Genomic DNA, 63,259 nt, shown 5'->3' with positions numbered 1-63,259 from the left:
TGGAATTTTGAAATTCCAAATGTGTAGGAACCCTGTGTCTAAAGTAATAACAATTCTGAGAATGGATATGTACTTTGGAAATGTCTTTCAGGTATTTTTTCAAATGGATGGATGACATTTTAGAAACAAAACCCTTCATTTATTTTTGACCCCATGATATGTTCCATCTTTACACTATGTGTGAGTTTGCCTATGTTTGGTTTGTCCAATAAATGCAAACTTATTTCTTCATAAAGAACATTTCTTGTCTTTTTTAAAGATTTTTTACCCCTATAACAAATAACAGCAACAATTCTAATAAATAAGATCAATAATGAATAAGCTAAAACTGTGAGGCTAAAAGAGAGTACTTTATATGAATGAAGTGCCAGTAGAAACAGTTCCATGTTCACTTGATCTGATTTAGGAGTCTAATGGCTGTTAAACAGTTTTTCCCCCACAGCAGAGTGGTCTGTCTTGTTTTGCACAATATCTACAAAGTAGTCAGGATGACGATGTGTTGTAACTTGAAGCGTTTTATTAACACGCTGGTGACATACAGGCTGACTGTTAAAATAGAAAGGCGAACCATATACACACTGCGACTGCGTGACAGGGTATCAAAGGTTATGCTCTGGACCAAATTGCAGTCCTTTAGGTAATCAGTGTGGTGATAACAAACAAAACTAGCTTATATGTTTTAATCACAACACAGCAAACCCAAACCTCAGCAATAATGCAATACTGCCTTAACCATTTTAACATGTTTTTCCTCTTGGTTATCACTGAATTACTGAGCTTGTTTACCCAATAGAGTATGTAACATACTCCAACATAACTCAATAACAGTCAATACATAGTGCAACTAATTTTGGGTTTGACCTCTCGTCTGTACCTTGTCCAGGAAGGGGTAGTCTTAGGTAAGGCTGTGCAGGTGATCATGATTATGATTTTGAGGTCAAACGATTTCAAAATTAATGAAATTGAGGGTAAACGTTTTTTGGTCACGGATGCCTGGAGATTTTATTTTGTCTTCTACAGAAGCCGCGCATGTGCAATACCGCCCCCTCCCCTCCTTTCCTCTATTCACTCCACGAGCTAGTCAAGTAGGTGAACTACGAATAATGCGAGGGGCAGGTGATCGTGGAAGATTTCAAAAACAGTGTGCGGAAAATGGCAGAGGGAGAGCAAGAGAGGTGTGTGTGTGTGTGGCCGAACTCGGCTGTGCGTGATATAGACCGGAGAATTGTAAATGCGTGACCATGTAGAGACAGAAATGACATGCCATCGTGTAAACAATATGATGGTGATTATGATTTTTTCCATAATCGAGCAGCCCTAGCCTTAGGGGTTGTTTCACTTGAGGGTGTTGAGGTGTATGTTGTGGTGTGGTGCTGTGCGGTGTGTGCTGCTTGTTGTGTTCAGATTTTACATCAGTGTGAGTGTTGTGTGTTTCTTTTGAATCAAGGAGGTGACATCTGTTCCGTCTGTACTCTTGTCCTTCACGTGTACATATGTGATATGATCTGTCAGTGTCAACAGGCTGGATGACAACTGCAGGCTTCTAGTGTCTGTGCTCCTGGAATCAGATGTGTTGTCCTCAGTGCAGCTGTGTCATCGGCCTGGCTGATCTGTCTTAGAATTTTTTCTGATGCTGCTCAGTTAGCTCTTCTGGAGTGAGCATCTCTGTGGCTGACGATCGTAGGCTGAAGCTGATGGTGGGTAATGGATAGGATGACACATAGGCGACGGCTCATAAGCAGCTGAGCTGGTGATCTGACGTCAACCGGAGTGTTGCGATGCTTAAGGAGGCTCAGATAGGGGTCTCTTTGGTTAGCTTTGACCTTTTCCATGAGTGATTTGGCAATCTGCACAAAATTTTCTGCAAGACCATTGCTCTGGGGATACTAAGGGCTCATCATGAAATGTTTGAACTCTCAGGTGCTGGCATAAGTTTCAGACTCCTTACACTTGAATTGAGGGCCATTGTCTGACATAGCAGTCTCTGGTATGCCATGTCTGGCTGCTTTCAGTTTGTGCATCACACCTGAAGCTGTTGTGCTGTATAGCTTGTCAAGCTCAAAATATCTGCTGTAATAGTCTGCAGTGAATGAAGTTCTCACTGTTCCATGTAAGTCAGTGGCAACTGTTTGCCAGGGCCTGTCTGGGATGTTGTGACTTATCATAGGTTCTTTAATGTTGGAGGGCCTGTGTTCGAGGTAGGTGGGGCACTTGCTTACCATTTCTTCTACCTGCTTGTTCATCCCAGGCCAGAACAAGATGTCATGGGCTTTCTGCTTGCATTTTTCAATGCCCATGTGACCTGCATGTATTCTGGACAGTATTTCTGTGTGTAGTGAGGTAAGCATGATGATTTTGTCATCCTTGAATATGATTCCATTCATTAATGAGAGTTCATCTCGGTGGTTCCAAAATTCTGCTATGCTCTGAGGGGACAGTCTCCTCTCATTTGGCCATCCATCCTTGATTGTTTTGCTCAGTAACATTAGCCATGTGTCTTTTTCAGTCTTGCCACAGGAATATCCCTGCCTGACCTGTGGATGATTGTGAAATCGTACCTCTGAAGTTGAAGTATCATCCTCTGTAGCCTTGGAGGCGCAGGTGCAGGTGGTTTTGGCATGATGGACTCAGGTGGCTTATGGTCACTCTCCACAACCATGTGATGGCCATAAACATTCTGATGGAAACATTTACATCCAAACAGAATGGCATACAGCTCTTTTTCAATCTGAGCACAGTTGACTTCACTGTCTGTCAGGGATTTGGACGCGTACCTGATGGACTTCCTTTCTTGTAGCAGGACTGCACCTAGTCCATACTTAGATGCATCAACTTGTAGCCTGGGCTCTTTACTAGGGTCAAAATATATTTGAACTGGACCTGGCTCTCGTGTGATTAACTCCTTAATTTTCCTGAATGTTTCATCATGTTGCGCATCCCACATGAATTCACTGGACTCTTTAAACAGGTGACGCATGGGTGCAAACTTTGACAGATAGTTGACCATGCCAAGAATAGTTTCTAGCTCACCTTTGTCTTTGGGTGGCTCCATGTCATGTAAGGCTGTAATCTTGGCTGGGTCTGGCTTGATCTCATCTTTAGTAATGCGGTGCCCAAAGTAGCTGACCTCTGTGGCACAGATTGTACTCTGCCCTGAACTGAGTTTGACTCCTCGCTCTCTGGAGCATCGCAACATTGCGCAGAGGTTCTTATCATGCTCTTCCTTGCTTTTGCCATAGATGAGAACATCATCAACTATCGCCAGGACTTCCTGTAAGCCTTCATATGTCTCATCAACTTTCCGTTGAAACTCGTCTTGAGCATATTTCAGTCCAAAAAGTAAACGGAGAAGTCGATACCGTCTGAATAGTGTTGTATGTGTGCAACTTGGATGACTCCTCTGTGAGCTTTACGGCCCAATAGCCGACCCTGGCATCCATACCACTGAAATAGCAGGCTCCTACTAACTTGGATGTGATGTCGTCAAGAGCAGGCAAAGGGTTATGTGGTCATTTAATAACCTTGTTCAAGTCTTTAGGGTTGAGACACACTCTTAGCTTGTCTTTACATTGCTTTTCTGCTGCCATCATTGAATTCACCCATTCGGTAGGTTCAGTGACTTTCATGATGGCATGTTGTTTTTCCATGCTTTGTAGCTCGTCTTTTAGGCAGTCACGCAGAGCAAGTGGGACACACCTTGGTGGGTGGACCACAGGTATTGCATTGGGGTCAATGTGGATTGTGCACTCACCAGGAAATAGTCCCATCCCTGTGAATACATCTGCAAACTCCTCCATGAGTGATAGCTCAGATGTGCCAGGAACTGACAGCAGGGCCGTCGCAACCGGACAGGCAAACTAGGCAATTGCCTAGGGCCCCGAGCTGGAAGGGGGCCCCCAGAGACAGCTGACATTGGTCCATATCAATGACAATATGATGGAACCCCTATAGACACTGCAACAATGACAACACATTGGAATCCCCCCTAATGGGGCCCCCTACTAGCTGCTGCTTGCAAGTGGCAGTGGAAGTAGGGTGACCAGACATCCCGCATTGTTTGGGACTGCACAGCATTTCTGTCTCTTTTTCACGCGTCACGCAAATTGAGACCATGTCCCGCATGATTGGTTGTCACCCGCGCTAGCATTGTTGGAGTACCGTAGTACTACGGTACCTCACGGTAACACTACTGTGGGATAAGTTCAAAGTCCAATCGCAAGAGGGTGAGTGTCCATGCGCCGTCCAATAACGGCGCGCGCTGGCCACCTGGCACTCAATATGCTGCTTTCATGACTGCCCAGAAATACCTGAACAGCCGAGCCGTGGCGGCACACAGGTATGTGATGTGTCAGAGGAGAAACAAGACTTTCACATTTCTCTCTTTGTGGCAGGTAACGGTCCACAAACCTCACCGAACTTTAGGGACTGTTCTTTACTTATGAAGGGACTGTTCTTTACTTGTCAGGGGAGGAGGGTGGCTGGTTGATTTTTATTTCATTTATTTATTTTATTTTGATCCCCCCTATGTTAATCACTGGTGGCGGGGGGCCTCCAAGGTGCCTCTTGCCTGGGGCCCCCAGAGTGAAACAGCCCTGACTGACAGTATGAGCTTGATGAGTCCAAAATCCAGACATGCTTTTAATTCTTGCACTGGGGTGAACGTGTATCAACAATATGGACTTTCAGCATTAATTGGGTGTACTTGTGTTGGCATTTTATGTTGCATTTGCCTCTGACAACTAGTCGCTCACCACCATAGCCATATAGTGGGCAGGTTGAGGGTTGTAGTACATACTGTAGTCCCACTGTTCTGAACACACATGTGGGAATCACATTAGTTGAAGCCCCAGTATCCAACTTAAAGCGAACTGCAGTTCTGTTTGGGCCAACTTGCACATCTGCATAGGCTTCTTCTGTGTCTTTAATTTCACTTCTTCGTGTTACTGCATCAATGAATAAATCCTCAGTGTCCATATTTTTGTCTGTTTCATTTTCACTTACTGTGTGCAATTCTTTTCCTTGTCTGGAACGACACACTTTTGTAAAATGGTTCTTCCACTTGTTGCATATATGGCACTGTTTTCCTTTTGCTGTGCAGCTGTCTTTCACTCTGTGTGCTCTGTTCCCGCAGTAGCCGCATACTTTATGGCCACTCCATCTCCCTCTACTTTGGGGACGTTACCTGAGTTTCTCTTTGTCTTGTCTTGCCGCGTTTTCCAGACTGTATTTTTTGAAGCCTACTGACTGATAGCATGAGCAGCTTGCTCATGTGGGCCGTGGTTGCCGCCAGCTATAGTTTTAAGCTGTGCTTGTGCTATTTCATGAGACCTGGCGATGTCTATTGCTTTTTCCAGCATTAGCTGTGAACCGACGCTCAGCAGCTTCTCCCTCACTCTCCATGAATGAATCCCAAAAACCATACGTCTCGTATCATCTCTTCGCTGTTAGCATAATAACAGTCTTTCACAAGCAGTCTCAAATCAATCACAAATTGTTCAATGGCTCATTAGCTCCCTGCACTTTCTCATGGAATTTGTAATTAGCGAATATGATATTCGCCTTCGGCATAAGGTACGCTTCAAAGTGGTCATAACATGATTTCAGTACCTTTCTTGTGTTATAAATGTCCTGCCTTTTTCTTCGACCCAGAGGAGTAAGTAGGTGCATTTTTCGTCCTCCCCTTTCTTCTCGAACGGACCAGAAAACATTAAATCCACGTGAAGCTTAAAGGAAATGGCCACTTTAGATACATATATACATGCACTAAGTGGAGTGGACTGCCCATGACAGGCGCTCCGAGCGGTTGGGGGGTTCAGTGCCTTGCTCAGGGACACCTCGGCAGTGTCCAGGAGGTGAACTGGCACCTCTCCAGCTACCAGTCTACGCTCCATATTTTAGTCCGGACAGGGACTTGAACAGGTGACCCTCCGGTTCCCAACCCAAGTCCCTATGGACTGAGCTACTGCCACGGTTTGTGAGCGTTTACAGAATCTCACATAGAATTGTGCTCTCCAGGCTCTCGTCTTGGCTCGATATCTCCGTGGCTCAATGTTACTTTGAAGGGCATCAGTGCAAACGTTGAGTCATTTATGAAATGAATGTCCAGCAAACTGTTCCTATCATCATGTTTCAAACGACAAAGTTAAATGACTGTAATAGAGGTGCAAAGCGATCAAAATGTTTATTTCCTGGTTAGCTGACAATGGGTTCTCAAAAGCCACACCTACCACACTGTCTCTATCACCAGTTAATTCGGCCACCAGTTAATCTGGCACACCCACGGCAAACGAGTGCAGCACAACACAGCATCTCTTTTCCCCTCCATTCATGAACCGGTATCGTAACAGCTCGGTCTAGATATTGTTTGCAGAAATGCACAAAGCGAAGCGGACAATTTAACCCTTCAATGTACATGTAACACTGTACACTGAGTTTTATTGTTGTGATCTCTTGATAGTGCGGCTAATGGGGTAACATCAACTTTAGTGGCCTCACCATTGCTTGTAGGAGTTAGTTTGTTTCACAGACACAAGGTCTTGCATGTAAACAAACTATCCTCCTTGTCCAACTCAGCACGACTATCCCACACAAATCACATACATTTATACCTTTTAATGTGGCCTTTAACAGAGCTACACATACAAAGAGAGAACTCAAAAGCCCCGTTCCCACCAAACGCTTTTGGTATGGTACCTTTGGAACCAAAGACATGGTACCTAGACCCTAGCATTTCCACTGCAAACAGTTCTCTTAAATGTGGGCAGGGTTGTTGTCGCTCACTGCTCCATTCAGCACTCACTGTGTTTCCTCATTACCGGTGACACAGATGGAAGTCTGTTCCTTGTTTATCGTCCACAAAACAGGGTTGCACACACACATTTTCAGAACAAAATAAAACAGGCTGCAGTGAGAGTCTCTCTCCATGGGATGCTAAAAAAAACTGTTTTGTGCATTTAATCTTTCTCAGGCAAGCTTGGGGGTTTAGTGTTGCCCACAGCAACGGATGTTCTCTCCATCCATGCTCAAAATTCTCCTTTTGGCAGTGATGAGCAGATTGATGATGCTGCTGAGTCAGAGCAGCTTAAATCCTTGCAATTTGAGGGGGCATCCAACCCTAATAACATGAGTGACAGTTAGCCCACAGCAATGGACATAATCTCAAAGGTTATGAGTGCAGCAAAAATTGTGGGTCTCATTGTTCCAACTGAGGCTCCTCCCCCAGTGGACAGAGTCTAGTCCCAGGAAGCAGCCTCCTGCCCTGTGATTGATGCTTATATGCAGATGCTCAGGAAGGTATGGAATGCCCCTGGTGGCGCACCTGAATTTAATGCAGGCTGCCGGAGACTAGCTAAGGTCCAGTATGTTCCCGTGACTTGAATAGGGGATATGCCTCCAGGTGAGTTGTTGGCTTTTATTCCAAGTATTTCCATGTGCCGAAAAAAGATGGTGGGTTACGTCCCATCCTAGACCTAAGGCGATTTAACGCCTTCATAAAGGTACTGCCTTTCAAGATGCTGACCACAGGTCAGATCTTGGAATCTGTAGAAAAAGGGGAGTTGTTCACTTCAATAGATCCACAGGACACTTACTTCCACATGCCCATCTGTCCAGACCACAGACCTTAATTTTGCCTTTCAAAGACAAGTCTATCAGTTCAAGGTCCTTCCTTTCAGCCACTCCCTTTCACTGAGGGTGTTTACCAGGGTGGTGAGGGCTGTCTTGTCTCCTCCCCAGATGTCAGGGATAAAAATCCTTCAGTATCTGGACAACAGGCTGACTTGTGCTCCATCTCAAAGCCAAGTTGTGGGGGCTCAGCCATTGCAGAGGTGGCTGAATGCCTTCAACCTCCACCCCAGGCGGGACAGGCATGTGAAACTTCAGGTGACATGTGCATGTCTTCAGGCTTTATTCTTATAGAGGGACAGGGCGTTTTTTTCTCTGGGGAGTCCCTCTTGGGTACATCCCATCGAAGGGAAGGACAGTGGTAACCACGGATGCCTCCCTCACAGGTTGGGGAGCAGTCTGGGGAGGCAGGATGGCGTGCGGTGTGTAGAAACCCCCTTGGGGCAATGAACACATAAATGTTTTAGAACTGAGAGCAGTTCACCTTGCCCTGAAAGCTCCCTTCCCCAACATTCAGGGCAGGCATGTCTTGATAAGAACAGACTTCCTGAGGGCAATTTATATTCCAGGTCTCATAAATCAGGCACCAGATCTCCTGTCCAGGACTGGTCCTCCCCCAGGAGAGTGGAGGCTTCATCCGAAGGGGTAGCCCTTTTATGGTCTCAGTTTGGCACAGCTCAGACTGACCTATTTGCATTTAGTCTCGCCACCAGACAATCAGAGATCTCCGCCTTCTGATAGTCTGGGAACACTCCTTTCTAAAGTGTGTTTAACACACTGGCGAAAACCGCCGGCAACAAAGCAACGCCTCTTGCATTTTTGAAAAGGACACGCCTTCTCGGAAATGTGCGCTCCCCCTTTTCTCGTCCGCAAGGAAACAAACACACAGAGAGCTTGAAAATGGATGCCGAGAGATTAAACTCCGTTTTATCAAACGTGTGCTCATCCGTGAAGAAAATATTTTTCCAGCAGATGTCTTAGTTACAGCATGATTGAGCTAACTGGAGTAGTTTCATGTCGTATCCGACAACAGGAGGCTTTTAACAGATGACGTCCTGATGTTAGCTTTGCTGCTAGTGTTAGCTGTCCCTGTCAGCTGCAGCCACCAATGCTCTCTAGACATCGTGATTTCCCAAAACTGAAAAAATACCACACATAGCAACACAAAACTGCTTTGCTAGCTCAATCATGTTGTAACTAAGATATCTGCTGGAAAAAATATTTTTTTCACGGACCGTTTAATGAGTTATTACCTATTACAGACACCGCTAACGGCTAAAAAATAGTAATGTTTGTTCAGTCATTGTGTTTATAGACTTTACAAACATCGGATTAGTCTACACGGTGATACAGTGATGTGAAAAATGTGATTATATACACACGTATATATATATATATATATATATATATATGCTCTGCTGGTTTTCTACCCGGAAGTATTTGTAAACAACAGGGAGATTCCCTCTATAGTCCGGCCGGACGGATGGGTCTTTTAGTTGGCGAGAATGTGTCGCCGCAAACGCGACAAACATCCACTAACTTTGACGGCGTTTTCCGCGAGCACGGCTGAGCCATTTTGTACCACTACACGTGTTTCTAGTGGGACTATGTTTACAAGCACAAGAGTTCAGCGAGCCACCGAAGGACTGCCCTGCGAATTACTATTGGTTCTGCAACATAGGGAGTTTTTTTAAACTGAAATTGTATCCGCCCATCTAAACACAAAATCAGGGAGAAAGTCATCAGTCTTTAGTTAAGCAAAGCGTCTAAAGACTGACTTGTGAGTCTAATTTGCATTAGCAAAGACCCACTGCAGTATGTGGTTCTTCGTTTCTACTAATACCACAGGTTCTCAACAGGATCACCCTGGGCCAATACAAGCTATTGTTGAGAGACAGGAGAGACCTTCTCTCCCAGGCAGAAGTCAGATATGGCATCCCAAACCAGCTGTCCTGCAGCTCTGGGCCTGGCCCCTTCTCAGTCCTTCTCTCATGGCTTAGATTAGGCTGTTCTTAGGACCTTAGGTGACGCCAGGGCCCCCTCCACTCATACTAACTATGACCAGAAGTGGAGGGTCTTCTCTGCATGGTGTCACAATAGGCGGGAGGACCCAGTTACTTGCCCTATCGAGCTAGTTCTACACTTTCTGCAGTCACTTCTGGACTCAGAAATGGCGGCTAGCACTACTCGGGTGTACACTGCTGCTATATCCCACTTCCATGAGGCAGTGGGGGGCGTTACAGTGGGGAAACATTCCTTAGTATGTTAGTTCATCAAAGGTGCGTACCCCCTGCAACCATGCAGGGCCCCCAGAGCTCCATCCTGGGATCTCCCTCTCGTGCTAAGGTCCCTTACTCAAGCTCCCTATGAATCCATAGAGCAGTCCACCCTTAAGTGTCTGTCTCATAAAACAGCTCTCCTCTAGACTATATGTTCTGCCAAGAGAGTGAGTGAACTACATGCACTGTCTGCTATATCCCCCAGCAGCTGTGGTTCAGGAGGTAGAGCGGGTCATCCACTAATCGGAAGATTAGTGTCGAAGCATCCTTCAATTTTTTATATAAAGTGCTGTTTAGCCTATTATAAATATAAATTAAAATTAAGTTTACAGTGAAAAGACAATATTGACAACAAACAACACTGGCAGGAAATCAGACAGCACGACCTAGTGTTGGCAACACTGATTACTTAGGAGCCATTTTCTTGTGACAAGGCAGAAGCTTTTATGATTTGCATTAATTTTCATGTCACTGTGAAGCCTATTCCATTCTCTAATGGCCTTGACAGAAAAGGAGGATTGACCAAAAGCAGAGTTTCTTTGTGGAACCTTGCAGTCCCCTCTCGATGCAGATCTTAATGCCCTTGTTCTCTGCTCAGAACAGGCTATCACATATTTTTTCAATGGAGGGGGGGCAACATTGTGAATTATTTTATGAATTAAACGAATATATGAGGAGGTAATTAGATTATCAAAACTTAGTAGGTTGTATTTGGAAAGAATGTTGCAGTGGTGGTACTATCTTGGTTTCCTATCCAGTATTTTTAGGGCCTGTCCATACAGGGATTTGATCGGTTTTAATGTGGTTTGGTTGGCCTGCGTCCAGCATGGCAAACAATAACTCATGTAAGGAAGGATCATCGCATTCAGGTACATTTTGGCAGCTTCAGTTGTTAGAGAGCTCCTAATGTGACGGAAATTGAGGATGTTAAGTTTCAAAACATGAGCCATTTTTTAATGTCGTTTAAAGATCAGATTTGAGTCAAGAGTAACTCCTGGTATTTAACTTCATCAGCATTTTTTATCATTTGTCCTCTCACAAATACATTGGGATACACACTTTTCTTACTTTGTTTATTAAAATACATGGTCACTGTCTTATCTGTATTCAGCGTAAGGCAAGATTGATCAAGCCATTCCGCTACTCTGTCCATAGCGTCAGATAATTTGGCAGCAACTTCAGCATGATTTTTTCCATGGGTAAATAAGACTGTGTCATCCGCGTACATTATTGTTTCTACTTTGTCACAGACTGTGGGGAGGTCATTGACGTAAATAGAGAATAAAAGAGGGCCGAGAATCGATCCTTGAGGCACCCCCATACTACATGGTTGGATGTCTGATAATTTATTTTTGATTTTAACACACTGAGAGCGATTCGCCAGGTAAGATTGCAGCCATTTAAGTATGTTATCTGAGAGCTTGAATTTGGTTAGTTTGGAGAGGAGAACAGAATGACTCACAGTGTCAAATGCCTTACGTAGGTCCAGAAAGACAGCTCCTATTACCCCACCTTTGTCAAGCCTATCCCTGATGACCTCAAGGAAGTAACAGCAGGCCGTTTCAGTAGAATGATTTGCACGAAAACCGAATTGCATGGGATGTAGTAATTTTTCTTTATCAATATGAGACTTCAACTGTTCTGCAACCACTTTTTCAAGCAATTTGGAGATGGCGGGGAGTATACTAATAGGTCTGTAATTTGTCACTTCTGGCAGTCACCTGATTTAAAAACTGGAGTTACGATGGCTGACTTAAGGGCTGATGGAAAAACACACTTATCCAATGAGAGATAAGTGATATGCATAAGAGGTGGGGCTAATATGTCTTTATGTTTTTTAAGAAAGGCCGGATCAAGTCCCCAGATGTCTTTAGCTTTGGAGTTTGACATTGAGGCAAGAATTTTGGTAACACATGATTCATTTACATGAGAAAAATACAGTACTGGGTCTTCCGTCGTTTGTACTCTAGGTATTGTACATGATGTATTGTTTAGAAAAGATCTACACAACTCAGTCACAGAGGTAATAAATATGGTATTAAAAATATTTGCCACCTCATGGCTATCGGTAACTGTACTGTGAGCGGCCATTCTAAGCTCTAGGGTGCTGTTTTTTTTTTTCTGTTCCCTACCAGATAGTTTGTCAATGCAGTTCCAGATTATCTTGCTATTTCCCTTGGCTTGTTGAATGATATTTAAAAAGAAATTTGCTTTGGCCTTTCTGAACTGTCTGGTCACTTTGTTTCTGAGGCTTTTAAAAGCTAGTCGATCAGTTTCTAGTCCAGATTTCAAGGATTTTTTTCAGAGCCATATCCTTGTTTTTTATTAGCTGTCCTAGCTCTTCAGTGAACCATGGCAGAGGCTGTCTTCGTTTACGCTTAAAAAATTTTGTTTGAGTGAATTTGAGCAGGAGCTCTGAGACAATAGCTTGTAACTCCTTACATGCCAGCTCACAGTTTACACTTTCAGTCACTCTGTCCCATTTTATTGATTTTAATTCATTTTCTAAGCGATCCAGATCCTTTTTGTGGATAAATGATGTTGGTGTATCCTCTCTTATTCCATTATCTGCTCTATATCTTAGCTTATTTAACCGTCATGACACTAAAGTCAGATTGTGATCGGAGATACCTGTGATCAGATTATAGCTTTTAGAGACGCGATCAGGACGATTAGTGAAAATTAAGTCCAGTAATGTCTTGGAAGACTTTGTGATTTTTGTAGGATTTTTAATAGTCTGGGTCAACTGGTACTTGTCTGCCAGGACCTTTAGTTTTTTACGTCTGGATTTATCAAGCCAATCAAGATTAAAGTCTCCCATTAGGATGAGTTCTTTGTTGTTACAGGTTTTGAGAATTTCCGCCAAGTTGTTAAAAAATATATCCTTCTCTTTGGGTGGTCTATATAGAACTATAACGTTAAAACTCATTTCAGAGGAGAGCATGATTTTAACACCAACACATTCTATGGCATTTTTCGGAAGATCGAGTTGTCTGCATTGTAAACTGTTCTTAACATATAACAACACTCCTCCACCTTTACCATGGGAGCGGTCTCTTCTGAAGGTGTTATAGCCTGTGTTGTTTATTGAATAGCGATGATGTGAAGATGATGAAGGACACTCCGCTGACACCGTCTTGCTTGTATATAGAAAGGTTTATTACAAGAAGTACAGCATCAAATCAAGCGCCTAGGAAGCCTGAGAGAGAGTTCGAAGCCAAATATGAACTGCTCTGAATAACGGCTCAGTTTACCCTGCATATATAGGTTGGTTGTTTTGATGAACTTTGAAACAAAATGTGACAAGTGACAGAGACAATCTAGCTGGAATCCAACCTTTCATCTTACTTATCTATCCTTGACCTAAGCCATAATAAAATCTTGACCTGGGCCCCTAACTAATCATATAAGACCCCGGTCGTCACATAACATGTGGCACGTCAGATACTACACCTGCAATGTTAATGATGCCTTGGGGAATAGCTGGTGTTAGCCACGTCTCAGATAGACCCAGAAAGTCCAAGTTGGAGTCTGCCACAAGTTTTTCCAGTTGCTCAGTTTTAGACATCATGCTTCTAATATTAATATGTCCCCCAAATACCCCTTTTGGTTTAACTTTTGGGTCCCAAAGGACCTTAGCATGATTTACTGTTTGGAAGAACTGTGTATTTTTTTGTCTTAATGATACTTTGTTTGCTGGACAATAAGCTTTGGATCGGGGACCTTTGGCGCTGGCGGAGGCGTCATCCAGATGGTCAGCTGTAGGTGTTGGAAGTACACCTGGGGCTGCTGGAACCGCCTGGTGCCTCAGTGCGGCCCTGCCGCAGGTGAACTCTGGCCGCTGGAGCGGTGCTGTATCTGCCGCTGCTGTATCTGCCGCTGCTAAGCTACCGCTGGTTGGCGGCGTCATCCAGATGGTCAGCTGTAGGCCGCGGGCATCCAACCTGCACCCAGGTTGGAGTTGCCGGTGTTGGAAGTACACCTGGGGCTGCTAGGACTGCCTGGTCCCTCAGCGCGACCCCACCGCAGATGCACTCTGGCTGCTGGAGCGGTGCTGTATCTGCCGCTGCTAAGCTACCACTGGTTGGCGGCTCGGTGGTGGCGTCATCCAGGTGGTCAGCTGTAGGCCGCGGGCATCCAGCCCGCACCCAGGTTGGAGTTGCCAGTGTTGGAAGTACACCTGGGGCTGCTAGGACCGCCTGGTCCCTCAGCGCGGCCCCGCTGCAGGTGAACTCTGGTCGCTGGAGCGGTGCTGTATCTGCCGTTGCTGCCGCTGCTAAGCTACTGCTGGTTGGAGGCTCAGTGGCAGCGTCTTCCAGATGGTCAGCTGAAGGCCGCAGGCATCCAACCCGCTCCCAGGTTGGAGTTGCTGGTGTTGGAAGTACACCTGGGGCTGCTAGGACCACCTGGTCCCTCAGCGCGGCCCCGCTGCAGGTGAACTCTGGTAGCTGGAGCGGTGCTGTATCTGCCGCTGCTAAGCTACCGCTGGTTGGTGGCTCGGTGGCGGCGTCATCCACGTGGTCAGCTGTAGGCCGCGGGCATCCAGCCCGCACCCAGGTTGGAGTTGCCGGTGTTGGAAGTACACCTGGGGCTGCTAGGACCACCTGGTCCCTCAGCGCGACCCCACCGCAGGTGAACTCTGGTAGCTGGAGCGGTGCTGTATCTGCCGTTGCTGCCGCTGCTAAGCTACTGCTGGTTGGCGGCTCGGTGGCAGCGTCATCCAGATGGTCAGCTGTAGGCCGTGGGCATCCAGCCCGCACCCAGGTTGGAGTTGCCGGTGTTGGAAGTACACCTGGGGCTGCTAGGACCGCCTGGTCCCTCAGCGCAGCCCCGCCACAGGTGAACTCTGGTAGCTGGAGCGGTGCTGTATCTGCCGTTGCTGCCGCTGCTAAGCTACTGCTGGTTGGCGGCTCGGTGGCAGCGTCATCCAGATGGTCAGCTGTAGGCCGCGGGCATCCAGCCCACACCCAGGTTGGAGTTGCCGGTGTTGGAAGTACACCTGGGGCTGCTAGGACTGCCTGGTCCCTCAGCGCGGCCCCGCTGCAGATGCACTCTGGCTGCTGGAGCAGCGCTGTATTGCCGCATGAAGTCAGGACCTCCGACGCTGCATCGCGAAGCCAGCTGGTGGAATGAGCTCGGGGGAGCAGCACTGCACAAGGTGAGGCAGTTGTCAGTTCAGAGGCAGTTATCAGCCAGGAAAACTGTATACTCTGTTGCCACGTTAACATCGGGCTCCAGGGTGATGTTAGCTGCGGTGGTTGTGCTAGCATTAGCTGTATTAGCAGGGCTAAGAGATTGTTGTTGTTAGCAGGGCTAGCAGTATTGGGGGGCGGTGGACCGGGATTAATTTCAATGTCGCCTGCCAGGAGCAAAATGACTGCCAGATATTTGAGCCTGGTTGATGTGCCAGCTAAGCTGGCTTGGTCTTGCTTAGCAGGATCAGTCCGGGCATAGCCATTGTCCAGGAAAGAGGAGAACAGCAAGTGTTGGCTTGCAGAGAGGGGAAAGTAGTCGTTGCCGTCGGATGCAGTTGTGTGTGGGTGTCTTATCAAAAGCTGAAATAAACCGCAAGCAAGGAACAGATGAAACATGCAGCCATAGAAGAGGGCTGAATGTTTTCTTGTTGCTGTAGCTCTGGTTGGTTTTAAAAGCGAGTTTAAGTGAGGGCTCGCCGCAGCGTCTGACCTGCGTGTACTGCGTCCAGTATAAGTTTGCGCATTAAAAGTATCCGGTACTTACAGTACCCAGCGGGGCAGCCCCCCCCCTCTCTGCTCCAACACTGACTGACAGCTGACTCCACTCATAGCACTCATAGCACTGGCGATCTGAACCGGTCAGTGGCGAAAAAAGCACTTTTAATGCACAAACTTATACGGGACGCATTTGCCTCCGTTACGGTTTTAGCTCGTTTCGCGGCTCCCAGTTGCATCTGCCTCCCTCAATACTGAACCAATTTTAGAACGAGTTGTACCCATGAATCATACGCACACATACACATGGGGAAATAGGGCCCAGGTTGAAAAATACCGAAGTTGTCCTTTAAGAGTAAATATTATCAAAAATCCCAAAAGCTGAATGTCAAACAAAAAGGAGCCAAAACAGCAGCGTGGATTCAGGGAGAGGTGGATGAATATTGGCCAAACAATTTACCAGGGTTTCTACAAGAGAAGGCACACAACTGCAATTTAGTAGATGAATGAGTATAATGAAAACTAGCACTTTAGGAAAAATGAACTCATACATACCACTCTGCAAAGCCACAGTGATGCCCAAGAGAGCAGGAGGATAAAAGGCTCAGCGCCGCAGGTCAGCTGCACCAAAAACGCACAGGGAAATAGTCAGCTGGGAACTGAGTGACAGAGCCGCTGGATGGCAGACAATTGTGGACTTACCGAAAGGGACAGGTAAGTGCACCTAAGGAAGGCTTCTGGTGGAGCAATGCATCCCCACACAGCCCCAGCAGCCGGCCATGCTACAAAGGGTGGAGATCGCATTACCAAAATGCCTGTTTTATGAACACATGAACAAAGGAAGACTAGCAGAGTGCATTACCTGAATGGAGAGGATTTTAGAGATGGGCAAACAATACCGGAACTCTGAAGCTTGTGCTAGTCTAATGAACCGCTATGCATCAACTCTTAGTATCCGAGCTTGTATTAAGCAACAACTGTCACACGACTGACGAGCTTGAACGCTTTGGCGCTTTACTATGCTATGATGCCTCAGTGACACTTCAAGTTGTGGGTTTTGAGAGAGGAGTTTGTATGTTGCAAGCTATGGCGAGTGTTCCAATTGGCAAGAGGTGGTCCCCTGTGTGGGCGCATTTCAACTTGATAACACCAACCAAGGCAAGATGTGATTTCTGATATTCAAATTTTATCATCATCATGACCTTAGTACAACCTGGGACCTAAGACTACATATATTTTCATTCAGGTGCGTTGCTTGATATGCACACACGAGTTGTCATACAACAACAACACCTCATCCACCTTTCCTGGCTGTTACAGGCCATTATTTGTCAGACAAATTAGCACTTAACACTGTCCTTTTAGGAGTTCAAAAGTTCTCTGTGTCACACACAGCAGCCAACTTCGCTGATGCAACTAAAGACATCATAGCTGAGTGGGGTATTACAGACAGGGTCACTGGTATGATCACAGATGGGGCCCACAACATTGTTGCAAGTGTCAACCAGCTGGGTATTAGACACAACCAAGCCACTATAGAGCTGTCTGAGGAGAAAAGGGTAGGAGGGTCCAAGGCTATTCCCCTCATTAAAATGCTTAAACACTTCATCGCGGGACAGTGTGGTCAAATGCCCCATGGTATTGGTGCCAAATTGGCAACTAATTTAAACAAAAATCTGATGGAAAAGTTAAGTCAGCTGGAAAAGGTTATAGCCTTATTGGTCGCCATGTTGCTTGACCGCAGATTTAAAGAATTGGCATTTTGCAACCAGGGACACAGTCAAACTGCAGTCGAACGACCAACTTGTGAGTGCGCAAATGTGATAGCAAGTTAAACTCCAACAGTATCAACTCCTGTGGTGCCTTCACCAAGAGCAGGGCCATCTAACCAACTGGACTTCAACCTCTGGGCCGTATTGGCCCTATTGGATAATCATGTGGAGGCTCAAAATCAAATAACCAACTCCAGTGCCAGTGCCACTGTGAAAGTGCAGAGGTAAGGTGTTGTGTACATTCCCTATGTGCCTGTAAAAATTTAAAAACGTGATTTTTTTTTCTCCAGTCACTAATGTGTATTTTTTTTGCATCCCCGGGTATTTGAAGGAACCACACATGGGAAGATCTGAAGACCCTCTGAAGTACTGGATGACCGAGAAAGCAGTGTATCCCAACTTATTCAAACTAGTGCCCAAGTGTCTATGTACACCTGCATCTTCTGTCCCTTGCAAGAGAATCTTATCTTAGGCTGGGGAAATAGTCAGTCAAAAAAGGAGCCGTTTGAAGCCCAGCACTGTGGAAAAAATCCTGTTTCTCAATATAATTCTGTGAAACTAAACGTTGCACAAAGCACTGCCACTTTTTACAATGCCCGTGTTTAAAAGCACAACTACCAACACTTCTATCAGATCACACTTCACTAATATGGCATAAAAAGAAAAAACATATAATTGATATCTTTGTATGTATGAATGAAATACAGCCTGAAAACTATAGTCATACAAAAATTGATGTTCAAATGCTGTACCTGTATAGCTCTGCAGATTGCGTTCAGGAAACGTGTTTTGTTCTCTCACTTTGGGTGAAGGATCAAATCCAACCATGAACACATGGCTTTATATTTTTGTCTAATATTTACTGTCATTGCTATACAAAGAGACAGAAGCCACATCGCTAAAGGTTGTGTATAACTTCAAATCTGTTGATGAACATGCAGCTTCATACAGAGTTTTACACATTTGGGATTGAAACTGATGTTTTATGAAACAGCTGCTATAATTCCACCCTGCCACCAGATGTCACTGTTCCTCCTCACAGTGAATCAGAATCAGAATCAGAAATACTTTATTGATCCCCGAGGGGAAATTATTTATGTTACAGGTGCTCCTTGCAAGAGAGGAAAGATACGTCAAAATATAAGAAATTTAAACAATAGTATTTACAAATATATAGTTAAATAAACAGGAATTACTAACAAACATAAACGTAAATAAATATATATATACATATATATATTGTAAGTTGAACAAGATTATTTACACAAACAGAATATGTACAGTCAGGGTGAAATGGGGTTATTGCACAAGTTACATTGGATTATTGCAGTGTGTGTGTGAAAAAGTCTCAGGGCCACTCAGGGAGGAGTTGTACAGTTTGATGGCCACAGGCAGGAATGATTTCCTGTGGCGCTCAGTGGTACATCTTGGTGGTATGAGTCTCCCGCTGAAAGTACTCTTGTGCCTGACCAGCACATGGTGGAGTGGGTGGGAGACATTGTCCAAGATAGTTCGTAGCTTAGACAGCATCCTCCTCTCTGACACCACCATCAGAGAGTCACACTCCGTTCCCACAACATCACTGGCCTTGCGGATCAGTTTGTTGAGTCTGTTGGCGTCCGCCACCCTCAGCTTGCTGCCCCAGCACAAAACAGCATAGAGGATAGCACTGGCCACCACAGACTCATAGAAAATCCTCAGCATAGTCCGGCAGATGTTGAAGAACCTCAGTCACCTCAGAAAATAGAAAGGGCTCTGGCCCTTCCTGTAGAGAGCATTAGTGTTCTTAGCCCAGTCCAGTTTATTGTCAATGTGTACCCCCAGGTACTTATAGTCCTCTACAATGTCCACACTGACCCCCTGGATGGAAACAGGGGTCACCGGTGTCTTGGTCCTCCTCAGATCCACAGCCAGTTTTTTTGTCTTTGCCACGTTGAGCTGCAGATGGTTCTGCTCACACCATGTGACAAAGTCATCCACAACAGCCCTGTACTCATCCTCATCACCCTTGGTGATACATCCAACTATAGCAGAGTCATCAGAAAACTTCTGAAGATGGCAGGTCTCAGTGCAATAGCTGAAGTCTGTGATGTAGAGGGTGAAGAGGAAGGGAGAGAGGACAGTCCCCTGCGGGGCCCCGGTATTGCTGACCACTCTGTCTGTCACACAGCGTTGCAAGCGCACATACTGCGGTCTGCCAGTCAAGTAGTCTACAATCCAGGACACCAGGGGGGCATCCACCTGCATTGCTGTCAGCTTGTCACCCAGTAGAGCTGGACGTATGGTGTTGAACGCACTAGAGAAGTCAAAAAACATGACCCTCACAGTGCTCGCCAGCTTATCCAAGTGGGCATAGACACGGTTGAGCAGGTAGATGATGGCGTCCTCAACTCCAAGTCGGGGCTGATAGGTGAACTGGAGAGGGTCCAAAAGTGGTTTGACCATGGGCCGGAGCTGCTCCAAAATGAGTCTCTCCAGGGTCTTCATGATGTGGGAGGTCAATGTCACGGGTCTGTAGTCCTTGGAGCCACTGGGACACGACGTCTTTGGTACAGGAACGAGGCAGGATGTCTTCCACAGCAAGGGGACCCTCTGGAGACTCAGGCTCATGTTGAAGACATGATGAAGTACTCCACATAGCTGGGGGGCACAGGCTTTGAGCACCCTGGGGCTGACACCATCAGGGCCTGCAGCCTTATTTGAGTGGAGTCTCATCAGCTGTCTTCTCACATGGTCAGCAGTGAAGCACATTGTGGAGGTGACGACACGTGGGGGAGGGGTGTAGTCCTCATGATGGAGAGTGCAGTCATTCTGGCCACGGGGGGAGGAGGTGTGAGGAAGGGGGGGGGGGGGGGGGGGGTCAAGCAGGAGGGCGTTGAGGTGTGAGAGGGAGGAGGGCAGAGTGGGAGATGTCTGACCAAGACAGACAGCAGAAGAGTCAAGGGGAGGATGGGAAGGGCCAGTAGTGTCAAATCTGTTAAAAAACAGATTCAGTTCATTGGCCCTGTCCATGCTGCATTCAACTCCTCTGTGGTTGTTGGTCCTGAAGCCAGTGATGGTCCTCATTCCACTCCAGACCTCTCTCATGTTGTTCTGCTGGAGTTTCCTCTCCAGCTTCCTCCTGTACCTCTCCTTAGCCTCCCTTATCTTCATCTTCAGCTCCCCCTGTATTGTTCTCACCTCCTCCCTGTTACCAGCTCTGAAGGCCCTCTTCTTTGAGTTGAGGATGACTTTGATGTCCTTTGTTACCCACGGTTTGTTATTTGGATAACAATGGACAGTCCTGGCTGGGACAGTGGAGTCCACACAGAAGCTGATGTAGTCCGTGATGCATTCTGTGAGCCTGTCGATGTCCTCCCCATGTGGCTCACAGAGTGCCTGCCAGTCTGTCACCCCAAAACAGCCCTGCAGTGTCTCATAAGCCTCCTCCGACCATCTCCTCACTGTCCTCATGGTCGCAAGCTGGCTCTTGACTAGTGGTACATAGCAGGGGTTGAGGTGCACCAGGTTGTGGTCTGACCTACCCAGAGGGGGGAGCAGCTGTATGCATCTTTGGCATTTGCATACAGCAAGTCCAGTGTTCTCTCCTCTCTGGTAGGACAGCTCACATACTGTGTAAATGTGGGCAATGTTGTTTCCATGGTGACATGGTTGAAGTCACCCGAGATAGCTATGAAGGCACTCGGGTGTTTAGTCTGCAGGCGGGCTATGGCAGAGTGAATGACGTCACATGCCGACGTTGGGTTGGCAGAGGGGGGGATGTAAACAGTTACAATAATGGCATGTGAAAACTCCCCGGGCAAATAACACGGCCTGAGTCCAACAGCAAACAGTCCCAAAGCTCCGAATAATTTTCGGTACAAAATGAAAGAAAGCCTCAATGTTTCACAAGGCTTCATTTGCCCATCACTATTGGATTGTGGGCCACGCCAGACAGGCCACAGCCATCAGGAAGGGAGCGGAGGAAAAGAGAGAGACAGGTGTGGCCACACCTCTATATATACAGTAAGAGCGCATGGTGCCGCCCCAGAGTCTGGATGCGCAGCAAGTTGGAACAGTGCCATATGGTGGCAGGGAGGGAGACGATCTGTCACATAGCCTATATCTAGTTAGACTGTGTGTTTTTGCTTTATAATATTGTCAGTAAAAGAATATACATGCTGCCTATTTAATGTTGCGCAGAGGCGAATGATTCCACCAACCCCTGCTTTATCAAGATATCCAAAATCCTCCAATCTTTACTATTCATATAGTCATTTTGGTTATTATTTCTAATTATTAATCAGAGTGCCATATTAAAATTTAGGTATATTTTATGACACTGTGTTTGTTTGTTATTATATATCTTTTCAGAAGGTGGTGCCTGATAAGGGGACTGAATAGAAATTAAATGATATAATTTAATATAATTATTAATTATTTTTAATAATCATTTATTATCTCTGATAGCCATTTTAATATTTCTAACCACAAGTTTTCAACACCACCTCTGATCATGTCCCTCATCATTCCAGCACACAGAAAGATGCTGCATTTGCATACTGTGGATCAGCCAGAGCTCTGCTCACAGGAATGACATCATTAGGCTCCTCTGCCTTCTAAAGAAGAAAAAGAAAAAGACGTTATCCCAATTGCACTTAAGTAATTCATAATGATAAGATTCTATTTTAAACTCATGAATCAGTCAATCAATCAATCAATCAATCAATCAATTTTATTTATAAAGTCCAATATCACAAATCACAGTTTGCCTCACAGGGCTTTACAGCATATCCCTCTGTCCTTGGGACCCTCACAGCAGATAAGGAAAAACTCCCCCCAAAAAAACCTTTAACAGGGGAAGAATTCTGGAAGAGGGGTCCCTCTTCCAGGACGGACAGATGTGCAATAGATGTCGTACAGAACAGATCAACATAATAAATTAACAGTAATCCCTTAGAGTGGCGAGGGTGTCCCATGGTTTGGCTTCGCTTTCATACACTTCCCCTTAATTAGGAGTGCCCTCCACAGCTGCGAGTGTAACTTGATTTGGAGTGACACTTGGTAGTGAAGTGGTAGTGGGTTTTTGTTTTGGTCAGACATTTTAATGTTCATCCAAACATATTTCAATGCAGAGTTTGGATAGATAAAGACAGAAAAATTGGAGAAATGTTACATAATAAATCTTTTATTTGTACTTGCTAAATACCACATCCTTACAAATTCAGGAGTTCTAAACTGGTCTTTCCTGTATGCAATCATGAACTCAGTGAACATACTGATGCCAGTAAATAGTCAAAGAACTCCAAAGCTACGAGGACTGTACTGATGCAACCTTTTTTTTTCCACAAACTTTATTCAAATCTTTAAGACAAAATACAAGACAATACAAATAGCTTTATCAACATGGAAGTATAGGGCATACAGTGTTAAGAAAAGTAAAATATATATATATATATATATATATATATATATATATCACATTTGTCATTTGTCACTGCAGGCATGTTAGCATGTGGACATTACTGACGTACTGATGTATTGCGGTAAGCGAGTTGTGTTATTTCTGGTGTTTCTGTGACAGCATCTCTGTACCGCTCTGGTGAATTCTACTAGCCTGCTTTCTGCTTTCTCACTTCAGTTGCTTTAACATCTACTTCAAGTCTTAACCCACAATAGTTCTGTTTAAGCACTTATAGCTCTCCTCCTTTTTATGACTTCCCTGCTAATCTCTTAGCTGTTTTTTGCACGTTACTAGCCTTGGTAGCTACATTAGCTTTACAGTTAGTGATGGCTTCTCCCTCTCCTCTTTCTTGCTCGGTGTGCCAAATGTTTAGCTATGCCTCTGCCTCCTTTAGCGACAGTGGTAATTGTAACAAGTGTAGCTTATTTGCTGTGTTGGAGGCGAGGCTTAGTGAACTAGAAGCGCAGCTCCGCACCATGGAAAACCATTCAGTAGCTGCAGTAGTTAGCCAGCCCCCTGTAGCTGGTACGGAGCCACATAGCATAGCCTCCGCTAGCGGTCCTCCAGTAACACCCGTACAGCCGGGAGGTTGGGTAACCGTTCGCCAGAGGCATAGCTCCAAGCCGAAGCTCACGGCTCACCACCAGCCTGTTCACGTTTCCAACCGCTTTTCTCCACTCAGCGACACACCCGCTGACGATAAAACTCTGGTTATTGGCAGCTCTATTCTGAGGCGACATTGAATCAAATTTAAAACTGCTGGCTAAAGCTAAACGTAGATTCAGTAAGATTGTTATTCACGTCGGCGGCAATGACACCCGGTTACGCCAATCGGAGGTCACTAAAATTAATATTGCCTCGGTGTGTGAATATGCAAAAACGATGTCGGACGATGTAATTTTCTCTGGACCCCTCCCAAATCTGACCAGTGATGACATGTTTAGCCGCATGTCATCATTTAATCGCTGGCTGTCCAGGTGGTGTCCAGCAAACAATGTGGGTTTCGTTAATAATTGGCAAACTTTCTGGGGAAAACCTGGTCTTACTAGGAGAGACGGCATTCATCCCACTTTGGATGGAGCTGCTCTCATTTCTAGGAACCTGGCAAATTTTATTAGTAATTCAAGTCCCTGACAACCCAGAGTTGAGATCAGGACTCAGAGTCGCAGTCCTATACGCTTCTCTGAGCTTCTAGTTCAGTTACCCAGCCATAGTTTTCATAGTTTTATACAAACAGTGTCTGTCCCCCAACTACCTAAATTATTTAAATCCAAAATTAAACACAGAGAAGTTGTGCATAACAACCTCATAAAAATTAAAACCTCTTCTGTGACAGAAAGACAAAACAGGAGAATTAAATGCGGACTGTTAAATATCAGGTCTCTATCATCTAAAGCAGTGTTAGTAAACGAATTAATTTCAGATAATCATATTGATTTATTCAGTCTCACCGAAACCTGGCTATGTCCAGATGAATATGTTAGTCTAAATGAATCCACTCCTCCCAGTCATAACAATACCCACATTCCTCGAGGCAGCGGCCGAGGAGGGGGAGTTGCAGCCATTATTAACTCTAGTCTGTTAATCAGCCCTAAACCTAAAATAGATTATAATTCATTTGAAAGCCTCGTTCTTAGTCTTTTACATCGGACCTGGAAAACCTCGCAGCCACTTTTATTTGTTATGGTGTACCGTGCTCCTGGCCTGTATTCTGAATTTGTTTCTGAATTCTCAGAAACAAATCCAGTTTAGTTCTTAAATCAGATAAAGTTATTATTGTAGGCGATTTTAACATTCATGTCGACGTTGATAATGACTCCCTGGCTACCGCGTTTATTTCATTATTAGACTCCATTGGCTTCAGTCAGGGTGTACATGAACCCACTCACTGTTTTAACCATACCCTCGATCTAGTTCTGATGTATGGAATTGAAATTGATAACCTAACAGTCTTTCCACAGAATCCCTCGCTATCGGATCATTATTTGATGACGTTTGATTTCTTTTTACTCGATTACACGCCACTCAGCAACAGTTACTATACTAGATGTTTATCAGATAGTGCTGTCGCAAAATTTAAGGAAAAGATTACTCTGTCATTAAATTCAATACCAAGTCCTTCAGTAACAGAGGTTTCCCGTGCCGACTTTAACCTCTCCCGAATTGATCATCTTGTCGATAGCGCTGTGGGCTCGCTGCGAACAACACTCGACTCTGTAGCTCCTCTTATAAAGAAGTTAACAAAGCAAAGAAAGTTCACTCCTTGGTATAACTCTCAAACCCGTAAGTTAAAACAAATATCGTGAAAATTTGAAAGGAATTGGCGATTAACCAAACTGGAAGAATCTCGTTTAATCTGGGCAGACAGTCTCAAAACGTATAAGAGGGGCCTCCACAATGCCAGAGCAAATTATTACTCAGTATTAATAGAAGAAAACAAGAATAACCCCAGGTTCCTTTCAGCACTGTAGCCAGGCTGACTGAGAGTCAAAGCTCTATTGAGCCTTGTATTCCTTTAGCCCTTAGCAGTAATGATTTCATGAGCTTTTTTAATGACAAAATTCTAACTATTAGAGGCAAAATTCATGACCTCCTGTCCTCAGATAGTACCTATCTAACCTCAAACACAGTTGTAAGACCTAATATATATTTAGATTGCTTCGCCCCGATTTCTCTTCAAGAATTGGCTGCAGTGATTTCTTCATCTAAATCATCAACGTGTCTCTTAGACCCCATCCCAGCTAGGCTACTTAAGGAGGTTTTACCTTTAGTTAACACTCATATATTAGATATGATCAATATATCCTTATTAACAGGCTATGTACCACAGTCATTTAAGGTAGCTGTAATTAAACCTCTCCTAAAAAAGCCCACCCTGGATCCAGAGGTGTTAGCCAACTATAGACCAATATCCAATCTTCCCTTTATGTCAAAGATCCTTGAGAAAGTAGTCGCAGACCAGCTGTGTGATTTTCTCCATGATAATAATTTATTTGAGGAATTTCAGTCAGGATTTAGAGTGCATCATAGCACAGAGACAGCACTAGTTAATATTACAAATGACCTTATGATTGCTTCAGACAAAGGACTCGTCTCTGTACTTGTTTTATTAGATCTTAGTGCAGCATTTGACACAATTGACCATCAAATTCTGCTACAGAGACTGGATCACTTAATTGGTCTAAAAGGTTCTGCACTAAGCTGGTTTAAATCTTATTTATCTGATTGTTTTCAGTTTGTTCACGATCATAATGAGTTATCCTTACGTACTAAAGTTTGTTTTGGAGTTCCACAAGGTTCTGTGCTCGGACCAATCCTATTTACTCTATATATGCTTCCTTTAGGTAACATCATTAGAAATCACTCTATAAATTTCCATTGTTATGCGGATGATACACAGTTGTATTTATCTATGAAGCCAGAAGAAAGTAATCAATTAACTCAACTTCATAATTGCCTTAAAGACATAAAAACCTGGATGAGCACCAATTTCCTGATGTTAAATTCAGACAAAACTGAAGTTATTGTTCTTGGCCCCAAACAACTCAGAGACTCTTTATCTGATGACATAGTTTCTCTAGATGGCATTGCTCTGGCCTCTACCACTACCGTAAGAAACCTCAGAGTAACATTGATCAAGATTTGTCTTTTAATTCTCATTTAAAACAAACATCACGAACTGCATTTTTTCATCTGCGTAATATTGCGAAAATTAGGCCTATCCTGACCCGAAAAGATGCAGAAAAATTGGTCCACGCTTTTGTTACCTCAAGGCTGGATTACTGTAACTCTCTATTATCTGGTAGCTCTAGTAAGTCCTTAAAAACTCTCCAGCTAATTCAGAATGCAGCAGCACGTGTACTAACAGGAACTAAGAAACGAGATCATATTTCTCCTGTTTTAGCTTCTCTGCACTGGCTCCCTGTAAAATCCAGAATCGAATTTAAAATCCTACTGTTAACTTATAAAGCTCTAAATGGTCAAGCTCCGTCATATCTTAGAGAGCTCATAGTGCCATATTATCCCACCAGAACTCTGCGCTCTGAAAATGCAGGGTTACTCGTGGTCCCTAAAGTCTCCAAAAGTAGATCAGGAGCCAGAGCCTTCAGCTATCAGGCTCCTCTCCTGTGGAATCATCTTCCTGTTGCAGTCCGGGAGGCAGACATTGTCTCCACATTTAAGACTAGACTTAAGACTTTCCTCTTTGATAAAGCTTATAGTTAGGGCTGGCTCAGGCTTGCCTTGTACCAGCCCCTAGTTAGGCTGACTTAGGCCTAGTCTGCCGGAGGACCCCCTATAATACACCGGGCACCTTCTCTCCTTCTCTCTCTGTCTCGTGTCCTATTACTGCATCTTGCTAACTCGGCCATTCTGGATGTCACTAACTCGGCTTCTTCTCCGGAGCCTTTGTGCTCCACTGTCTCTCAGGTTAACTCATATTGCAGCGGTGCCTGGATAGTGTGACGTGTGTGGTTGTGCTGCTGCCATGGTCCTGCCAGATGCCTCCTGCTGCTGCTGTTATCATTACTTACATACTTCGACTGTTATTATACACATATGATTATTGTCACACATGTATACTATCAGATATTAATATATTATTATTAATTATAATATTATTACTTTCATTAATGTTGTTGTAAGCTACTGCCATTACTGTCTATCCTGCATCTCTCTCTGTCTCTGTCTCTTTTTTTTTTTTTTTTGGCCCGCCACCACCCCCCCACTTTTGGAAGACAACTTTATTTTTATTTACAGAACTAAAAAAATGTTAAACAACATAAGGAAGAAGTAAGGTAAATAATCAAACAGAAAGTAAATATTTGCATAGTAATACACCTTGTGTTGTTAACATTTATCTTTGATGGTAAACAAGTAGGAGGGTTATTTGTAGAGATGGATTTTGAATAAATGTGGACCAAGTTTTGTTGAAATGGGGTATACTGTGATTAATTGATGCAGACATTTTTTCTACTGTGATTTGATCTATTAACAGATTCTTCCAGTGTGTGATGTTCAGTTGATTTCTTGTTTTCCAGTTTAGGAGGATTGTTTTCTTGGCGACAGCTAGGGCTGTGAACAGTGTAGTTTTAATGTGATTATGTACTTGTACAGATGATATGTCTCCTAAGATGCAGAGTTGAGGGAATAGGGGAATGTGGCAGCCTAGTATATGTGATAAGTGATCTGTGACTTGTATCCAAAATTGTCTAATTGGTGTACAGTGCCAGAGAGCATGCATGTAATTGTCTGTGGTGTGCTGTGTGCAATAAGTGCATCGATCTGATGTAGTGAAACCCATTTTATGTAATCTCTCACCTGTGTAGAGTGTTCTGTAGTTAACCTTAAATTGAATGAGTTGTAAATTTGGGATTTTGCAGTGAGTGAAGTTATTTTTGCATATTTGAGACCAGAAATCTGCATTTGGAGTGATGGAAAGATCCTGTTCCCACTTTGAGGTTGGGAGAAAAATGAAAGTGTTAGTAGTGTTTAGAAATGTATATATCCTTGAGAGTAATTTAACAGAGCTGGAAATCTTTGAAAATTCATCTATAATAATTGTTTGATTTTGCGTGTTAAATGTACTGTTGATTTTGGGGAGAATGGTGGACTTAAGCTGTAAGTATTGGAGATATTGACTGTTAAAAATGTCGAACTTCTGGATTAATTCTTGAAAATTGATGATTTTGGAATCCTGTGCAATATGGTGGAGATGTGTGATACCTTTGTGTTTCCATGACGTTAAGTTTAATGGTTTCCTGTTTATTGTAAAATTTGGGTTGTTCCAAATTGGTGAGCGAGTGGATAGTGCAACCGTGGAGCCTTTGATACAAAATATTATCCACCAAGCTGTCAGAGCTGAGGCTATGGAAATATTCTGAAAACAAGTGTCATTTTTAATTGTTTGGCTGATGAATGGGAGATCTGAAAGGTTTATATTCTTGCATAGTGCCTGTTCGGTTTCTAACCAGTGAGAATCATGATGTGAAGAGGTGAGCCATTGTTTTAAGTATTTTAACTGACTTGACAAGTGATATAATTCAAAGTTGGGTGCATCTAGTCCTCCTTGAAACTTGGGTTTTTGTAGTGTTGATAGTTTTATACGAGGTGTTTTATTTTTCCAATAGAATTGAGATATTGCTGTATTGAGGGAATTAAGCCAGGGTAAATTTGGAAGTGAAGGGATCATGGTGAATAGGTAATTAATTTTAGGGAGGACTGACATTTTTATTGTTGAGATTCTTTCTGACAGTGAGATTGGTAGATTTGTCCAGCGACTGAGGTCATTTTGTATTGATTTGAGTAATGGTGTGTAATTTAGATTGAACAGCTCTGGCAGCTTGGGGGATATGTGGATTCCTAAATATTTAATATTTCCTATGGGAAGGTGAAACTGTGAGGTGAGGGCTGCCACATCCCTTTGGTCCATGCAGAGGGGTAGAATGGTAGATTTTGATAAGTTGATGGAGTAGTTGGATAGAGATGAGAATGATTTAATGACAGACATTCTTGTAGTGATGAGTAGGGTTCCTGGAGGAGGATCAACACATTGTCTGCATAGAGGATTGTTTTGTGTTCCGTGGATATTGATCTGATACCTTTGATGTTATTGTTTTGTCGATGCTAGCTGCAAGTGGCTCCAAGAAAATTGCAAAAAGTGACGGAGAGAGTGGACATCCTTGTCTAGTGCCGTTGTGAAGCGTGAATTGTTGTGAAGTTAACCCATTAGTTGTGATAGTGGCTGTCAGTGAGGTGTATAGTGCCTTAATCCAGTTAATGAATGACTCTCAGAATCCAAATTTTTGTAAAGTTGTGAATAGGAAGGACCAGTTGACTCTATCAAATGCTTTTTGTGCGTCTAATGAGAGGATTATGGTTTCGGTTTTCTTATTGTTTGAGAGCTGCATTAGGTTAAATAATTTCCGTGTGTTACAAGATGACTGCCTTCCTTTGATAAATCCGGTTTGGTCTGGATCTATTATGAAGGGAATGACTTTTTCAATTCTATTTGACAGTGCCTTGCTTATGATTTTAATGTCTGTGTTAATTAGTGAGAGAGGTCGGTAACTAGATAGGTGAGTAGGATCTTTGTCAGGTTTTAAAAGCAGGGTAATTACGGCTGTGTTTATCGTTGGAGGTATACTGTTGGTTATGAGGAATTCATCAATCATTCTGAGAAAAAGGGGTGAAATGGTGGACCAGAAATGTTTATAGAACTCAGCAGGGAAGCCATCAGGACTGCGTGCTCTATTATTTTCCATTTTATTGAGTGCGTTATGAAATTCAGCTGGGGTTAATGGTTGTTCAAGTAAATTAGTTTGTTCTGTTGTTAAATGGGGTACATTAATATTATTGAGGAATTTATGTATGTCAGAAGCATTTGGGTTGTGAGAGGATGTGTATAAATCTTGATAATAATTCTTAAATACAGTGTTGATATCTTTCGGATTATGGTATGGCTTCCCCGCTGATTCTTTAATTACTGTTATAGTTGTTCTATCTTTATTTTGTTTAACCATATTTGCCAGATATGTGGTTGATTTATTACTGTTTTGAGATGTATTAAGTCTGAGTCTTTCAATAAGAAACTTGTTTTTTTTATTTAACAAATTGTTCAGTTCCATTTTGTATTTCTGTAGTTCGCAAAAAATGTTATCAGTAGGATTGGTTGCATGAGCGTTTTCAAGTTCTTTAATTTTCTTTTCCATTTCCAGTTGTGACTTTGTGTCTTTTCGTTTTTTGTATGATGAGTATGAAATTATTTTACCTCTTAAAACAGCTTTCCCGGTTTGCCAGAGTAGAGTTGGCAAGGTATTTGGAGAGTCATTCATTTCCATAAAGAATGTCCACTCTCTCTTAAAATAACTGTCAAATTACTGAAGTACTAAAAGATGTCTTTGTGTGCAGTTTAACGGAGACTAGTGCGTGATCACTGATTGTGTTTGGATGGATTTGTGTTTCAAATATGTCAGAATGTAATGAGTTGCTAGTGAGAAAAAAGTCAATTCTAGAGTTTGTATGGTGTACTTTTGAAAAATGGGTGTATTCTCTGTCATTAGGATGATTTAGCTTCCAGCTATCACCACGACCACAATCCTCCATATACTGTTTTAAAACTATAGTAGATTTAAGTGTTCTGATATTTCCTGTTGTGTTTGATTTATCTATTGTTGGATCAAGTATTGTACTGAAATCTCCACCTATGATTAAGTCTGAGCTGGGTAGGTTTTTAAGGATAGAGAAAAGACTGTGAAAGAAAGAGGGGTCATCATTATTAGGGCCATAAAGATTAACTATTGTGAGAGGGTTGCTATCAGTGGATATGTTAATAATAATATATCGTCCTTCCGGATCTGAAATTGTGTTATTGTGATTGAATTTAACTTTGTTATTAATCATAATTGCAACCCCTCTTTGTCCTGAATTGTAATTTGAAGTAAAGATATGAGGAAAATGTGTAGATTTCAGAATAGTGTTTCTAATATCAGTTAAATGAGTTTCTTGCAATAGACAAATGTCAGCTTGTATTTTGAGCAAATGATTAATGACTTTTAGTTGTTTTGCCAGACTCCCAATTCCACATATGTTCCAGCTTACAAATTTAATTGTGGACATGATTCAATAAACAGAAATATGTGCGCTTTGTTTTGTTTTCTTTTTTTTTTCTTCCCTTTCTTGCTGTGTTTTGAGAAAAAGTAATGAAAAGTGATTTGATTTGATTTGATTGTCTGTGTGTGCCTGTGTGTGTGTTGATTCCTCCCCATTCATAACATTCAACATTTCCCCTTGACCCATCCCAACCCCTCCCCCATGTTCCCAATGCCCTCCTGCAGGTAAAAACAAAAAACACAAAACACAAAACAAAGCAATCAATACATAAGACAAAAAATGGGATAAGGGGATTCAACATTATCCGACGAGAGAGAAAACAAAAAAACAAACAAGAAGACGAACAAACAAACAGACAGAACAAAAAAAGAAAAGAAAAAAATTAAGGAAGAAAGCAAACAAGAAAAAAAAGATATGTATCAGCCATACCCTAGCTGCATAATTTGAAGTCACTTAGAATGAGAAGGAAATGCAAAAAGAAAAAGAAAAAAGGAAAAGAAAAAGAAGAACAATTGAAGAAAAGGAAAACCGTGGACTACATCACCGTAACGAATCTACAGTTTCTTATCACAGCATAGCCCGGATTTGTTGACAAGTGTCCATGGTAACCCGTTGCTTTGATGACGTTTGATGTATGCGACTGTTTACATGAGCAAACAGCAACAAGTTGAAATTTTACCAGTGTTGTGTCCCTACTGGTTTCCAATTTAACTGGTTTCCTTACCGAACAGCTGCAGATGTGCTGCGCCTCCGTCAGCAGATTCGCCACAAATTCACAAACATACACAACATATTAGTGGCGATCTTAAAGACATTAAAAAAAGAAAGGAAAGAAAATATGATATACACAAATTTGCGTCAAGCTGGACTCGATTTCATGTCAGCAAAAGACAATATAACACAAACCGCATGTCTACCTGTGTGAGCCACTGACTCACAGAGCGCACGGCTTTCCTCAGGTATTAGTAAATTACGTCAGCATCCAGGTAACATTTTGATTTGGGCTGACCTGAGACGGCTGGTTACCCTCGGCTTGCCTTGAAAGTACCCACACATATAATGTTTCTTGTTCTTTTTCCACGAGTCTACAAACATATTCAGTGCCACATTACAGTCTGCACAACACTGCACACTGACAAAGCCTTTCATGTTTAAAGTGATATTCGCTGTGGTAGATGTGGGCTGCGACTTTAAGGTGGATACTGGTCACTGATGGAGGAGTTGGTATCGCGCAGTTCCTTTCCTCTTCTCATGATGGACATTTTCATCTTTGTATCAAGAACTTTTGCCACAATGGGACGACTTTTCTGCCTGGATGCATCGGCATTCCCAATCCAGTGCGCTCTGGAGAAATGGATGGCTTCGACCTCACGCTCGTCCATCTTGAGGTTTTCTTTCATGAAAGATTTCACCAGTTGCTCCGTGGACTGGTAAGTTTCTTTATTTGTCTCAGGCAGCCCGTGGATTATTATGTTGTCTCTCATGCTCCTGCATTGCATTTCAAGAATATCATTTGACATTTTGTCATTCTTTTGTTGGAGTTCAGTTGTCAGTTCTTTAAGATTGTTTACTTCGACTGAGTGAGGCTTATCTTGCTTGAGGACTTCGATCAAAGAGTTGTTAAAGTCCATGGCTTGTTTTAGATCCTTGATGTCGTCTGACAACTTTTTTAGTAGATCTAGCTTCTTAAGTTGTTTTTCCATGGTGTTCATTGACTCTCTTATGTGAAGCAGATCTTCTGAAATGCTCGAGTCATCTTGTTCACTCGAGCTCAGCTGCGCTCTTCCATCCTTGCTATCGCGCCAATTAGACATATTGTTGTAGATCGTGTCGATATAAAGTTCCAAATCTTCAATGGATTCTTCCACAAACGATTCCAGTTTGGGTTGGTGAAGTTGGTGATAATTCAGTTTAGTTTTGCAGCATGTCAGTTCGGCTGGTACGAGGTCTCACAGTCTCTGCGCCATTTTCAAAATGCTTCCATGAATCTTAGCGCTCAGTCCTTTCCAGATTTCTCTGTCTCTTTCTCTCTCTCTCTCTCTCTCTCTCTCTCTCTCCTTCTGTCTCATTGTGTCATACGGTTTACTGTTAATTTATTATGTTGATCTGTTCTGTATGACATCTATTGCTCGTCTGTCCGTCCTGGAAGAGGGATCCCTCCTCAGTTGCTCTTCCTGAAGTTTCTACCGTTTTTTTTCCCTGTTAAAGGGTTTTTTTGGGGGAGTTTTTCCTTATCCGCTGTGAGGGTCCAAAGGACAGAGGGATGTCGTATGCTGTAAAGCCCTGTGAGGCAAATTGTGATTTGTGATATTGGGCTTTATAAATAAAATTGATTGATTGATTGATTGATTGACTGCGAGCAATAGCACGTCACTCCAGCAAGGAGTTGAAACTGCAGACCTGCTCTCTCGAGCTCCAACCACATGGTCCGCATAGCACCACCTTGAGAGTCATGGCACTGGTGCAGCTGACTATCGGACCAATGACTCTTGTCCACCCCGTGTACGTGTCATCGCTCGACACCATTCCTCTTCTAGTCGGATCTTCTCAATCGGTTCGAACCACTAATTGATTTCAAATGACTAAACATCTGGGCACAGGTTCGTCAACCTCTGCCTATCTCCCTTCCTCAACACGGTACAGCTCCGTGCTGTGTTCTTGACACCGAGTCAGTGTCACTCAAGGCCCAAGTCTACCCACCAGAGGTTACTAGGGAAGACGATACGCCAAGCACAACTTCTGAAACCTCGCCAACATCATCATGGCATCAAAACAAATCGTTGGCACAATGAGACACCTTCCTGTGTTCATCCACTGATTCTGATGAGGAAAGTGAATACTGCCCAAAAGTGGTGAACGGCATCAAATGCCAACGTCAATGATGTAACCTTGGCTCCCTGGGCCGACGCATCAGCCAAGAGCTCAATGACTCATTGACGCAACAAAATTCCCATGTGCAGCTCTTACAGGGATCCTCTCGTTTCCCTCTGAACCCCTTAGGCACCGAACTCGCTGCCTGTCAATGGTGTGCTGACGATGTGCTTTCAACGTCCATTCTTACTTGTGAGCCTCCTCCGTCTGAACCCTCACGTCACCACTACTTCGATCAGAACATCTGCAAAGACATGATCACGGCATATGTGGACGGGTGCTCCTTTCATCACGAGGCTCAGGTCCGTGCCGGTGTTGGTGTGATATGGGTCAACAACATATCGTACGACCCAAAGGAATTCCAATTGGGTCCGCAAACCTCCCAATATACCGAAATTGCGGGCATTCTCATAGTGCTTCAATTGGCAGTTGAACAAAATGTCAAAACTATGGTCATCTGCACTGACTCCAACTACGCGCGTCTCAGTTTTTCCTGCCATTTGCTGTCGTGGAAACACAATGGCTTCATAACGTCAAACAGGAAACCTGTTCGACACAGAGAGCTCTTAATGGCCTGTGATCACCTGGTCGAAACACATGACATGCAGGTCTACTGGAAAAAAGTCAAAGGACATTCCCGTGCACCTGGCCAAGACAAAGAGCTCAATGACCAAGCGGACTCTCTGGCTAAACAAGATGCCATCAACGGGACGCCCTGGCGACTCTACCCAGAAGCTTTTCCCATCCCTCCCACCCCTTCGGTTTATGCAATCACTCGGGCTCAAACGGCAGCCTCCACTCTGACTACCGCGCCTGTGCGGGCTCCTCTCGCAGTCACTCCTGCCTTCACTGACTCTGATCTGGTTTCCCTCCGGTCTCTTGATCCTGCCATCAATAAAATGCTGCTTTCCTTGTCTAATCGTGCTGTCCATACCTTCTCCGGCAATAATCTTGAATCCATTCCCGGCTTGCGGCACCTGTACAATGCGCGTCCTGTGCTACGTGTCATCAACAGCCTTCTGGTGCATGCCTCTGATACACTCGCTTCACCTGCGTTTGTAGTGCCTCAGAGCCACTGGGGGGTGATGCTAATGCATGCCCATGACTCCCCATGCGCAGGACACAAAGCAACTAAAGCAACATATAAAGCTCTCCAGCAGGTGGCATACTGGCCACACATGCAGAAAGATGTGGCAGACTATATCAGAGGCTGCCTGGTCTGCTGCCAGTTTCAATTCAATCAATCAATCAATTTTATTTATAAAGCCCAATGTCACAAATCACAATTTGCCTCACAGGGCTTTACAGCATACGACATCCCTCTGTCCTTATGACCCTCGCAGCGGATAAGGAAAAACTCCCCAAAAAAACCCTTTAACGGGGAAAAAAAACGGTAGAAACCTCAGGAAGAGCAACTGAGGAGGGATCCCTCTTCCAGGACGGACAGACGTGCAATAGATGTCGTACAGAACAGATCAGCATAATAAATTAACAGTAATCCGTATGACACAATGAGACAGAGAGAGAGACAGAGAGAGAGATGCAGGTAATAACAGTAGCTTACAACAACATTATTGAAAGTAATAATATTATAGTTATAGTTCTGGCTACTGTGGTACAATATGTTGAAAATATGTATTAATATCTGGCAGCATACATGTGTGACAATAGTCATATGTGTATAATAACAGTAGAAGTATGACTAATGACTAATGATGGCAGCAGCAGCAGGAGGCATCTGGCAGGACCACGGCAGCAGCACAACCACACACGTCACGCTGTCCAGGCACCGCTGCGATATGAGTTAATCTGAGAGACAGTGGAGCACAAAGGCTCCGGAGAAGAAGTCGAGTTAGTGACATCCAGAATGGCCGAGTTAGCAAGATGCAGTAATAGAATACGAGAGAGAGAGAGAAGGAGAGAAGGTGCCCGGTGTATTATAGGGGGGTCCTCCGGCAGACTAGGCCTAAGTCAGCCTAACTAGGGGCTGGTACAGGGCAAGCCTGAACCAGCCCTAACTAGCTTATAAGCTTATAAGCCTAACTAATAAGCTTTATCAAAGAGGAAAGTCTTAAGTCTAGTCTTAAATGTGGAGATGGTGTCTGCCTCCCGGACCGTAACAGGAAGATGATTCCACAGGAGAGGAGCCTGATAGCTGAAGGCTCTAGCTCCTGATCTACTTTTGGAGACTTTAGGGACTACGAGTAACCCTGCATTCTCAGAGCGCAGTGTTCTGGTGGGATAATATGGCACTATGAGCTCTCTAAGATATGACGGAGCTTGACCATTTAGAGCTTTATAAGTTAACAGTAGGATTTTAAATTCAATTCTGGATTTTACAGGGAGCCAGTGCAGAGAAGCTAAAACAGGACAAATATGATCTCGTTTCTAAGTTCCTGTTAGTACACGTGCTGCTGCATTCTGAATTAGCTGGAGAGTTTTTAAGGACTTACTAGAGCTACCTGATAATAGAGAGTTACAGTAATCCAGCCTAGAGGTAACAAAAGCGTGGACCAATTTTTCTGCATCTTTTCGGGTCAGGATAGGCCTAATTTTCGCAATATTACACAGATGAAAAAATGCAGTCCGTGAGGTTTGTTTTAAATGAGAATTAAAAGACAAATCTTGATCAAATATTACTCCGAGGTTTCTTACGGTAGTGCTAAAGGCCAGAGCAATGCCATCTAGAGAAACTATGTCATCAGATAAAGAGTCTCTGAGTTGTTTGGGGCCAAGAACAATAACTTCAGTTTTGTCTGAATTTAACATCAGGAAATTGGTGCTCATCCAAGTTTTTATGTCTTTAAGGCAGTTATGGAGTTTAGTTAATTGATTACTTTCTTCTGGCTTCATCGATAAATACAACTGAGTATCATCCGCATAACAATGGAAATTTATAGAGTGATTTCTAATGATGTTACCTAAAGGAAGCATATATAGAGTAAATAGGATTGGTCCGAGCACAGAACCTTGTGGAACTCCAAAACAAACTTTGGTACATAAGGATGATTCATTATGAACGTCAACAAACTGAAAACGATCAGATAAATAAGATTTAAACCAGCTTAGTGCAGAACCTTTTAGGCCAATTAAGTGATCCAGTCTCTGCAGTAGAATTTGATGGTCAATTGTGTCAAGCGCCGCACTAAGATCTAATAAAACAAGTACAGAGACAAGTCCTTTGTCTGAAGCAATCAGAAGATCATTTGTAATTTTAACTAGTGCTGTCTCAGTGCTATGATGCACTCTAAATCCTGACTGAAATTCCTCAAATAAATTATTATCATGGAGAAAATCACACAGCTGGCCTGCGACTACTTTCTCAAGGATCTTTGACATAAAGGGAAGATTGGATATTGGTCTATAGTTGGCTAACACCTCTGGATCCAGGGTGGGCTTTTTTAGTAGAGGTTTAATTACAGCTACCTTAAAAGACTGTGGTACATAGCCTGTTAATAAGTATATATTGATCATATCTAATATATGAGTGTTAACTAAAGGAAAGACCTCCTTAAGTAGCCTAGTTGGGATGGGGTCTAAGAGACACGTTGATGATTTAGATGAAGAAATCACTGCGGTCAATTCTTGAAGAGAAATTGGGGAGAAGCAATCTAAATATATATTAGGTCTTACAGCTGTGTTTGAGGTTAGATAGGTACTATCTGAGGACAGGAGGTCATGAATTTTGCCTCTAATAGTTAGAATTTTGTCATTAAAAAAGCTCATAAAATCATTACTGCTAAGGGCTAAAGGAATACAAGGCTCAATAGAGCTTTGACTCTCAGTCAGCCTGGCTACAGTGCTGAAAAGAAACCTGGGGTTGTTCTTGTTTTCTTCTATTAATGCTGAGTAATAGTTTGCTCTGGCATTGCGGAGGCCCTTCTTATAAGTTTTGAGACTGTCTGTCCAGATTAAACGAGATTCTTCCAGTTTGGTCAATCGCCAATTCCTTTCAAATTTTCACGATATTTGTTTTAACTTACGGGTTTGAGAGTTATACCAAAGAGTGAACTTTCTTTGCTTTTTTAACTTCTTTTTAAGAGGAGCTACAGAGTCAAGTGTTGTTCGCAGCGAGCCTACGGCGCTATCGACAAAATGATCAAAGTCGGTACAGGAAACCTCTGTTACTGAGGGACTTGGTATTGAATTTAACGACGGAGTAATCTTTTCCTTAAATTTTGCGACAGCACTATCTGATAAACATCTAGTATAGTAACTGTTGCTGAGTGGCATGTAATCGGTTAAAAAGAAATCAAAAGTAATCAGATAATGATCCGATAGCGAGGGATTCTGTGGAAAGACTTTTAGGTTATCAATTTCAATTCCATACGTCAGAACTAGATCGAGGGTATGGTTAAAACAATGAGTGGGTTCATGTACACCCTGACTGAAGCCAATGGAGTCTAATAATGAGATGCAGATGCAGTAGCCAGGGAGTCATTATCAACGTCGACATGAATGTTAAAATCGCCTACAATAATAACTTTATCTGATTTAAGAACTAAACCGGATAAAAACTCTGAGAATTCAGAAACAAATTCAGAATACGGGCCAGGAGCACGGTATACTATAACAAATAAAAGTGGCTGCGAGGTTTTCCAGGTCGGATGTAAAAGACTAAGAACGAGGCTTTCAAATGAATTATAATCTAGTTTAGGTTTAGGGCTGATTAACAGACTAGAGTTAATAATGGCTGCAACTCCCCCTCCTCGGCCGCTGCCTTGAGGAATGTGGGTATTATTATGACTGGGAGGAGTGGATTCATTGAGACTGACATATTCATCTTGACACAGCCAGGTTTCTGTGAGACTGAGTAAATCAATATGATTATCTAATATTAATTTGTTTACTAACACTGCTTTAGACGATAGAGACCTGATATTTAACAGTCTGCATTTAATTCTCTTGTTTTGTCTTTCTGTCACAGAAGAGGTTTTAATTTTTTTTTTTTTTTTTTTTTTTTATGAGGTTGTTATGCACAACTTCTCCAACTCCATAATTTAGGTTGTCGGGGGACAGACACTGTTTGTATAAAACTATGAAAACTATGGCTGGGTAACTGAACTAGAAGCTCAGAGAGGCGTATAGGACTGCGTCTCCAAGTCCTGGTCTCAACTCTGGGTTGTCAGGGATTTGATTTACTAATAAAGTTTGCCAGGTTCCTAGAAATGAGAGCAGCTCCATCCAAAGTGGGATGAATGCCGTCTCTCCTAGTAAGACCAGGTTTTCCCCAGAAAGTTTGCCAATTATTAACGAAACCCACATTGTTTGCTGGACACCACCTGGACAGCCAGCGATTAAATGATGACATGCGGCTAAACATGTCATCACTGGTCAGATTTGGGAGTTGTCCAGAGAAAACTACGGAGTCCGACATCGTTTTTGCATATTCACACACCGAGGCAATATTAATTTTAGTGACCTCCGATTGGCGTAACCGGGTGTCATTGCCGCCGACGTGAATAACAATCTTACTGAATCTACGTTTAGCTTTAGCCAGCAGTTTTAAATTTGACTCAATGTCGCCCGCTCTGGCCCCAGGGATACATTTGACTATGGCCACTGGTGTTGCTAACTTCACGTTCCTCAGAATAGAGCTGCCAATAACCAGAGTTTTATCCTCAGCGGGTGTGTCGCTGAGTGGGGAAAAGCGGTTGGAAACGTGAACAGGCTGGTGGTGAGCCGTGGGCTTCGGCTTGGAGCTGCGCCTCTCACGAACAGTTACCCAGCCTCCCGGCTGAACGGGAGTTGCCGGAGGACAATTAGCAGAGGCTAAGGCTATGCTATGTGGCTCCGCACCGGCTACAGGGGGCTGGCTAACTACCGCAGCTACTGAATGGTTTTCCATGGTGTGGAGCCGCGCTTCTAATTCACTAAGCCTCGCCTCCAACGCAGCAAATAAGCTACACTTATTACAATTACCACTGTCGCTAAAGGAGGCAGAGGCCTAACTGAACATTTGGCACACCGAGCAAGAAAGAGCAGAAGGAGAAGCCATCGCTAACTGTAAAGCTAATGTAGCTACCAAGGCTAGTAACGTGCAAACAACAGCTAAGAGATTAGCGAGAAAGTCGTAGAAAGGAGGAGAGCTGTAAGTGCTTAAACAGAACCACTGTGGGTTAAGACTTGAAGTAGACGTTAAAGCAACTGAAGTGAGAAAGCAGGCTAGCAGAATTCACCAGAGCAGTACAGAGACGCTGTCACAGAAACACCGGAAATGACACAACTCGCTTACCGCAATACGTCTTGATGGTTTCAACCATCATGACCGCTCCACAGAGCTCCCTTACAGCGAAGAGGCATTGCTTTCCCATGGTCAGACTTGCAGATTGACTGGGTGGGGCCTCTAACCAAATCAACCTGAGGAAACAAATATTTTCTCACAGTCACTTGCGCTTTCACCAAATGGGTGGAGGGCCTGCCAGCCCCAAATGACACAGCCCAAACCACTGCATACTTACTGATGAACCACATCTTCTCTCGGTTTGGTCTGCCCAGTCGTGTCGACTCAGACAGAGGGACACACTTCACCTCTGAAACCATGCAACATCTCTGGGAGATGTTGGCCGTGAAGGCCAACTTCCACGTCAGTTATCACCCTCAGGCTTCGGGACAGGTAGAGCGAGCGAACCAAACGATAGTCCAAATACTAAAGAAGTATGTGGCATCCAACCACAAAGATTGGGATGTAAAACTGCCTTTGGTCTTGATGGCCATCAGAGCCACTCCCCACCAAACAACAGGAGTTTCTCCCTTCCAAATGATGACGGATCGACAAATGACCCTCCCCCTACACCTGCTCTACCAGCCAGGTGAGGCTAACATCGCAACAGCATATATGACCCATCAGTATATGACTGACTTGAACAAACACTTAAAGGCCACATTCACCTCCCTCTACCTCTGCTCTCCAACACCCCCCCTCCCCCCCCCCCAACTCGCCTCGTCTGTGCCGGCGAGACGAGTACCGCAGCACGGACTATCGCATCCAGACGGTCCAGGTGTTTCTTCCGCAGGCTCCGCTTCACTCAGCTGCTCGATATACCCGCTGCTTCTTCCCACATTAACCTGAATAACAAACCAGGGCTCGGTGCTCCGGTTGGATCCAAACAGAGAGCTCAGTTTCTGAAGAGGGGCGATCATGCTCTCCTTGGAATTCATGTTTCCCTAAATGAACCGAGCTCCCCAGAGCCGGCAGCACTCATGCAGCCCCATGCGTGATATTATGATAATTTTTTGGCACTTAACAGAATGTGTTTGGGCATATGTTTCTGGATAAAAAAGTCTTTGATGAAGATGTGTTGAAATTTATTATCTAAAATTGTTTGAGTCTGTTTAGTCAAGATATGAAACAGAAAAAGGAAAATTCAAGCTTTTGCTCCCTTTATTTTAGTTGAATACCCCTGCTCTAAAACATTAATATTTAAGTATAATTATACAGCTAAATGAAAAATACCAATATATACAATACTTTTTTGTGATCAGTTTTTTATTCAAAGATTATTTACATTATGGTGCAAAGTATCATCACATTCATAACAGCGACATAAGATGACAAAGTAACATATGAACTCTACACCACCCCCTCTCGGTACAGGAAACCTCTGGTGGTGTGGGATGTGGTGCAAAATGCCAAACAGCTTCAGCCTCTGAATAGATCGCTCCACATGTATCCTGGCCCTGGATATCTGTCTGTTTTTGCTTACTTCCTCCTGTGTGAACTGTCCATCAACAAGGAAAGATGGGATGTTCAGTGAAACTCCCTCTGGCAAAATGTCTCTGATGGTGAAACCCCTGTCTGCCATTACCATATCACCTGGTTGAAGATGCTGAAGAATTCCACAGTCAGCTGTTACAGCTTTGTCTGAGGCACTCCCACCATAAAGGTCACTAGCAAAGGTAATCACTCCATTGGGAGCCACACCAATCAGAGCCTTCAGTGTGGTATGTCCTTTGTACTGGCTGTACAAATGACTCTGTGTCTCCAGGCTCACTGTGTTAGAGACAGCTACCTCAGTGCAGTCAAGAACTATTCTACAGTTCTGAAAAGCATGAAAACAGTCTGGCAGCAAGGTCTGATTTTTGGCTGTGGAGGGGATGTTGTTCTCCATCATACCAACATACAAAATATCATACAGTGCACTTACAATGGTGGTAAAGATATCTGTTACAGTGGCTGTGCTACAGTTAACCTGGTTGCCAAGTCCATATGCCCACAATTAAGCTTGAGCTTCATGAGGGTAAGGAGCAACTGATCAACTAGGGGCGTAATTTGTACAGTCCAATCAGAATGATACTTCACTTCAAATTTGGAGAGAAGTGCTTCAAAAAATAGGACAGTGGCAGCATCAGGCAATCCGGTGTAATACTGCACTAGGTCAGGATTGGAGGAAATTTGGCTGAAGGAAAAAAATTGTTTCTGTTTCTCTAATTGTTTTTTCAGTTCTTCGTTCTCCTTTTTAAGCATCTCATTCTCTATCTGAAGCTCAAGACTTGTTGAAGTGCAGGGGGTCTGCACAGCTGCACTGTCAGCATCTTGCAGCTGATCTGATCTCTCCTCCTCCTCACCACCAGTAGCAGTAGCGGTGCTTCCTGCCTTGTGTTTTGGGGTATGGCTGGGATTGGCAGGGAAGTGGAACGTCTTCCCCTCGTTCCATTTAAAGCACGATGGCCCAGCAGCTTTTCCATTTGGAAAGTGCCAACCGCACACCCTGGAGCTGCAGTTTGGGGTGAAGTTTTCACGCCTGTAAAATAACAATTAGATCTTAATTATTTACATGCTTAGGTAAAAGATGAAACAGTGTTCATAAAGGCCTGGTGTGACTAGGGCAGTGTTTCCCAAACTTTATTTCTGGGGACACACTTTTTAAAAATGACAAACCATTGTGACCCGATTCACAACAGGTCTTATCTAAACAACGTTCTCACGGTCATAGAAAACCTGGAAAAGTCCTGGAATTAAGTAAAATCATCTAAACTTTTGGAAAAGTCATGGAATTTTGTTGTCTGTGATGTTATCAATTCGGCTATCTTATAGTCAGTCCTACCAGAAAAATGCGGAGTTTTTTTGTGATTGTTGCGGGCAAAAATCCTTGATTATGCGGCACGTTTTCTTAAAAAATAAGATGGAATATGCGGGATATTTATGCAATGTCATGTGATGAAATTGCGGGAACTTGCAAAAATTGCGGGAACTTGCAAAAACTGCGGTTTGATGAAAAAGAGGAAAAAAGTGATTCCCCCCTTAATGTAGTCATTTCTAATTACTTCCTATGATAAGCAAGCATACTACATCACAGAAAGTGCAGGGAATATTTAAGTTCTCATCTTGTTTTCTTTCAGACCTTAATAAACACATGGCTCAAACTTACAAAACATTGCTGAGTCAAACAAGTTCTGTAGCTAGAATATGCTACAACTTATGTAAAAAATAAATAAATAAGATATATATTATGTCATGAAGGCTATGGAGAGAGATCCGTTTTTGCGCACCCGCTGGTTAAGCGCTTTTTGAAAGAAGTCGGGCGACAGAGACCTGTCACGCCTTCTTTGGCACCGCAGTGGGATTTACCCCTGGTGTTACGCGCTCTGGGAGAACCTCCCTTCGAGCCTCTGTCACAAATCTCTCTCAAACTACTGTCATTAAACACAGCACTTCTCTTAGCCCTGACTTCGTAAGAGAGTGAGTGATTTATGTGCGCTCTCAGTCTCCCCGTCTTGTCTCGTTATCAGAGATGACGGGAGCGCAGCTACTCTGAGGCCGAATCCCACATTCATGCCTAAAATCATAACCAGCTCTTTTAGGTCGAGAGTTATTTCACTGGAAGGTTTCTTCCCTCCTCCCCACGGGAGGAGAAGAAACATCACACCGACTCTGCCTAGTGCGCGCTCTGTCTCATTACGTGACGTGCACAGCAAGCCTCAGAGAGAGACAACAGTTGTTTGTACACTACAGAGAGCATTCACAAGGAAAACCCCTCTTGCAACGAAAATGCGAGGATTATGAAATCATGCAAGCCCCGCATATTTCGCGCATTTTACACGGAAATCGGCGATTTATGTGGCGAAAGTGCGGCGTCTTTGAAAAAATGCGGCCCCTGCATGAATATGCGGACTTTGGCTGATTATGCGTTGAATTATGCGATCGCATAATCACGTTTTTCTGGAGGGACTGTATAGTAATCATGGGCGCAAGAGCTCCATCACTCCTAAAACCTTCTTCAGGACCTCTAAAACTTTCCTCAACTGGGCTGTGAGATGCATGCAGTTTGTAATGCTGAGAAGTAGGGGTATGCGATATTGATAAAAATTAATGAGTAAACGCTGTGTGTGTGTGTGTGTGTGTGTGTGTGTGTGTGTGTGTGTGTGTGTGTGTGGTTACTCTGTGCCACTGTGTGCGCGTTGTGAACCATGGTGTGGTAATGTGTGGTAGCTATATAAACTGATCGGGGCTGATTAGCTGAAAATCTGCCGATCGTCATGCCGTTTCCCCTTTCACAGCCACCGTCAGCTTGTTTCACATCGTATAATAATATTCACATGTACTACATGTACATTGAGTACATGTACACATGTACTCAATGCAAAGAAGAGGGCCTTCAGAGCTGGTAACAGGGAGGAGGTGAGAACAATACAGGGGGAGCTGAAGATGAAGATCAGGGAGGCTAAGGAGAGGTACAGGAGGAAGCTGGAGAGGAAACTCCAGCAGAACAACGTGAGAGAGGTCTGGAGTGGAATGAGGACCATCACTGGCTTCAGGACCAACTACCACAGAGGAGTTGAAGGCAGCATGGACAGGGCCAATGAACTGAATCTGTTTTTTAACAGATTTGACACTGCTGGCCCTGCCCATCCCCCCCCTGACTCTTCTGCTGTCTGTCTTGGTCAACCATCTCCCACTCTGCCCTCCTCCCCCACTCCTCCCTCTCACACCTCAACACCCTCCTGCTTGACCCCCCCTCCTCCTCCTCCTCCTCACACCTCATCCCCCCGTGGTCAGACTGACTGCTCTCTCCATCATGAGGACTACACCCCTCCCCCAGATGTCGTCACCTCCACAATGTGCTTCACTGCTGACCATGTGAGAAGACAGCTGATGAGACTCCACTCAAATAAGGCTGCAGGCCCTGATGGTGTCAGCCCCAGGGTGCTCAAAGCCTGTGCCCCCCAGCTATGTGGAGTACTTCATCATGTCTTCAACATGAGCCTGAGTCTCCAGAGGGTCCCCTTGCTGTGGAAGACATCCTGCTTTGTTCCTGTGCCAAAGACGTCACGTCCCAGTGGCTCCAAGGACTACAGACCCGTGGCATTGACCTCCCACATCATGAAGACCCTGGAGAGACTCGTCTTGGAGCAGCTCCGGCCCATGGTCAAGCCACTTTTGGACCCCCTCCAGTTCGCCTATCAGCCTCGACTTGGAGTTGAGGACGCCATCATCTACCTGCTCAACCGCGTCTACGCCCATTTGGATAAGCCGGCGAGCACTGTGAGGGTCATGTTTTTTGACTTCTCTAGTGCATTCAACACCATCCGTCCAGCTCTACTGGGTGACAAGCTGACAGCAATGCAGGTGGATGCCCCCCTGGTGTCCTGGATTGTAGACTACTTGACTGGCAGACCACAGTATGTGTGCTTGCAACGCTGTGTGTCAGACAGAGTGGTCAGCAATACCGGGGCCCCGCAGGGGACTGTCCTCTCTCCCTTCCTCTTCACCCTCTACACCACGGACTTCAGCTATTGCACTGAGACCTGCCATCTTCAGAAGTTTTCTGATGACTCTGCTATAGTTGGATGTATCACCAAGGGTGATGAGGATGAGTACAGGGCTGTTGTGGATAACTTTGTCACATGGTGTGAGCAGAACCATCTGCAGCTCAACGTGGCAAAGACAAAGGAACTGGCTGTGGATCTGAGGAGGACCAAGACACCGGTGACCCCTGTTTCCATTCAAGGGGTCAGTGTGGACATTGTAGAGGACTATAAGTACCTGGGGGTACACATTGACAGTAAACTGGACTGGGTTAAGAACACTAATGCTCTCTACAGGAAGGGCCAGAGCCGTCTCTATTTTCTGAGGCGACTGAGGTCCTTCAACATCTGCCGGACTATGCTGAGGATTTTCTATGAGTCTGTGGTGGCCAGTGCTATCCTCTATGCTGTTGTGTGCTGGGGCAGCAAGCTGAGGGTGGCGGACGCCAACAGACTTAACAAACTGATCCGCAAGGCCAGTGACGTTGTGGGAACGGAGTGTGACTCTCTGATGGTGGTGTCAGAGAGGAGGATGCTGTCTAAGCTACGAACTGTCTTGGACAATGTCTCACACCCACTCCACCATGTGCTGGTCAGGCACAAGAGTACTTTCAGTGGGAGACTCATACCACCAAGATGTACCACTGAGCGCCACAGGAAATCATTCCTGCCTGTGGCCATCAAACTGTACAACTCCTCCCTCTGAGTGGCCCTGAGACTTTCACACACTGCAATAACTTAATTTAACTTGTGCAATAACCCCGTTCACCCTGACTGTATATATTCTGTTTGTGTAAATTTTGTTTACAATATATATATATATGTATGTATATATATATATATATATATATATATATATATATATATATACATACATATATACATATATAATTTACGTTTATGTTTGTTAATAATTTCTGTTTATTTAACTATATATTTGTTAATACTATTGTTTAAATTTCTTATATTTTCATGTATCTTTCCTGTCTTGCAAGGAGCACCTGTAACATAAATAATTTCCCCTCGGGGATCAATAAAGTATTTCTGATTCTGATTCTGATTCTATGCAAAATGGCATGATTTTCGACTCAGCCTTTAAATGTCTTGTTATAGTTCAGTCTAAAACTAAAGCTACTTCTTTATTTGTGTGACTGCAGTCGCTAACATATCGGTATGTTTACCGGCATATTAGCTTCATGCTAATTTCAGAGCGTCAGGTGTTATTGAAGTTATTTATAAAGTTAATCTTACCTTATAGCCTTCAACCATTTCCTCTTCTCTTTCTCGTCACATGGAAATCTAAAAAATGACAACTTGAGGTCGGTTTTTGACTCAGACCAATTGAGACAACATGGGACTAGTGATGTTACGCTCTAGCCTAGGGGTCGGCAACCCGCGGCTCTGGAGCCGCATGCGGCTCTTTCATGCCTCTGCCCTGGCTCCCTTTGGCTTTGAAACAAAATGTCAATAAATAATGGCTATTTAATTTTAATTTATTTTATTTTATTTTATTTAGTTAGTTTATTTTAATGTAATAGTTGTTATTTTGGTGAGTTAGGTGATCTTGTAACATAAAAATAAAAGGTATTTTAATATTTTGTCGATCGAAATATACGTCACACCCCCTATGCATCATCTCTTGCTGCCAAGCAATTGTATTATTTTTAGCGGTCAACCCCCAGTAAGCTAGCAATGGACAGATCAAAAAAGAGAAAAATTTCTGATGAAAATAGAATATTTAATGCTTCATGGACAGATTCATTTGCTTTCACTGTTGACGAGGTTGGTTCACCTGTGTGCTTAATATGTGGGGAGAAAATAGCAAACAACAAAAAATCAAATGTTGAAAGACATTTCCAGAACAAACACACAGCATTCGCGGAAAAATACCCAGCTGGAGATGACCGAAAAAGAGCAGTTTCGGAACTGCTACAGAAAGCTGATCAGAGCAAAAATACTTTTAAGAGGTGGATGAAGTCTACAAATTCAAGTACTTCAGCTAGTTTTGTAGCAGCTCAGGAGATCGCCAGGCACGGGAAGTCGTTCAGAGATGGAGAATATTTAAAAGAATCGTTCATCAAGATATCAGAACATCTATTCTCAGACTTCAAAAACAAGAGTGAAATTGTTCAGAAAATTAAAGATATGCCTCTCTCTGCAAAGACTGTCAAGGACAGGACCACAAAAATGGCAGCAAACATCACCAGTCAACAAGTTAAGGATATTAATTCGGCTCCAGCGTACTCAATTGCCTGTGATGAGTCAAAAGATGTCAGCGATATTGAGCAAGTTGCGCTACTATGCAGATATGTGAACTCTGCTGGGCCACAGGAGGAAATAATTGAGTTGATACCACTTAAAGGCCAAACACGGGGGGAGGACATCTGTGAGGCTGTGTTGGATTGTTTAAAAACCAAAGAAATAAACACCAACCACCTGGTTTCAGTGGCTACTGATGGAGCACCGAGTATGACAGGAGCACAGAAGGGGTGTGTGAGTTTACTCCAGAAGTCGCTGGATAGAAAGCTGCTGACGTTTCACTGCATCCGGCAAGAGGCATTGTGTGCTCAAACATTCCCTGTGGACTGCACAGAAGTGATGAATCTTGTCATTCAGATAGTGAACAAAATAATAGCAAAAGGATTAAACCACCGACAGTTCCGTTCATTATTGGAAGAAGTTGAAAGCACATATTCCGATCTCCTGAATATGACTGCATTTACAGCTGTGAGTCAACCCGATCTTGAGATCGAACTGGCTGACATAGCTGACAAAGACATATGGGTGTCTAAGTTCAAAAGCTTGACAGCTGACCTTGAAGATGTTGCTCGTCAGAGGGCCAGTCTTGCTCAGGGGCGCAAATGGAGTGATATTGAAAACCTGCCCAAACCAGACAAACTTGTGTTCGAAACATGGAGTGCCATTCCCGACACTTACATAAACATGAAGAAGTATGCGTTTGGAGTCCTGTCGATCTTTGGATCCACAAACTTATACGAGCAGATCTTCTCCAGCATGAACTTCATAAAAAGCAAATATCGGTCTCGCCTCACAGATGACAGCTTGCAGTCCTGTGTGAAAATCAAAGTGACGTCTTACACCCCCAATATGGATAAGCTGTGCAGCGAAGTTCAAGAGCAGAAATCACATTAACCAGGTGAAATAAATTATTTAATGAGCTATTATTTTGCAAATGTATATTTTTATATTGGTTCCTGAACTGATTGTGTTTTTATATTCAGGTTGACGGTTGACTGCTGTACATGACGAAGAAATAAAAGGACCACGGCACACTGAAATAGACTTACGTCATAATAAAATATAAACTGGCATTTGTTTGTTTTCCCTTTTTTAGTTAAAGCGAATATGCCGCAGCTGTATGCCTTCAGAATATTGGAGCGAGTTGATTTTTTTTAAATTCATTAATAAGGGAAGGACCAGTGTATTTTTTTTCTAGAGTTCAAAAGAATTTGGTGTTTTGCTCCGTTACACCCAGAAATAAAATGTGAGTCGTTTTCTGTCTAGTTTTTGATTTCATAAATGCTATAGCATAAGTGTAATTAAACTATAAGTGGTGTTATCGTCATTTTAGGGATCAAACAGAGTTTGCGGCTCTAGGTGGGTTTTATTTGGTGGGAAATGGGCTCAAATGGCTCTTTGTATGCTGAAGGTTGCCGACCCCTGCTCTAGCCAGTTTGCTCGACACAGTGTCGATCTATTGAAGCACAAGTGTTCCGAGGCAGTGTTTCGATCCCTGCTTCGGCACGCCCACAATCACGTGACTACCGGGAGCGAGGCCTCGTTACAGGCAGTCCCAATGGTCTTTCACTTAGATGCAGTTCTGACACACAGCCAGCAGATGTCACTCTTCTGATTGTATGAAATGCTTCGAAGCAGTGTGTCATTCTTGAAGCAGGTGTGTCAAAGTGGTTCAATGCTTCATGAAGCTTCGATTTCACCATCACTACATGGGACACAGCACTGCGGCATTGTCTGGCTGGATGCGCTGTACTCCGTTTGGACCCGGAAGCAGGAAATTCGTCTTGCGTGACGTCATGACTTTACAGGCGGATATTAAACCAGAGATATTGGATGAAGGGAGATACCCAACTGTAGGCTTATCCACTGTTAAGAGAACGGTTACTCTTCCTGTCTCCTAAGTGGGCGTGGTTAGCTCTCCCTCCACTCAGAGCCTGGCTTGTGGAAAATGAACCCAATATTTACTTTAGTGACTACAGGGCGAAAGAACTGACCATAAATTGTGATCACGTTCATTTTCCTCATTGACGACAATACATTCAGAGCTGCCGCAAGTCTTCTACGGGGGCGTGGCACTGACGTCACTGAATCAGGAAGTGAGCTGAGTTGGGTATCTCGCTTCATCCAATATCTCTGATTAAACGCTCCCAAGCTCTACAGTGCAAACTGGAAAAATGTCACAGAGGTCTAGAAACCTTAGCCAAATCCAGAAAGTCACGGAAAGACAATCAATCAACTGAACTGCAGGAGGTTGCGGAAGGCAGGGACTACAGTGGAGTTGGTACTCCCCTGGTCCCGGCCATCCTGGACCTGGATTTCTAAGTAGTGAGCCCTGTACAGGACTTGAGCATCAGCTCACATGGCCTAACCCTCAATATGCACCACCTGGGCGATCCAAGGTTCCCGGGACAGTCAACATTGGAATCGAGTGGGTCCATCCTCAGCAAGGCCAGATGTTTATTGCCCTGCCCCTGAACTGACCCCGGTCAGGATATGCAGCCTGCATGACTCCATGTAGGAGCCATATGTGTGTGTGTGTCATGTTGGTAAGTCTGAATGTCTATGTGATGTGGGTGAGTACACGCCATTGGTGCTTGGGTGGTGGGCGTGTCACTGTGTGGTGCCCTCTGTGATTGCAGATGATTATGCTCACCTGTTGTCAGTTCTGTGTTTGTCCACGAAGGAGGGTGAGTCGGGAGGGAAACTTTCTGTTGACCGCTAATGCTAGCGCTTAAACCATCATGTTATTAATCCTGTTACTTGTATCATGATCAAACCTTGCACTAGCACATGTGTCAAATGCATGGCTTTGTGATATGGCATTAAAGAGAAATGAACCAAGTAAAGGAGAGAGTGTGAATCAGTTTGTGGGCGCGTCAAAGTTATCTCCTGTGCTTAGCCTCCTGTGGCGTGTCGATTTTATAGTGATCGTCAGTCAGCCGCAATACTCCAAGAAGATCATGTGAAGATGATTCAAATGACTTTGTAAGTCATTAACTTATAAAGGGGGTCCCCTTTTACACCCAGAGGTAATGCTTGGATTAACAGCTCTGCTCTGAAAAACAATGCACGCTTTGATGACCGCATCCTGCCACTTCATGTGCCCCAAGGGGGGAGACAAATGTCTCTGTGTGCTAAGACTGAAATGTATGTTGTCATATCCTTGTTCCTCTTTGTTGACCGTTTGACATATCCTGACTTATACACACACATGATCATGTTTTTATCTTAATGGTACTTTGCTTGAACCCTGTCAAAGCACCAGATTCATATGTGTAGAATTCAATATTAGTTTCAACTCTCTAACATGTAGCCATACTGCCATCTTGTGGCAGAGTTAAGAAGAGTTACCGTAAGGAAGTCAACTTTATATATTTTTAATGAAGATATAACTAGGGATTATTAATCAACTTGTTGCATGAATACATGCTCCTTCATTTTGTTTCTCATATATTGTCATTGAATTAATCAGTGTGTGTATTTGACGTAGGCTCGCTGATACCACGGCATAATAAGTGTATTTTGATTTAATGTTAATCTGTATGTTTAATTGGATGTTAAGAAACAATGTTGACCATAGAGGGAAGAGTATACGTTCTTCGCGCGTAACATATAAGTATACAACCTCGTATCAGGAAAGCATTAAAGTTTCCTCTGATTATATCTCAAGGGGATATATTTTTCATCACGAGGGAAACCCCCTTATCAGGACCGCCGCCCACTTTTTGGGCCAGTCAAATACCTGTGCGCTTGACGCGGCTCTCTCTCTTGTATCTGGTGTTCTCTTGTCTCTTGTGTTGTCGCTATTGTTTTCACTCTTGTTTTCTCTTTTGTTTCTCTTCTCGGTTTTTTTTTATGTCTTTTGTTAGTTATTCCCTATCATTCGTACTGTGAGTTCTGCTGTATTTATTCGCATTTTACCTTTTTGTTGTGCGTAATTTCCTTTATTACGCTTTTAACTCTTTTGTGCTCATGAGCAAAGTTATTTTGAACTTATCGATCCAGTTTTCTTGTATCTCCAGGGTTTTCAACATTTTTACACGTAATAGTAACTTTGACAACAATATTGAACGGCCAGCGATGGTGTTGTCATAATATTATAAGCGAGTAACCAGAACAAAGTAGACAGCACCTGCCGACCAACCTCTTCGCTCCAGATTCATCAGAACTGGCTGCCAGCCACTTGCCACAGTGGTCCTCCTGCCCAGCCCACAGGCCTTCTGCAGCGTGAACCAGCCCATTGGGCACCCACAGGACATCGCAACTTCAACCGCTCTCCCCGCTGTGAAACAGCCGTGCCAGTCTGCTGGAAAATCTAAGAGCAGCCAAGCGACAGTCCCGGGGACCTAAAGGAATTTCACCTGTGATCCCCGCTGTTGAAAGTAGGCCAAAACTTCCATAACTTGAGTTAGCCACTGTGCGGTGAAGAGGGAGGTCGAACAGGAGGCTTAGTTAATTATCTTGATTTTAATTTAGGTTTCATTAGGTCTAAGTGAATGGTTTTGCGCATTCCTGCGGTCCCCATTTATAATATAGGCTGTTTTAATATACTCTCCCACTATCGCCAAACTAAGTAAATCACACGAGTGTTACTTCTCATTTCATTCCATTTATATACTGTTAATTTTGTGTTGTGTCATATAATCATCATTTGCTATTCATTTATTCAGTGTTACCTATTTAGTTAAATAAATCTTCATTTATCGTCAAGTCGTTGTCTGTGATATATATCTTGTGGACCGGAGCTGAGATCACTGTCTAGAGAATTCATAACCCAGATATTGAGATTGATTCATTATTGACCGCTGCAGCTGTTTCCGAGAATCAGGGATGGGCCAGGAGGCGACAGCAGAGACCTTGGCGGGATCCATCTCCATGTGGTCTCGACTGATGATGTACCCCAGGAAGGAGACGGAGGTGGCATGGAACTTGCACTTCTCAGCTTTAATGAAAAGTGAGTTCTCCAGCAGGCGTTGGAGCACAGTCTGAACATGATGTACATGTTCCTCCTTGGTCTGGGAGAAGATCAGGATGTCGCCCAAGTAGACGAATACATAACTGTTTAGCATGTCTCTTAGAACGTCGTTGGTGAGGGCCTGGAAAATGGCCAGGGCATTGGTGAGGCCGAAGGGCATAACTAGGTACTCATAGTGTCCGGTGGGTGTGTTGAAGGCCGTCTTCCACTCGTCCCCCTCCCGGATCCGGACCAGATGGTAGGTGTTGCGGAGATCCAGCTTGTTGAAAATTGTAGCCCCCTGAAGCAGTTCGAAGGCCGAAGCGATGAGTGGGAGGGGGTAGCGGTTCTTGACAGTGATGTCGTTGATGCCCCTGTAGTCGATGCAGGGCCTCAGGGAATTCTTGCCGACAAAGAAAAATCCCGCCCCAGCGGGTGACGAGGAGGGACAGATGATCCTGGCAGCCAAGGCGTCGTTGATGTAGGTCTCCATCAGGGCTGTAACCAGGGTTATGAAACTAGTGAGGTACAAACCATGCGAGCACGCAAAGTGCGCGAGCAAAAAAATTTTGAGCACTTATTTATGAATAAGAAGTAAAATAAATAGTGTTTTAAACTGTGCAATTACACAAATACACAATCACATAATGTTGTTGACTGGATTCTTTATTTTTTCTTACTTTTGGCACTCTCAGATATAGATATATAGGCTATTATTGACCTTTTGGAGGGCTGGCTGGATCCTGTCTCCAGAGGGTTCAACTCACTGAAAGTACATAAAAAGGACAGACAGACAGACAGACAGACTTATGATCAGTTAATGTAAATGTGAAACACGCCCCGTAATCTCTTGTTTATGTCCTTTTTTGATCAACATTATGTTTCAAATTCATAACACCTCACAGGTGTGGCATATCACGATGCTGATTAGACAGCATGAATATTGCATAGGCTGGCCACAATAAAAAGCCACCCTGAAATGTGCACTTTTGCTTTATCGGCGGGTCTGTGGGAGTCAGAAAACCAGTCAGTATCTGGTGTGACCACCATTTGCCTCACACAGTGCAACACATCTCCTTCTCGTTACATTACACTAGCTAACGTTAGCCAGTGAGATGAGATGAGATGACGATGAGATGAGATAAACTTTATTGTCCCCCGAGTTAAAATTTGTCTTGGGCAAGTACATACAGCTGCTGCAAAATAGTGTTTTCTTTTTGTTTCAACAAAACTATTATCATGACAGATGCGCGAACTGGCGAGTAGCCTATGTTCGTAGTTCGTTCCTTACCTCTCATTTAGGTCTCAGCACACGCGGAGAATCTCTTCTTCTTCACCCCAAAACATGTCCAGTCAGTGCCGGTACACATTTTTTTTTTTTTTTTTTTTAGAAACACAACTCCTGATTGTCGGCTGTAGCGGTTAATATTATTTGTGATCTTTCTATGAATTAGATTTTCATATTTTTTTGTAAAATGTATATTATTATAAAAAATCCCAGGAAATAGTAACCGAGGTATTTACCTCGGGTACCTCATAGCTAGTTACGGCCATGGTCTCCATGCCCTCTCTTTCAGGTGCAGACAGAGAGTAGAGGCGGCCCGTGGGGGGCGTGGTGCCGGGCAGGAGGTCTATGGCGCAGTCGTAGGGCCGATGGGGGGGCAGAGAGGTAGCCTTCACCTTGCTGAACACCTCCCGAAAGTCGTGACATTCGACAGGCACCTCGGACAGGTTGGCAATCGAACTGGAGCTGGTGGGTGGCAGAGGTGCAACGGCTTGTCTGAGGCAAACTTGATGACAGGAGGAGCTCCACCCCAGGATGGACCCCGTCGCCCAGTCTATGTGGGTTATGGCGGCGGATCCAGGGGTAGCTAAGGATCAGCGGGAGGTTAGGTGATCTCAGGACGTGGAACTGGACGGTCTCGTGATGGTTGCCGGACAGGAGCATGTGGATGGGTGTGGTCTAATGAGTAACGGTCTCCAGGAGATGATCGTCCAGGGCGCTGGCTGGTACTGGACGTGGCAGAGGAACCTGGTCAATTCCCAGCTGAACGGCGAGCTCCTCATCGATCAGGCTGACGTCTGCCCCAGAGTCAATGAAGGTGGCGAGGGTGTGAGAGCCCCCCGCCAACAGGAGCTGGACGTGGAACAACGGTCTTGGGCAAGGGGCAGAGTCCTGGGACCGGCTCAGCAGAATGCCCCTCTTTACTGCTGAGCCCTCCCTTTTACTGGGCAACGGGAGACGAAGTGCCCGGCCTGGCCGCAGTAGAGGCAGAGGTTTCCCCGACGTCGCCGCTCCCGCTCCTCAGGCGTCAGGCTGGTGCGTCCCACCTGCATGGGTTCGGCCCCCCCTGGCTGCAGGTTCTGTGGAAAGGTTGGGGGTGGCTGGTGACCCACACAGGTGGGCGGATGGTCGGCGGTCCACCCCCTCCTGCCATAGCTCCCTTCTCCTCACCTGAATGCGCCTGTCCAGCCTAGAAGACAGTTCAATGAGCCCGTCGAGGGAAGGTGGAAGGTTGAAGGAGACCAACTCATCCTTGATGTATGGTGCAAGTCCATTGAGGAAGGCACTGCACTGGGCAGCTGAGTTCCAGTCACTGACTCGGGCCTGGGTGCGGAAGTCAATGGCGTAATTGGCCACAGGTCGGTTCCCCTGCCTCAGGCTCATGAGTCCTCCGGTGGCATCGGGGCCCAGAGAAACAGGTCCGAAAACTTTGCGAAGCTCCACTGAGAAGGCCTGAAAAGAGGAGCAGGCTGGCATGCCCCTCAACCATTCTGCTGTTCCCCACAGACGTGCTCTGCCAGTAAGGTGGTTGATGGCGAAGGCGACCCTCGCCGCCTCTGAGGCGAAGGTGTGGGGCTGCAGGGCAAACATGATGGAACAGTTCGTCAGGAACGGGTTACAGCCCTCAGGATCCCCGGAGTAACGCTCTGGGGCTCCCACCCGGGGTTCTGGAGCGGTGCTTGGTGGGAAACCTGGAGCCGGAGCAGGAGGACTTGGAGCTGAGGTGGGAGCAGCCTGTTGCAGCATGGTGGCCGCCATCTGTTGAACCTGGGTGGCTAGCGAGGTTAGCGCCCGCTCCAGGGCCGACGCAGACTGCAGAGCCTCCGCTGCGCATTACCATGAGCATTCTCAATTATACCCATGAAGAACTTGGCTTTAGCCGTACCTAGCCTAGCCTGAGTGACTTTATTTCTGGCAGTGGTCAATTTTAACCTGTCAGTGACCAGACCAGACCTTAAAGAGCGTTTCAATAAGATGTCCCTAGCAGACATGAGCATCCTGCACTCCTCATCAACCCATGGCAGAGTGTGACCCAATTTTTTCCCATATTTCCCTCTACGGGTAAGAGGGGACAAGACCTCCTTGACTGATCTATCAAATAGATCCCAGCCACTCTCCGGGTTCACACATGCAAGGATTTTAGACCAATTGAACTCTTTAAGTGCTTGGCTAAGTTATGTTGCTGGTTTTTGGGTATAAACTCAAACACAGATGTGGAGTTAACTGGAATAGGGGGAACATTAGAGAAACATGATCTTGTAAGTTTTCGAGAAAAAATGATTGCAATATGATCAGAGAGCCCTGTTAACAGATTGTGGGTAGCCGTTATCCTCTCAGGTCTATTCTAGTTCTAGAAGAATTAGTAATTCTGGTCGGTTGTTCAACCAACTGAGATAGATTGAAATGATCCATAGATTGTCCCTCATTGCCAAAATTTCAGACTGATGATCAGTGTGGTGATTTAGGAGAGCTTTTAGATGGGCAAAAAAATCTGATTTGGCAGAAGGAGGGCGGTACATCCAAATCAACACAAAAGACATTTCAGCAGAGAGAGACTTTCACACTGACAGCTTCAATATCAACTCCACTAGGAGCAGTGAGTTGACTGCATTTGATGGTGTCTTTAACATAAAGAAGAACCCCTCCACCTTTACCTATGGCCCTGTCATGCCTGAATGCATTATAATGGGGTAAAATAATGGCAGCTTCAGGTGAGGAGCTGGACAGCCATGTCTCGGATAAACCTAGGATATCTAAATTTGAGTTACCAAGTAGATGTTCAATTTGTTCACGTTTGGGTACCATGCTACGGATATTTAAATGACCACATAATAACCCCTTAGGTTTAGAAAGAGGGTCCCATACTAACTTGGCATGATTTAAAGTGCTGAAGATTCATGTCCGGTACTTCTTTAGAGCTGGATTCCTGCATTTTGTCGCGGGAGCCTCTGCTGCTGGGCCGCTGACCACCGGAGAAAAGGGCTGCTCAGTCCGATGACCCACCGGAGAGGAAGACAGTTAAGTCCGCTGACCGACCGGAGCCTGCCAACCCGCCGGAGAAAAGAGCTGCTCAGTCTGCAGACCCACCGGAGAAGTAGACAGCTCTGTCCGCAGACCAACCGGAGCCCGCCAACCCGCCGGAGAAAAAGGCTGCAGGATGGATGGAGCCAAGAGCTGCCAAGCTGGATGCTCTGAGCGCGACCTTGTTGGTGGAGCCACTGCTGCCGGTCCACCACTGCTGCCATGGCAGGACAGGATGGACGGAGCCACAAGCCGCCGAGTTGGGCGCTCTGAGAGCAACCCCGCTGGTGGAGCCACTGCTGCCGGTCCGCCGCTGCCGCTATGGCAGGACAGGATGGATGGAGCCACGAGCTGCTGAGCTGGATGCTCTGAGCGCGACCCCGCTGGGGGAGCCACTGAGCCACGAGCTGCTGAGCTGGATGTTCTGAGCGCAACCCCGCTGGTGGAGCCGCCACTGCCGGTCCGCCACTGCTATGGTAGGACAGGTGCCTGTCCAGCGGTCCCGCTGGAGATGATGGCTGCTCGGAAATCAGACCCGCGGAAGGTGGTGTGGGCCTCTCAGCTGCTAGGCACACTGCCGTCGGCGTGTATCCGCTGGGGGCCCACTGCTGCCCGCTGCTGCCCGCTGGGGACCTCGGCTAGCAGGCCCGCTGGAGATGTTAGCTGCCAGGCTAGTAGCTCCGCTGGAAGTGACAGCTTCCCGCCCGGCAAGCCCATTGATGCTGCTGGCAGTTTGGACAGCCAACCCCCCGGGGGAAGCCATGGACGGGCCCTCACTAGGCCACTCACTAGGTCACTAGGCCGACAGTCGTACTGCGGTTTACCGTATCAGAGGCAGTTCCAGATTTCGGGCCTGGGCACTCATGTATGTCGCCAGACAGCAACAGTGTGATAATGATGATACGGTCACTTTGATGTTTTCGTCGGGTATCGCTGGCACGCTTGTGTTGTGGGGCAGCAGTAGCTCAGTCCATAGGGACTTGGGTTGGGAACCGGAGGGTCGCCTGTTCAAGTCCCCGTCCAGACCAAAATATGGAGCGTGGACTGGTAGCTGGAGAGGTGCCAGTTCACCTCCTGGGCACTGCCGAGGTGCCCCTGAGCAAGGCACCGAACCCCCCAACCGCTCGGAGCGCCTGTCATGGGCAGCCCACTCTGACTCCACTTAGTGCATGTATAGGTCCAGTTTGTGCATGTGTGTGTTCGGACCTGTGTGTAATTGACAGAGTGAAAAATTGAATTTCCCCTCGGGGATTAATAAAGTATATAAAAAAAAAAAAAAAAAAAATTACTTGGCCAGCGGTGGAAACAAAGGCCTTCAGTAGCGTGTATTTGCCGTACCCGAAATGTATAGCTGTGTTACTGGTAACTGAGTAGTTGGTAAAAGTTTTTCATTTAAGAAGGGACCAGTGTCTAAAAAAGAGGGACCAATGTCTAAAAACTTTAAAATGAATCCAAAAGCTAACAGCGTTAAAAGAGCTCCCGTCGCTCCTGACCTGCCTGCTGCCGCCATCTTGACAGCTTTGGCCAGTTGATGTAATATTGCTTCATTCGCATCCTCCCATGACCCTCTACCACTGTGCCAAATTTCAGTCAGGAGAAAAACGTGGAACAGAGACACAGACAGACACACCCACAGACAGAGTTTTCATCATTATATGGTAAGATAGGCCTACTTCAGGAAACTGAGACTCTTGTGACCAACAGGAAACCATAGAACATGTTGTACTTTATTGTCCAAAGTATGATGCTGAGACAAAGGAACTTATTTTGAACCTCACAGAAATAAGTTGAGATTGGATTTAAGAGATATTTTACAGAGAAGTTCAAGTGAGAAATGTTATGACACACTATTACAGTATCATAGGAGAACGAATTTGATAAAGAGAATATAACTTTGTTTTATTTATTTGTCTAATTTTCCTTTAGATTTTTTTTTGTGTGTGTTTCAGAAGTGGTACATTTAAGTTAGATTCCCGATCCACACTCCATACCAGTTGGTGGCGGTAATGCACCAAGAAGAAGAAGAAGAAGAAGAAGAAGAAGGAGAAGAACAGCAAGACAGATGGGACAGAGATAACAGCGGAGGACCCGGGTGGTGACGTGGCGAGAGTAGAGCGGTAGGATTGAATAGTTTTGTTTGGCGAATTTGCATAAACTGTACTCTGACTGTAACATCATGACATCTAGCTCAGATGGAAGAGAAAATGTAATGGATTGGATGATGTATCAGTCTAGGAAGAAGAAAAAGGCTCTGACAGAGAGAAGTTTACGAGACGAGTTTACGAGACGAGCAATAAGTTGGTCGGATGGCAACGAAGCCAGGGGTGGTATGAACAAGAAAGCTAAAAGCAGTCGGAATGTAAGGCAGAAAAATATGGAGCAAGCTGTAAAAGGCGAATGGAAAGTGGTGATCAGATTCAATCAGGATGGTGGGCACTATCACCCAATTAAACTTACCAGAGCAATCGAATCAAATACGCCAGGTTTTTGAATAACAAACGAGTGTTGATACATGCAACCAGTAAACAACAACAAGAAAAGATACTTAGAATGTCATCACTAAAAGGAGAAAGGATGAAGGCTCATATCCCTGGAGCAATGTCAAGAGTAAGAGGAGTAATCTCAGGAGTCCCACTAAGCATGTCAGTGGAAGATGTTAAAAATGAGGTACAAGGAGAAAAAGTGATTGATGCCACAAGGCTTAAAAGTAAAAGGGATGGCACACTGAAGGAAACACTGACAGTAGTACTCCAGTTTGAGAAAACTCTCCCAAATTCAGTGCAAATGGGATATATGAACTACACTGTGAGGGAATTCATACCAAAGCCACTCAGGTGTTATGCATGCCAGAGAATGGGGCACACGGCACAACAGTGTAAAGGAAAGCTAAGGTGTGCACGATGTGGAGGACAACATGAGTATGGGAAATGTGACAAAGACGCTAAGGTGCAATGCTGTAACTGTGGAGGAAAGCACAGCGCTGCCTATGGAGGATGTGTTGTGCAGAGGGAAGCCAGAGAGGCCCAGAGAGTTAAAATAGTGGATAAAGTCTCATATGCAGAAGCACTGAAGAACGTTAGGGGGGCAGGAACAAACAACAGGAACTGCAGTGAAATGGCACAAAGACATGCAGTACAGAGTGACAGTAAAGCACCAGATGATCAGGTCCGAACCCAAACCCCTGTGACTACACAAATAGGTTGCAATCATAAATGCAACGTTAATGATGAGACACTAGTTGTGAACAAAGTGAACTTTGTGGTCTTCATCTGCCACACTATTAATGTTGCATCACAGCTGAAAAAGAAAAGTGACAGGACCAAGACCATTGTGGAAGCAGCAGAAAGATTCCTTGATATGAGAGATGTGAAAGCAGACCAGATACACGCACTACTAATGGAAACTGAAGTTGCAGAAAATGCTCATGTGGAGGGTTAGCATATTGCTAATGGTACTTCACATACTACAGTGGAATGCGAGAAGCCTCATAGCCAATGGACAAGAATTTAAAAAGTATATACATGAACTGGATAAAGTTCCAGATGTAGTATGTGTACAAGAAACTTGGCTACGACCTCAGTTAAATTTTGTGATTCCAGGGTTCAGTTCTATAAGACATGACAGAAATAACAACAAAAATGGTGGAGGGTGTGCTACTTTTCTCAAAGATGGCTTGGCCTATAGGGAGATGGCCTCCCCTGAAGATATGGAATGTACTGTTGTTGAAATTTGCAGCCCAAGGAATGAGAGAAATATTAAACTAATTAATTTTTATAATCCATGTAGAAATTTAACTGATGAAATGTTCCAGGAAATGGCAGGGAATGTATCTTGGAAAGAAATATGGTGTGGGGATTTTAATGCACACAGCAGCTTGTGGGGTAGCACGCACACAGACAGAAATGGGAATGTAGTGGAAGAAATGATGGATAAAAGGTCACTAGTCTGCCTTAACAATGGAAAAGGTATGAGAGTTGACGTGAACAGGGGTACAATGTCATGCTTGAATCTTACAATGATGTCAGATAGATTGGTGAATACCTGTGAGTGGTATGTCAAGACTGATTAAACTGTAGGAAGTGATCATTTCCCGGTGCTCACTATTGTAAACACAAGTGTATGTCTACAAGTGCTTTGATAAGGCAAATTGGCAAGAATTTAGGTTACGTTGTGAAGAGTCAGCACATTCGATAACTCTAGAAGGAGGCATAGAGGAGTGTACGAATCCAATTACAGAACATATTATAAATGCAGCAAACCTGAGTATACCAAAAAGAACAACACAGGGTAGGAAGAAGGTGGTGCCGTGGTGGATCGAGGAATGCAGCAGAGCGATAAAAGAATGAAACAAAGCATTCAGAGAGCTGAAGAAAGATTATTGTTATATTGATTAGATTATCACAAGAGAATATTATAGAATATCAAAGAAAAAGGGCAGTGGCTCGTAGGACAGTGAAGTACACAAAAAAGAGCTCATGGAGAGAATTTTGTTCCACTATTGGCAGAGGAGTTGAGCTGGGGGATGTCTGGTCCATGTTCAAGCGAATGAGTGGGAAAAGGCAGTCAGTTAAAATACCAGCACTAGAAGATGGGGAGAGACTGGCAGTATCAGACAAAGACAAGGCTGATGTATTAGGTATGGCATTTGCTGCAGTACATAGTGGAGAGCACCTCGATGAGATACATAGGCAGCAGAAAGCCCACACACTCAGAGAAAATGAGAAGGTGAGAGAGAAGAGAGAGGATGATTCATCAACACTGGATATGGACTTTACAAGCTCAGAACTTAAAATAGCATTACAAGGTACCGGGTATACTGCATCAGGACAGGACCAGTTATGTTATGCCATGTTCCGGGAACTATCAGTGGAATCATTGAAGCTTGTGTTGAGACTTTTAAATAGAATATGGAGGGAGGGAGTCCTGCCGAGTGGTTGGAAAAGAGCAATAATATTGCCATTTAATAAACCAGGGAAGGATCCTGCTAAGCCTGGTAGGTATAGACCCATAGCCTTGACGTCTCACTTATGCAAATGGATGGAGAAGTTGATAGTTCCGAGGCTGTCATATGTGTTGGAACAGAGAGGGTTACTAAGCCTCACCAAGGGCAGCCCCCTCACTCTGACATCTCTCCACTTTGTGCATGTATAGGTCCTGTTTGTGCATGTGTGCATGGCCGTAACTAGCTATGAGGTACCCGAGGTAAATACCTCGGTTACTATTTCCTGGGATTTTTTATAAAAATATACATTTTACAAAAAATATGAAAATCTAATTCATAGAAAGATCACAAATAATATTAACCGCTACAGCCGACAATCAGGAGTTGTGTTTCTAAAAAAAAAAGAAAAAAAAAAAGGAGTTGCGTTTCTGCATATGAGGTCTCGTAACCTTTAGCCTTACATGTCACGCCGAAGCGCGTCACGTGTACCGGCACTGACTGGACATGTTTTGGGGTGAAGAAGAAGAGATTCTCCGCGTGTGCTGAGACCTAAATGAGAGGTAAGGAACGAACTACGAACATAGGCTACTCGCCAGTTCGCGCATCTGTCATGATAATAGTTTTGTTGAAACAAAAAGAAAACACTATTTTGCAGCAGCTGTATGTACTTGCCCAAGACAAATTTCAACTCGGGGGACAATAAAGTTTATCTCATCTCATCGTCATCTCATCTCATCTCACTGGCTAACGTTAGCTAGTGTA

General features: G+C 44.3%; 1 pseudogene; it reads right to left on the bottom strand.

Moving 5' to 3' along the window:
• Positions 1-13,789: 13,789 nt before the first annotated feature.
• LOC144464372 (uncharacterized) lies at positions 13,790-50,026 on the bottom strand (annotated as a pseudogene).
• Positions 50,027-63,259: the final 13,233 nt, after the last annotated feature.

This window comes from Epinephelus lanceolatus, chromosome 9 (genome assembly GCF_041903045.1).
Source record: "Epinephelus lanceolatus isolate andai-2023 chromosome 9, ASM4190304v1, whole genome shotgun sequence".
NCBI classification, from domain to species: domain Eukaryota; kingdom Metazoa; phylum Chordata; class Actinopteri; order Perciformes; family Serranidae; genus Epinephelus; species Epinephelus lanceolatus.
This window is presented reverse-complemented; position numbering and strand designations above follow the sequence as displayed.